At 38.6% G+C, this 67,048-nt stretch overlaps 1 protein-coding gene across 3 annotated transcripts; it reads right to left on the bottom strand.

Moving 5' to 3' along the window:
- Window positions 1-11,616: 11,616 nt before the first annotated feature.
- Window positions 11,617-33,380, bottom strand: LOC128643962 (E3 ubiquitin-protein ligase RNF170-like). Of its 3 annotated transcripts, none has more exons than XM_053696728.1 (7): window positions 33,331-33,380; window positions 29,718-29,877; window positions 25,708-25,783; window positions 23,397-23,505; window positions 19,970-20,043; window positions 15,788-15,895; window positions 11,617-12,128 (listed from the first exon to the last, which is right to left on the bottom strand). In XM_053696728.1, the coding sequence occupies exons 2-7, from the start codon at window positions 29,852-29,854 to the stop codon at window positions 11,859-11,861; spliced, it is 774 nt and encodes a 257-aa protein (XP_053552703.1). In that variant the 5' UTR covers window positions 29,855-29,877; window positions 33,331-33,380; the 3' UTR covers window positions 11,617-11,858. The 3 variants fall into 3 exon arrangements, with proteins under 3 accessions (XP_053552703.1, XP_053552702.1, XP_053552704.1); XM_053696727.1 differs by lacking the exon at window positions 33,331-33,380 and adding an exon at window positions 33,099-33,316; XM_053696729.1 differs by lacking the exon at window positions 33,331-33,380 and adding an exon at window positions 33,130-33,316.
- Between the last annotated feature and the right edge of the window lie 33,668 nt (window positions 33,381-67,048).

Raw genomic sequence — 67,048 nt, 5'->3', positions numbered from 1 at the left:
ACTGTGTCATCATTTACTGTTGGGAATATCACTCCTGGCCAGCAGGAGGAGGCAAAGAGCACCACAGCCAAGCTGTTAAGTATCACTCCTTACCACAACCCCCAGTCTCGACTGAAGGGAAATGGAGAAAAAAAAGAGTAACACAAGGTGTAGAGGTGCCTGAGGTTTAGTAAAAAAATAACTGTTTTAAAATAAAGGGCGGGCCGTGGACTCACCACTTCCGGAAAGAAAGAAATTTATCATCAGGTAAGCATAAATTTTGTTATTTTTCCTAAGATATAGTGGGGTCCACGGTGTCATCATTTACTGTTGGGAACCAACACCCAAGCTAAAGGATACAGATGAATAGGGAGGGACAAGACAGGTAGACCTAAATGGAAGGCTCTACTACTTGAAGAACCTTTCTCCCAAAAGAAGCCTCAGCCGAATCAAAAGTATCAAATTTGGAAAAAGAATGCAAAGAGGACCAAGTTGCAGCCTTGCAAATCTGTTCCACAGAAGCTTAGTTTTTGAAAGCCCAAGAAGAGGAGACAGCTCTCGTAGAATAAGCCGTAATTCTCTCAGGAGGCTGCTTTCCAGCAGTTTAATAAGCCAAAGGAATTATACTTCTCAACAAGATAGAAAGAGAAATAGCAGTAGCCTTCTGACCTTTGTTTTCCAGAGAAACAAACAGAAGACTGGCGAAAATCCTTAGTCACCTGTAAATAAAACTTCAAAGCACGCACAACATCCAAGTTGTGCAACAAACATTCCTTATGAGAAGAAGTATGAGGACATAGCGAAGGAACAACAATTTTCTGTTTAATATTTCTATCCGAAACCACTTTAGGAAGAAAACCTAACTTAGTACAAAGAACCGCCTTATCAGCAAGAAAGATAAGGCAAATCACACTGCAAAGCCGAGAGTTCTGAGACTCTCCGAGAAGAGATAGCAACAAGAAACAAACCCTTCCAAGATAACAACTTAATATCTATGGAATGCATGGGCTCAAATGGAGCCTGCTGCAAAACTTTAAGGACAAGGTTAAGGCTCCAAGGAGGAGCAACCAACTTAAAGACAGGCCTGATTCTGACTAAGGCCTGACAAAAAGATTGCATATCTGGCATGTTTGCCAGATGCTTGTGTAGCAAAATAGATAATGCAGAAATCTGACCCTTCAGAAAACTGACAAACCCTTCTCCAGACGTTCCTGGAGAAAAGACAAAATCCTCGGAATCCTGACCCTACTCCAAAAGTAGCCCTTGGTTTCAGACCAATAAAGATATTTACGCCATATCTTATGGTAAATCTTTAAAGTAACAGGCTTGAGAGCCTGAATCATGGTCTCAATGACCGACTCAGAAAAAACACGACAAGCAGTCAGCTTCAGAGAAACAAAATTTGGGTGAAGGAAGGGACCCTGAATTAGAATGTCCTTCCTCAGAGGTAATTTCCAAGGTGGTAAAGATGACATCTCCACTAGGTCCGCATACCAAATCCTGCGAGGCCACGCAGGAGCTATGAGAATCACCAATGCTCTCTCCTGTTTGATACGAGCAATGACTCGTGGAAGGAGAGCAAACGGAGAAAACAGGTATGCCAGCCCAAAATCCCAAGGGACTGCCAGAGCATCTATCAAAGCGGCCAGAGGGTCTCTTGACCTTGAACCTTGGAAGCTTGGCGATCTGCCGAGACGCCATCAGATCCAGTTATGGCACCCCCCATTTGAGGGTTAAGCTGGAGAACACCTCCAGATGGATTGCCCACTTCCCGGGATGAAAAGTCTGTCTGCTCAGTAAATCCACTCCCAGTTGTCCACTCCAGGAATGTGGATGGCAGATGGACAGCAATTGTGAGCTTCCACCCATTGAACAATCCGAGCCATCTCCTTCATGGCTAAGGAACTCAGAGTTCCTCCCTGGTGGTTGATGTAAGCCACTGAGGTGATATTGTCTGACTGGAACCTGATAAACAGGGCTAAGGACAACTGAGGCCAAGCCATCAAAGCATTGTAAATCACTCAACTCCAAGATGTTTATGGGGAGAGCAGACTCCTCCCAAGTCCATAGTCCTGGCGCCTTTAACGAATCCCAGACTGATCGCCAGCCCAGCAGGCTGGCATCCGTGGTCACAATCACCCAGGAAGGTCTCCGGAAGCATGTGCCCCGAGACAGATTACTGAGAAAGCCACCACAGGAGAGAGTCTCTTGTCGACTGATCTAGATCTATCCTGTGAGAGAGATCTGAATGGTCTCCGTTCCATTGCCTGAGCATGCATAACTGCAGAGCTCTCAAATGGAACCAAGCAAAGGGTATGATGTCCATGGAAGCGACCATCAGACCAATTACCTCCACACTTTGAACCACTGATGGCCGAACAGTAGACTGCAGAAAGAGGCAAGATGAAAGAATCTTTGTTTTCATAGCTAGGGAATCTATTATGGTCCCTAAGAAAACTACCCTTGTAGCTGGAACAAGGGAACTCTTTTCGGGATTCATTTTCCATCCGTGGGAACGTAGAAAAGACAACAAGATCTCTGCATGAGAGTTTGCTTGTTGAAAAGATGGTGCCTGAACCAATATGTCGTCCAGGTATTGCGCTACAGCAATTCCCCAAGACCTGATCACTGCCAAGAGAGCCTACAGAACCTTCGAGAAAACTCTGGGAGCTGTGACAAGGCCAAACGGAAGAGCCACAAACTGAAAGTGTTTGTCCAGAAAGGTAAATCTCAGAAATTTGTGATGATCCCTGTGAATGGGAACATGAAGGTACGCATCCTTCAGGTCTATGATCATTATGAACTGACCCTCCTGCACAAAAGGAAGAATAGAATGGATAGTTTCCATCTTGAAGAACGGTACTCTGAAAAACTTGTTTAGACACTTCAGGTCTAAAATAGGTTGGAAAGTTCCCTCTTTTTTTTGGGAACCACGAAGAGATTGGAATAGAAACCTAGACCCAGTTTATGTACTGGGACTGGAACTATCACTCCCAGGGAGGAAAGATCCTGTAAACATTTCAAGAACGCCTCTCTTTTTATCTGGTCTGCAGATAATCTTGAGAGGTGGAATCTGCCCCTGGGAGGAAAGGTCTTGAATTCCAATTTGTAACCCTGAGATACTATGTCCACAGCCCAGGGATCTGGGACATCTCACATCCATGCTTGAGAAAACTGAGAAAGTCTGCCCCCCACTTGATCCGATCCCGGATCGGGGACAAACCCTTCATGCTGATTTAGAGTCAGCTGCAGGTTTCTTTAAATGCTTCCCCTTGTTCCAAGACTGACTGGGTTTCCAAAATGACTTGGACTGTTCCTGCTTGGAAGAAGGGGAAGACTTACCTCTGAAGTTACGAAAGGAAAGGAAATTACTCTGATGTCCTTTCGGTCTATTCTTCTTGTCTTGTGGAAGAAAAGACCCTTTTCCACCCATGATATCAGAAATAATTTCTGTCAGACTGGGTCCAAACAGGGTTTTTCCCTTGTAAAGAATCACCAGAAGCTTGGATTTGGATGAAACATCGGCTGACCAAGACTTCAGTCACAATGCTTTATGGGCTAGCACAGCAAAGCCAGATATTTTGGCTCCCAATTTAATAACCTGCGGGGAAGCGTCAGTAATGAAGGAATTAAATAGTTTAAGAGCCTTAATCCTGTCTTGGATCTCCTCTAAGGAAGTTTCTACCTGAAGAGATTCAGACAAGGCGTCGAACCAATAGGCTGCTGCACTTATCACAGTGGCAATACATACTGCAGGATCCCATTGAAAACCTTGATGAACATATATTTTCTTCAAATAAGCCTCCAGCTTTTTGTCCATTGGATCCTTAAAGAAGCAGCTATACTCAATAGGAATAGTAGTTCTCTTAGCCAGAGTAGAAATGGTCCCTTCTACTTTAGGAACTGTTTGCCATGACTCTCTAATGGAGTCAGCAACAGGAAACATCTTTTTAGAGACAGGAGACTGGGAGCAAGGTATCCCGGCCTCTCCCATTCCTGTGCTATAATCTCTGTGGCACAGTCTGGCACAGGAAAAACCTCCACAGAGGAAGGAACATCAAAGTATTTATTAAGTTTACTAGACTTCTTGGGGTTGACAACGACAGAGTTATCGGAGTCGTCCAAGGTAGCTAAAACCTCCTTTAAAAGTACACGGTGTTGTTCAAGCTTAAATCTGAAGGCTACTACTTCAGCATCAGATGGAGGAATTATACTGTCCGAATCTAAGATTTCACCCTCAGAAGCTACCAACGTATCTTCCTCATCAGAGTTATGAGAAAGGGCAACTAGGGTAGCAGAAGCCGGAGCAGAAACCTTAGTATCTGAATCTCTAAACTTTCTCTTGCGTTTTCCCTGAAGCATGGGAATGGCAGCTAATGCCGCAGATACCGCAAAGATACCTGGGCAGTGATTTCTGCTTGCAAATAAACTCCCCCGGGAGATTGAGAGGGACTACAGGGCACAGCATGTGACGAGATTAAGGCTTGGGACACTTGAGGAGAAGGCTGTGGCATCGCCAGAACAGCTTTGTCCTGAGAGACAGTTGACTCAGAAACAAAGTTTCTTTTTATGCAAAATAGGTCTCTCTGTGGATGAGGAACAAAATTGCAGGGGTGGTAAAATTTGGCTCTCTAAGCAAAGCCGTCATCTGTCCAAAGGAGCATAATGCAAAGGATCCATAATGCAGAAAAAATTATTTGCAATTATACTTGAGAAAGGTATACTGTCCCTTTAAATTTATTAAAAAAAAGGAAACAACAAGCGCCCACACCAGTGTAAAGTTCCCTCTTTGAGGACTTAATTGGGCCCCAAGTAGTGTTATAAAAATAAGTATAATAAGGATTTTTTTTTTATTTAAAGATATGGCAGCAAGAGAAAAAACAATCTATTCAGTCACCTCTACACCTCAGTCAGTGACTGAGGTGCCTACCTGTCCCAATAGGATAACGATGGTGCGATCTGATATACTGGGCAGCTGCAAGTGACAATTTCTACAAGTCTAAGACGCAACGGTTCTGGTCTCAGCCAGCAAAGGAAGCGTGCCACGTGATCAGTTAAAGAAGCTGCGCCACCTAAGTGAAAGCGCGTGCTTCAAGCCGAAAGTTACAGAGAAACAAAAGACGCTTCCTGATTGTGTAGTCTGTCAGAGCCAGCTAAGGATATCGCAATTGTGCGATCTAAAGTCTTGCCCCAAACACCTTGAGTTAAAAATAAAATACAGATTTTCCTCAGAGCCACATAAACTTAATCCCTGAGCCACCAAAATAGTTAACTCCTAATGTATAAAGGAGATTAACTCAGTCTCTATGGTCACATCTATTTGCAAAGTGCCTGCTCACTGCCTAAAGGGATCCTAATCCTAGGATTTTCTGTTGTCCCATGAAACTTTAAGTTTCTGGAGTAGCTTAACCCCTTCAGTGCCTGCCTCCTAGCCCCAGAAGACAAAAAGGCACTTACCAGCACATTCAGCTGTACGGCAGGAGGACAGCCCACCCGGTATGAGAGGATGCCACTCCACACAGAGACCTGTGGAATTAGGAAAGAACACAGAGTAAACCTACTCTGGCTTTCTACACAAGGGCAGCAACATGTTAGAAAGGCCCACCTCACAGGCTCCTAACTGCTTTAAAGCCACCACTGCCCTACTGAAGAGACTAACGTTGAGTACGGCTAGACCCAATCCTTGAAAAAGGGGAACGAACAGAGTAAACCTACTCTGACTTTCTGTAATGGTTAAAATCTTGCTTGAAGTGAATTTTCTTCAGACACCAAAACTTTACCTCCTCCATGCACCAAGGTAAAAAGAATGACTGGGGGTTGTGGGAAGGGGAGTGATACTTAACAGCTTGGCTGTGGTGCTCTTTGCCTCCTCCTACTGGCCAGGAGTGATATTCCCAACAGTAAATGATGACACCATGGACTCACCATATCTTAGGAAAGAAATACTTTGGAGTTTGTGAAAACACATGTATACATATATTAGACCTGGGCAATCTCTTTATAAAATAAAGTGTCAAATGGTGATTTACCACAACCTCGGTTGTCTAGTTGGGTGTATTATAAATGCTTTAAGCTGCAAAAAGTATGAGGCAAAGGCAGCATTTCTCCGAGCACCTAAGGTACAAAAAAAATAAACATGCAGCTGAAGTAAGCAGAAATGTATACTAACTTGACATTATGAATAAGATCAGTAGAACACTGGACTAAATCCACACAAATCTTCAAGCAATCTTTGCTTATTCAATAAGGAGCTATTGAGGTTGTTCAAATTTTGCAACAAATTCCCAGTCAGGTCCTGACTAACAGACACTAATTTACTTCTTGTTGTGAACTTTAGTAGTTATACAAAGTTTATAAATAGGATTTATCTCAAACCATATGCCTTCCCTGGATAGTAAATAAAAATAAAATGTAAAACTGTATGGAACAGTAAGACTACATTGATATGTTTCTGGTCAATAGCTGCTGAAAAGAAAGCCAAATCCAGAAAGTATTCCTGGTCAATGTCTTGGCCATAATACAACTTTATTTGCAGAGGAGTTTAGTATTGAGATCAGTCAGCATAGTCTACAAGTTTAGAAACACTACATATGCTTCCAAAAACGATACCTGCAGAGGTAAGTACAGATTAAGATAGTACATGTATCTTTAGCGTGAAATGCAAAGTTCTACTGAAATTCTTCCTTCACTGTCAAAGAAGCTTTGCTGTTCTCAGTTTAAATAAAATAAATAGACCTGTTCTGTTGAAAAATGGTAGGATAAAAAAAAAGCATGATAAAAAAGCATAAATATCTAAAAAAAAAAAAACATTTACAAGCAACAAAAAAATTCTTGCTGCTTTGCTTGTTTGGAAAAAGGCAGAAAAGTGACTCTGTAATGGAAATGTATTTATATTGATTTTTTTATAAGCAAATTACATCAGTTGTAAAATGTCCCGATAATGCATTGGATCTGCATTTTGCTTGTCATTTTCATTACAGTTTTGTTAAAGGGACAGTCTAGTCAAAATGAATCTTTCTTTATTCAGATAAGACATGTAATTTTAAACAACTTTCCAATTTACTTTTATCATCAAATTCAATTTACTTTTATCATCAAATGTGCTTTGTTCTCTTTGTATACTTAGTTGAAAGCTAAACCTAGGTAGGCTCATATGCTAATTTCTAAGCTCTTGAATGCTGCCTCTTATCTGAATGCTTTTGTATTTGCTTTCCACAACAGGGGAGTACTAATTCATGTGAGCCATATAGATAGCATTGTTCTCACGCTCACGGAGTTAGCACAACACAGCACTGATTGACTAAAATGCAAGTCAATAGATAATAAATAAAAAAGTCATGCGATCAGGGGGCTGTCAGAAGAGGCTTAGATACAAGGTAATCACAGAGATAAAAAGTGTATTAAGATAACTGTGTTGGTTGTGCAAAACTGAGGAATGGGTAATAAAGGGATTATCTATCTTTTTAAACATTACAAATTCTGGTGTAGACTGTCCCTTTAAGAATGTTTATAAGCCTGCACCGTCACATAGCACCGTCACATTTAAAGGGACATTAAACCCAAAAAATTTATTTCATGACTCAGAGAATACAATTTTTAACAACATTCCAATTTTCTCCTATTATCTAATTTGCTTCATTCTTTAGATATCCTTTGTTGAAGAAATAGCAATGCACATGAGTGAGCCAATCACATGAGGCATCTATGTGCATCCACCAATCAGCAGCTACTGAGCCTATCTAGATTTGCTTTCCAGCAAAGGATATCAAGAGAATGAAGCAAATTTGATAATAGAAGTAAATTAGAAAGTTGTTTAAAATCACATGCGCTATCTAAATCATGAAAGAAAAAAATTGGGTTTCAAGTCCCTTTAAGAGTGCCATGTTACTAAATATGTTGGGAACTACTGGAGTGAGTCAAATAGAAAATATAGTCTTAACGCTCACCTTGTAAAGCAGATAAAAATATAGCTTGAGAATAGCCACTTCTAGAAGATAATTAAATTAAATATTAATATATATATATATAAATTATATATATTTAAAACCTCTCCAGCTGATGAGGAATGTACACATATAGCAAACGTGCACATGTAAAAAAAAAAAAAAAAATAGAGCATAGCATAGCTAGATCTCATCCAGTGCATAAGAATTAGAAGCACCTAAACTATTTTAACCTAAACATAAAAAAAGATATACAAACATTATCAGTTCTTAACATTGCTGAGAACTACTTTATGTTTATGTGCTTCATAAAATTTCACATTCTTTGTAAATCGGTTTACGTTGCCTTTGAAGGATGTGTGTATTATTTAAAAAATCACATTAACCAATCAGACAAAGTAGAGAAGTTGGTGGGACAAACACATGAGGCAATTAATCTAAGGGTTGATGTCAGTGCTTTACAATACACCTTGCTCCAGCAAGACAATTAAAAGGACATTGTGAAGTAAAATTTTCTCCTCTTTAATGTATTCCCAGTGATCCAATTTACCAGCTAGAGTGTATTCAATTGTACGCAAATAGCTCATTTACCTTTATTTTGCCATCTGAAATAGTTTGTTGCCTGCTAAAACCACCACCTATAGTGAAAATATCAATACTATACTGTACTATATAAAGAAAAGCTATGTAAACAAGATTAATTTGCAGCCCAGTAGAGCGTAAAAAACAGGAGCTAAATGTTAAAGTGAAGATACATTTTCATAAATGAGTGCCCGGTTTTTACAAATACTATTAAAAACAGGGGCACTTTCATTCATGAAAGTTTACATTGCAGTGGTTTTGTTAAAATACTTACCTTTTTTTTCTTCCAAGCCGAATCAGCGATCCCCGCCCGCTTCTTCCTGCTGTACTTACACAGCAATGATGAAACCGGCTTTCTCCAATCACAGCATGGCCTCAGGAAATGTTTGATCTGGGGGGGGAAGCCATGATTGGAGGAAGCCGGATTTGTCATTGCTGGTGTAAGTACAGCGCAGTTGCGTGCAGGGGATCGCTGATCCGGCTTGGAAGAAGAAAAGGTAAGTATTTTAACAAAACCGCTGCAATGTAAACTTTCATGAATGAAAGTGCCCCTGTTTTTAATAGTATTTTTATAAACCGGGCACTCATTCATGAAAATTTACCTTCACTTTAATTTCTTTGTCTTTGTGCAAGTTCAGCCTAATTAACTGGGTTGTGTTTTCAATTACCAAAAACAGCTATTTCATGTACAAAATATGCATAAAATTAGCTATTGCCCATACATTTTATACTGTGCAGTTGATATAACAAATAACTGGAAGCACATTAAGAGGAAACCAATTTTACAGTACGGTGTCCCTTTAAAGGAATAAGAAACCCACATTTTTCTATCATGATTCAGATAGAGCATGCAATTTTAAACAACTTTCTCATTTACTTCTATTATCACATTTTCTTCATTCTCTTGGTATCTTTTGTTGAAAAGCAGGAACTTATGCTTACAAGCTAGCCCATTTCTGGAGCAGTATATGGCAGCAGTAGTTACTGCCTTTTAGTGCTCCAGATGCCTACCTAGCTATCTCTTCAACACAGAATATCATGGGAACAAAACAAATTTGATAACAGACGTAAATAGAAAACATATTAAAAATGATATGCTCTGTCTGAATGTCCCGAGAAAATTTTGGGTTTCATATCCTTTAACTTGGTCTATAAATAACTGGAGCACTTAGGAAGCGCATAAGAGTATATAAGCTTTAATACCAAAACGTAATTTGTACACTTGACTTACAGTATCATCAGCCTCCCTAATGATACAATCACATGGAATCTAAAATAATGTGTACACTTAAATGAAAGCAGATTACATATACAGTTCTATGGTTTATTTTAAGATGAATATTGCCTGTACCTGCACTTATTCACCTTTAGGAGTTTGATTCAACCTAAGTGCAGTTTATTAAAATACTTAAAAAGTTTCTGTTAGATATGTGTCACAGTTCAATTAGGAACATAAATAAAAACAGTCAAATTATGTTGCAGATCTTTGCACAAATAAAGTGCATGATTGAGAAAACCAAGGCATCGTTTTATTATTTGCCAACGATGGAAAGCACTGGTAACTTTCAGTATTATTAGTGTTTATTTGTATAGCAACAATTTCTGTAGTGCTGGCCTAGAGGGAATTGTTTATTACCAGCTTTGGATCTATTGGCCAATGCTAACATTTCAAATGCTTTTATAAGACAAACAAATGGGCAACTGCCAATTTTACCAATGACCAACATCTCTTTACTCCTTATGTTTTTATTTTTTACTTCCCAAAAAGACTTTTATGCAAAAATAAATTTTCATGAAGCTCGTCCATCATCCTGTAGTGCCAATGAAATGCAAACCCAAATCACAAAAGACCCTGCTATAAAGTTACAAATGCAGAGATTTCAATTGCTCTCTGATGAGCATAGAATATAAGATTTTAAAGATCACGTTTTCTTTGGGGCTGAAAAAAGGAACAGTTACTGTTTGTCTTGGATTCATAGGAAAGCACAAATATCATATTCAGTTTACCTAAAAAGATATCTAGGGCGTTTTAGAAAGCCCAGAAAGCTGTTCCTCAGTACATATGGGTCCAGTTTCTTTAGGCGTAACTTGTAAAGACAACATGCATTTTCCTTAAATACCAAAATTAACGATCTGGTTATAAATGCCTATCAATCATGTTCATAGTGAAGTGTGCAGGAAGCACATTCAATGCTTGTCATACACAATATCCCAGAAATCATGGCTGCTCTGTAAATAAGCAGAATACATGGAGCATCTTGCCCCCAGTAGATAATGAAACTTGCCTATACACTGAGTACTGATTTTTGCTATAAATATTTAATACTGCAGCGCTCTGGACTTTTATTAATACAAATAAATCAAATTAAAGAATACATAGACACATTTCAGCTTTTAGCCTTCTAGCCATGACCCCAAATCATGTTGTAGGATGAGAGATGCATGATTAAGCTACTAACAACCTTATGCTGTCATTGGATTGATAAAGCATGAGGGGTGAATATAAACAGAAGCACCATTGTATAACCATTTCAAATTTCAGTCAGCTCTTACTGAACAGTGATACATTTTTACAGTGGGACCAAAAGTGGCGGTGGCAAACTGTGCCTAGTAGTTTAGCTAATCAATCATAAAAGTCCAGCTCACACTGTTATTAGATGGGTGCACGCTATAGCTAGGCACTGCACAGCCCAGCAAACAAATTCCAGAGCAAAAAATGAATAGCAGCACTCCAATAGAGTTATCTTCAAACTTTTATTGCATATCCAGGAGTACAAAAAGATAGCAACGTTTCGGACTACATGATGGCATGATGAAGGACATGTAGTCCGAAACGTTGCTATCTTTTTGTACTCCTGGATATGCAATAAAAGTATGAAGATAACTCTATTGGAGTGCTGCTATTCATTTTTTGCTCTAGTAGTTTAGCTAAACCTATATTCTTATGCTGAGGTTTGTACTGACCGCCTTCCACACATGAAACTAAAATATAGCACTGACCTACATTTGATAGCCACCCAGATCCCCTATTTTACATAATTCTATACCGCTTGCTGGTACAATGTTGAAAATAAATACAATCGCTAATGAATACTGAAGATGTACAAAGCTCAATGCCGAAAGAGTCTATATTTTTTTTTTTTTAAGTATTCTACTTTTAAATATTATTTAATATAAAGCTAAATCCTACAATGTTAGTTGGGGATGTAGTGGTTTTGGTTAATCAGTGTTTAAACAGAAAGCAACAATGCTTGCTCCCAATTCCAGTTATGCCTCTTCGCATTTCATCTGTTGAAGTCTGCATAGATGTTTGTTTAGTGTCTAATAAGAGAATGCAATATAGCAGCACATATTTCACCTGTATAACCTCTGAGTCACTACTTCGCGGTACATAATAGAAATGTAAATAAGCAATAAAAATAGCACAAAGAAATCATCCAAGAAACCTAGAATACCAAACAGAGCCTCTGGGATAATGTCCAAGGGTGAAACAAGGTAGAAAAGTGCTCCAAGTAGACAGAGAACTATTCTTATGCGGAACATCCAGAAAAGGCCGCCCACTGAAAACATCTCCCGGAAGGCATGGCGCAGCAGTGTGGGCAGGTCCATAAGTCGTTCCATAAGCTAAAAGGATCAAAGGAAAAGGTTACTCTATGGTTCAATGTGTTCTTCTTGTATGTGAACATCAATTAAAGGACATTTTACTCAAAATTCTCCTTTGAGTCATCTAAAAGAGAATATATCAATATCTGTTATACTGCTTCTTTATGTTCCTGTGCTGAATAAAATGACTGACTATCTGTGGGAGGTGTCCCTATCTGCCAGCAAGCATCAGATACCCAGATATCCACCGTACACAGATATGCACTTCCTGTTAGTTTCACTTGGAATTTGAAGCAATGCTACTTTTTATTTTTCATGTACTATGTCTCTTTAACCATTTTATTATATTAAAAAAAAAAAACTTTCAGTCTTGATGGTACCGAAAATATATAATAATCATAAAAAAAACAATAACTGCAGCAGCATTTTTTTGTTTTGTTTTTATGTCCCCAATAGACAAGAATTTATAATCCATCATGTGAACAATTACATTATTGGCAGCATTGGGGTGAGTCTGGCAACTCAATAAATGGTTTTCAGGTGTAGAAAGAGACCAGGGCAAATGCATTTCTTTCAGTTAGAATGGTGGTGCACTTTAAATATTTTGTGTTATTTTCATTCATTGTTACTCAAAAAGTAGTACCGATTAAAATGGCATGTTTCAAACAAAATTGTTGGCTGTATGTTTTTTGTGTTTGTGTTATAACCTCTTTACTACCAGGAATTTTAGAGAAAAATTGCCCTAAGTATAATTTTTGATGACGTCACTGCGCAACTTTATTTAAAAAAACAAACACAGTATAGGGAAATGGGGCATGCTGCTTAGAAGCCTGTATCTCAATGCTTTAAGCAGCTAAAGACCCCCAAGACAAGGTAATTGCCTAACCTTTCTAACAGTATAGGTATTGGGGATCTGAAAAAAGTTAAAAAAAATATATATTTTAAAAAATTAAAAACCCTCAAATCCAGCTTAGCACCCAGGTGGGAAAGTGCTTAGCACTCAAAGGGTTAAACTAGCTGTTTATTTAAAGAATTAATGCATGGTTACAAAATTAAAAAAAAAAACAAAGAAAAAAAAAAATCTCAAAATGTGTTCATTGGCATGCTCGGATTTAGCTAAAACCAAAATTTATATATATATTTTATTCTTTTTGAGGTCTTTAACTTTAGCTACATGTGAAAAAGAAAGTACACCCTCTTTGAATTCTATAGTTTTAGGTATCAGGACATAATAACAATCACCTGATCCTCAACAGGTCTTAATATAAAGTAAATACAACATCAGATGAACAACAACACATGACATATTACTCTGTGCTATGACTTATTTAACAAAAATAAAGCTAAAATTGAGAAGCCCTGTGTGAAAAACGAAGTACACCCTTACTGCCTCCATAGGAATTAAGAAGCTAAGTAGCAGCAAGGTGCTGCTAATCAAATGCCCTTGATTAATTGATCATCAGCAAGTGTGACCACCTCTATAAAAGCTGAAGTTCTAGCAGTTTGCTGGTCTGGAGAATTCAGGTGTGTGTTAGCACAATGCCAAAGAGACAATACATCAGCAATGATATTAGAGTAGCAATTGCTGCTGCCCATCAATATGGGAAGGGTTAGTAGGCCATTTTTCAGTGGGGGGTCTTTTCTGAATGTTCTGCATAAGAATAGTTCTCTGTCTACTTGGAGCACTGTTCTACCCTGTGTATTTAGTTTTTCACACGTCTTCTCCAGTTTGTCTTTATTTTTGTTAAATAAATCATGACATGTGTAATTTGTCATGTGTTGTTGTTCATCTGAGGTCGTATTTACCCAAGACCTGCTAAGGACCAGATTATTGTTGTTATGTCCTGATACATAAAACCACAGAATTCAAAGAGGATGTACTTTCTTTTTCACATGACTGTATGTCTAAAATGATGCAATTGGGGTAACTCTTACTTGGTATTGTAGAACTACCCAAATTCCCAAATTGACCCCCCAAACTATATATATATATATATATATATATATATATATATATATATATATATATATATATATATTATATATATATATATATAATACCTGATATCTATCAAATAGCTCTCTTCCCTCCTCCACACACAGGTCAATACCATTTTAAGTATTGTCAGCCAGTCTGCAGTTTAGGGCTTTTTTTATCTTTAATAATGTATTTTTAATTTGCTGTAGTGTAGGGATCCCTCCCCACCCCTCCCTGATTCCTCCAAACAGCTCTCTAACTCTCCCCCCTTCCACTATTCTCCTCCATGTTTGTTACTCGCAGCTAGTCTGCCAGTAACACATTATTGAAATCTTTTTTTATATTATTTATTATACTTTCTTTCTGTAGTGTAGGGATAACCCTCACCACCACTCGCCTCCAAGAATTTACTTTTTTCTGTAGTGTAAGGACCCATCCAAAGGAATTTTCCTTCCCTACTCCTGCCTCCCACCAACACCAACGCTAAATTGTTAGAGACAGTAACAATCAGCGATCTGGCTTAATATGGTAAGGGAGCATGATCAGAAACAGTAAGTCTCATCTGTAAAAAGTGACAACCAGAACTGCAAGGACTAAAGACAGGATCACTGCAGTTCTACGTTATGTGGTACTGCATGAAGTAGAACTGCAGCTATTCAGTTTAAGGGGTTAATGGAAGATTTGTACTTACCTAATTCAAGAATCAAAGTAAACCTGTGGTCATGTCCTATTAATTATGTTTCCATTTCTTATGATGATTAGCAGTTAGCATATTTTTTTTTTTTACAAATTATGGTGTAAGAAAAGAAAAACATTTCACTTGAAGTGACAGTCAACACCAAAATTAGTATTTTTTAAAAAGATAGATAACGCCTTTACTAATTTTACTAACCATTCCCCAGCTTTGCACAACCAACATTGTTATATTAATATACGTTATAACATTTAAACCTCTAAATTTCTGCCGGTTTCTAAGCCACTACAGACAGCCTCCTATCACATGCTTTTTTATTTGCTTTTCACAACAGGAGACTGCTAGTTCAAGTGGGTCATATAGATAACATTGTGCTCACGCCAGTGTAGTTATTTAAGAGTCAACACAACACAGCACTAATTGACTAAAATAAAAGTCAATAGATAATAAATAAAAAGTCATGTGATCAGGGAGCTGTCAGAAGATGCTTAGATACAAGGTCATCACAGAGGTAAAACGTATATTAATATAATGGGTAATAAGGGGATTATCTATTTTGTTTTGTATCTGATTATTCTGGGGTTGACTGTCCCTTTAAATATTTATTACACAAAGTTCTCCCCAGGCCCTATTGAATGGGTACACCACCCAACTGCCACTGACCACCTGGCTAAAATGTAAACCAATATTAAGTAAAATTAGCGTATATTACTTTTTTCCCCATGTCTGTTGCACAAAATATCATTAAATAAATTTATTTTAAACTATGCAATTATTTTGTGCTTTGGGTACCTTCTGTTAAATTTATAAATAACAGAAAATGTTATAATAATGCAAAGTATTACACTGCCCCCACCCAGCTACTTCATAATGTCATCCAGCTAGTAACCAATGCCACCCAGGCTGGAAAAAATTCTGTGGAGAACACTTGCATGTTGTGATTATTATTACTAAAACACAAATATTAATACATTGACAAGGAAAGAGGATTACTGTCAAATGACTTACAGAGCGAGGCTGTCCAGAAAATCTTCTATTATAGTTATTGATTTCCTGATGAATCTCTATTGCTTCTTGTTGTTGATTTTGTTCAAACATTGGAAACAGTAATGTTACCTACATGTGTCAAACCAAACTTTATTAAATACATCATTTAACAAAGCATTGTTTTATATGTACCTTTAATGTCACTGTACAATGAAAAAAAATCTAAAAATAATTAAATAATGCATTTATCTTACCCAGATAAACATTTCTAAACAGAAACATTTTTCAAAAATTACAATTGTCTCTTCAATTTATGATATATGCACTATCAACATTATCAATATCTCCAACCCAGTATTTCTAAACCCTGGGCAATCCCTTTTAGAACTACTTTATTTATTTTTGGCAATAAAAAAAAATACACTGACAAGTTGTGTTACATTTTCTGTTTCCGTCATTAAAAGACTATGAAAGTCAAAAAACTTTCATGATCCAGATAGAGCATATCATTTTAAACAGCTTTCCAATTTACTTTGTTCTCTGTGAATCCTTTTTAAAGACTATTTCCAGGTAGGCTCAGGAATGTGCATATCTCCTGAGCATTATACGGCAGTAGTATTTGCTTCTAGTGCTCTGCAAGGCATTTGTTACAAACAGTACTGCCATATAGGTCTGCTCTTCATCAAAGGAAACAAAATAAATGTGATAATAGATGTAAATGGGAAGGTTGTTTAAAGGGACATTAAACACTAAATAAACGCTAGATAGTATGTAGCATTTTAAGAAAAGATTAGTCTGAGAACAAAATGTAGATGTATTTTTTAAAGTTTCATTGGCGGTTTAATATTGAGAAAATAAGTGTAACATTTTAGTGTCTATAAAACAATGGGAGCTGCCATGTTGTAACTTCGGTTACCTTCTCTGCTGTAGACACAGTTATAAATAGGTCACTAGAGTGTGCAGCCAATGGCTGTGAGGAATATATCAGTGTTCTGCACTTCCATTTCTAACAGGAACTGAAATGCTCATATTTTCATAATGGAATTACAGGAAAAGGGGACAAAATATATATACAGTTTATTATTTTATATTACCATCTCAAATTGTTTAATGTCAATTGAAGACTGCATGATCTATCTGAGTCATGAAACTTTAAAAGGGACATGAAAACCAGAATTTTTATTTCATGATTCGGATAGAAAATACAATTATAAACAACATTCCTATTTACTTCAATTATCTATTTTGCTTCATTCTTTTTGTATCCTTTGTTGGAGAAATAGCAATACACATGGGTGAGCCAATAACAAGAGGCACCTATTTGCAGCCACCAATCAGCAGCTATTGAGCCTATTTAGATATGCTTTTCAACAAAGGATATCAAGAGAATGAAGTAAACGAGATAATAGACGTAACTGGAAAGTTGTTTAAAATGGTATTCTCTATCTGAATCATGAAAGAAAAACGTTGGGTTTCATGTCCCTTAAATTTTGACATTTATTTTACTTTCAAAGAATAACATTGCATCAATGCTTGAAAAATGAAAGAAAAGAACAAATATTTTTTGTGCAATATATAATACGACACATATCATAAATAATCATTTGTAATCTAGTGTAGAATGTTGAACCTAAACACTTGATTAAAGGGACATAATACTCATATGCTAAATCACTTGAAACTGATGCAGTATAACTGTAAAAAGCTAACGGGAAAATATCACCTGAGCATCTCTATGTAAAAAAGGAAGATATTTTACCTCACAATCTCCTCAGCTCAGCAGAGTAAGTTCTATGTAAAAAGTTATACTCAACTGCTGCTTAGCTGCAGGTCATGAACTCTTTTACTGTGATCTCACGAGATTTCACTTAACTCTCATGAGATTTCATTGTTACTTCCTTAAAGGGACATGAAACCCAATTTTTTATGATTTTGAAAGAGCATGCAATTTTAAACAACTGTCTAATTTACATCTATTATCTAATTTGCTTCATTCACTTGATATCCTTTGCTGAAAAGCCTATCTAGATAGGCTCAGTAGCTGCTGATTGGTGCCTGCACATAGATGCCTCGTGCGATTGGCTCACACATGTGCATTACTATTTCTTTAACAAAAGATATCTAAAGAATGAAACATATTAGATAAAATAAGTAAATTGGAATGTTGTTTAAAATTGTATCCTTTACCTGAATCATGAAAGAGAAAAATTTGGTTTAGTGTCCCTTTAAACTTAAAGGGCCATGATACCCAAATGTTGAAACACTTGAAATTGATGCAGCATAGCTGTAAAAAGCTGACTAGAAAATATCACCTGAACATCTCTCTGTAAAAAAAGAAAGATATTTTACCTCAAAAGTTCCTCAGTAGCCACATCCCATTGTAAAGGACTTCATACAGCAAATCAGTATGTCTGTCCCGGGACAGCTAAGGGAGTGAGCTTAGGTGCACACTCATCTTATTTCCCTATTCAGTTTAAGGAAGTTTACTATGAAATCTCATGAGAGTTAAGTGAAATCTCATGAGATCACAGTAAAAGAGAGATAAGGACCTCAGCACTGCTGATGCTGATTGGCTGCTGTTCATTTCTTCATTTTAATTTTTTTTTGTCTGCAGCTGAGGAATAGCTGAAGTATATTCTTTTACACAGAACCTACTCTGCTGAGGAAATTGTGAGGTAAAATATCTTCCTTTTTTACATAGAGATGTTCAGGTGACATTTCCTGTCAGCTTTTTACAGTTATACTACATCAGTTTCGAGTGATTTAGCACGAGTATTATGTTCCTTTAATAGAAAAATAAGATGAGAGTGCACGTAAGCTTGCTCCTTCTGCTGTTCCGGGACAGACATACTGATTTGTTGCTTAAAAGTCCTTTACAATGGGATGTGGCTACTGAGAAACTTTTGAGGTAAAATATCTTTCTTTTTTACACAGAGATGTTCAGGTGATATTTTCTAGTCAGCTTTTTACAGCTATACTGCATCACTTTCAAGTGTTTAAACATTTGGGTATTATGGCCCTTTAAAACATAAAACAGGACATCTAAGGCAATATCTGAGTTAGAGAGGCATTACCAACCAAAGTTAAACCCACCACAGCTACAACTACAGTAACATTGTTACTATCATTATGCTATTGTTTTTCCTCATCTGCCTGCAGCTGTCTTCAAAGTTGTTCTCTTATTTGAACCACTTACAAGTATTAGTTAATGAAGCTCTGCATCTTCACACTGGGCGTCGCCATCTTGTCATCTTATATTTGTCATATCTTTAAACTGGGCAAAAACACTGCAAAAATGTAACACTTCTGCTCTCTATTATGTGAGCTAAACTAAAAGGGACACTCAAGTCAAAATAAACTTTTATGATTCAGATAGAGCAGCAGTTTCAAGACACTTTCCAATTTATTTCCATCATAAAATTTGGTACATTCTTTTTATATTCACACTTTCTGAGGGACAAAATCATACTGAGCATGTACAAAAGCTCACAGGGTATACGTATATTAGCCTGTGATTGGCTGATGTCTGTCACATGATACAGGGGGCGGAAAATGAGAGAAATAATAAATTTGTCAGAAAAAAAATGCTTACTTGACATTCAGAGTAGGTGTTACATTATTGTCTTTTTATAATGCACTTGTTAATTATGCCATTCTATTGCATTGAGTAGTCGAAGTGTAAGATATAGCAAACAAAAAGCCGGTAACACCACAGATCTGTGAAAGTGCTCTGCTTCTGTCACATGATGCTACAATATGTGAGTTACAAGATGGCGGTGCCCGGTTGCAAGATGGCAGCGCTTTAGCAGCTGGATTCTGTAATGAGTTAAAATAAGAGAACGCTTTAAAGAAATCTGCAGGTACAGGAGGAAATGCAATAGCATGGTGAGTAGTAACCATTCTACTGCAGTTGTACCCAGCAGTTTAATGTCCCTTTAACGTATCCAGTCCTCACAGATGTCATGGCTTTAAAACTATAACACTATCAGGAAGGATACAATTGTGATAACCAATCCTGGAGTACTCCGTAGGCTAAACAGGAATCTATAGGAATGTGTGGTATATCAGGATACAAGAAAGGAATTATCAAATCTTATACATATTTGACCAAAAAACTACAGAGACAGTGTTTTTGTATAGTAAAAAATATCCATTAGCTATCACAGAGGACTTTATTAGATAAAATATAACAAAATTCCTTACAGTTTGACGGCAAATAGGACAACTTATCGCACCGAGCCATGTACCATATCTCCAGTATGCAATAATACAGGGGCCTGTAGAAACACAAACAGCATTGTTTAACAGAATACAGTGTAAACAGATGTTTATTAACAACCACATATCCCTGACAAAGTCATATATTTCAGAATCTATTCAATAGAAAAAAAACATTTTGACTTATAAAATACATTATTATTTTAATATTTTAGTATAAGTGCATTATTGTTACTGTTGTGTGTTTTGTTATCTCAATAATAATTAAAGGAACAGTAAACAACTTGAGATTACATTATAAAATGTTTAGTTATGCATAGTAAACAACTTTGCAATATACTTTCATTATTTATGTTCCCCATATTATATAATGTAGCTCTGAAAATTGTGGCTTTTCTAATTTTTAGAAGTAAAAAGCATACTGCAGACTTATTAGTGCTAACCCTGCTACATATCACAGTATATAGTCTCTTGTAATCACAAGGTGTTTACTTTCCCTTTAAAAATGTGTTCCTAAGGCTTGCAACTATTTTTCTTTAATGATTTAGATAGAGCATGCAATTTTAACCCCTTAAGGACCAAGGCCATTTTTCAATTTCTTTCCCTTAAGGACCAGGGCTATTTTTACATTTCTGCAGTGTTTGTGTTTAGCTGTAATTTTCCTCTTACTCATTTACTGTACCCACACATATTATATACCGTTTTTCTCACCACTAAATGGACTTTCTAAAGATACCATTATTTTCATCATATCTTATAATTTATTATTAAAAATATTATAAAATATGAGGAAAAATTGGAAAAAAACACACTTTTTATAACTTTGACCCCCAAAATCTGTTACACTTCTACAACCACCAAAAAACAACCATGCTAAATAGTTTCTAAATTTTGTCCTGAGTTTAGAAATACCCAATGTTAACATGTTCTTTGCAAGTTATAGGGCAATAAATACAAGAAGCACTTTGCTATTTCAAAACCACTTTTTTTTTTTCAAAATGAGCGCTAGTTACATTGGAACCCCGATATCTGTCAGGAATACCTGAATATCCCTTGACATGTATATATTTTTTTTTAGAAGACATCCCAAAGTATTGATCTAGGCCCATTTTGGTATATTTCATGCCACAATTTCCCTGCCAAATGCGATCAAATAAAAAATATTGTTCACTTTTTCACAAACTTTAGGTTTCTCACAGAAATTATTTACAAACAACTTATGCAATTATGGCATAAATGGTTGTAAATGCTTCTCTGGGATCCCCTTTGTTCAGAAATAGCAGACTTATATGGCTTTGGCGTTGCTTTTTGGTAATTAGAGTCTGCTAAATGCCACTGCGCACCACACGTGTTTTATGCCCAGCAGTGAAGGGGTTAATTAGGGAGCATGTAGGGAGCTTGTAGAGTTAATTTTAGCTTTAGTGTAGTGTAGTAGACAACCCAAAGTATTGATCTAGGCCCATTTTGGTATATTTAATGCCACCATTTCACCGCCAAATGCGATCAAATTAAAAAAAAACTTAATTTTTCTCGCAATTTTAGGTTTCTCACTGAAATTATTTACAAACAGCTTGTGCAATTATGGCACAAATGGTTGTAAATGCTTCTCTGGGATCCCCTTTGTTCAGAAATAGCAGACATATATGGCTTTGGCGATGCTTCTTGGTAATTAGAAGGCTACTAAATGCCGCTGCACATCACACATGTATTATGTCTAGCAGTGAAGGGGTTAATTTGGGATCTTGTAGGGAGCTTGCAGGGTTAATTTTAGCTTTAGTGTTGAGATCAGCCTCCCACCTGACACATCAGACCCCCTGATCTCTCCCAAACAGCTCTCTTCCCTCCCCCACCCCACAATTGTCCTCGCCATCTTAAAGGGCCACTAAAGCCCAAATTTTTCTTTCATGATTCAGATAGAGAATACAATTTTAAACAACATTCCAATTCACTTCCATTATCTAATTTGCTGCAATCTTTAGATATCCTTTGTTAAAGAAATAGCAATGCACATTGGTGAGCCAATCACACGAGACATCTATGTGCAGCCACCAATCAGAAGCTACTGAGCCTATCTAGATATGCTTTTTATGAAAGAATATCAAGAGAATGAAGCAAATTAGATAATAGAAGTAAATTAGAAAGTTGTTTAAAATGGTATTCTCTATCTGAATCATGAAAGAAAAAAAATGGGTTTAATGTCCCTTTAAGTACTGGCAGAAAGTCTGCCAGTACTAAAATAAAAGGTATCTTTTTTTCTATTTTTTTTTTTTCTCCCTCCCCCTCTACATTATTGGGAGCCATCTTTACAAAAAAAAAATTGTTTATTTTTCTCCCCACTTTTCTGTAATGTAGCTTCCCCCCCAAGGACTAAACCCCCACCCCCTTCCAGATCACTTTGATTATTTATAATACAATTTTTATTTCCCCTCTCTCCCTCTAAAATTACACAAACCGTTCCATAGTGTAATGGTTCCCGCCCGCCCGCCTTCCTCGTGCACATGAGCGCGTCCATGCGCGGCCCCCAGCTACCCCGCCCACGATCCCGTCCACCTCTGTACTCAGCAAGCCATCGATGGCCGCCCACCCACCTCCCACGTCGGCTCCCACCCACCAGCGATTGCGGACATCGATGTCCGGTGCAGAGAGGGCCACAGAGTGGCTCTCTCTGCATCGGATGGGGGAAAATGTTATTGCAGTGATGCCTCGACATGGAGGCATCACTGCAATAACCGGAAAGCGGCTGGAAGCGATCAGGATCGCTTCCAGCCGCTTTCAACCCCAACGTCGTACAGGGTACGTCGCTGGTCTTTAAAGACCAGTTTGTGCAAGACGTACCCTGTACGACGTATGTCCTTAAGGGGTTAAGCAACTTTCTAATTTACTCCTACTATCAAATTTTCTTCGTTCTCTTGCTATTTTTATTTAAAAAGAAGGAATTTAAAGCTTAGGAGCCAGCCCATTTTAGGTCCAGCACCCTGGATAGGGCTTGCTTATTGGTGGCTACATTTAGCAAACCAATAAGCAAGCATAACCCAGGTTCTCAACCAAAAATGGGACGGCTCTTAAGCTTTACATTCCTGATTTTTAAATAAAGATAGCATGGGAACAAAGAAACATTGATAATATGAGTAAATTAGAAAGTTGCTTAAAATTGCATGCTCTATCTAAATCATTAAATAATTGTGTTTAAGGTCTCTTTAATTTCATGAAATGTCATAAAACAAAAGTTTTGTAACCAAAAAAAGAGCTTTTCTTAGTATGGTTACTTGTGACTCTTGGGAACATAATATAAGTAGTATTACAATTCTAGTCAAATAAGGGATGCCTTGTTTTTAAACCATTTTAAATACATGGGTATTTTAAAAAAGGACATATTTCAACATATAAATGATAAAGTTAGAAATAGGTTTACCACAAAAAAGGTGGCCACAGTTTGTTTCAACTGGAAATGTGGCTTGTTGTAAACAGACTGGACAAGACATATCTGAGTAGAACTGGTGCCTCGGTGGCACTGGTGTTTCCTGCAGACACAAAAGACAAAAAAGAGTGAGTAATTTAAAGGTTTAAAGCTAAAGTTCCCAATCAAAAATTAGAAGGAATTCCAAAATGATTCTCCCCAATAAAGAATATATTATATCATACAATTATATTCAGAATTTACACGAGGTGCTATATCTGCAGTGAGAGTGTAGTTATAATGAAGGTGCTGTATGTGTAGTGACAATGAAGGTGCTCTGTTTCCAGTGACATCAAGGGTGCTGTGAGTGCACCAAGTTGCAGTGACAGACAGTAGTGGCACAGCATTTAAGGGACATTAAACACTTTGAGATGGTAATATAAACTGTATATATAAAAAAAACAACTTTGCAATAGACTTCCATTATTTATTTTGTCCCCTTTTTCCATAATTTCATTCTGTCAATCATGTGCTGTTCAGTTCCTGTTAGAAGTGGATGTGCAGAACATTGTTATATCCCACACAGCCATTGGCTGCACACTCTAGTGACCTATTTATAACTGTCTCTAATTGGCCTCAGCAGAGAAGGAAACCTAAGTTACAACATGGCAGCTCCCTTTGCTTTATAGACACTAAAGCTTTACACTTATTTTGTCAATATTTAAACTTTAAAAAAATAATCTATATGTTATTATCAGACTAATCTTTTTTTTTTAATGCTTCATTCTATCTAGCATTTATTCAGTGTTTAATGTCCCTTTAAAATAATTTCTAATACAAAAAGCCATCAGAAGGGCACACTTTATATATCTGCATTTTTGTTGTCTAGACGCTTATTTTAGAAAAGGAAAAATATGAAGTTCAAGATATAGGTATTTTTTTCTTTGTTTATTTTACAATGCATGTTTTTAAATGGATGTTTCTGGGTAGGACAAAAAAAAAATTCCAGTTTTATAATCGATTTAAACAGTGTTAACAAAATCTTTTTTCATTGAAAAATAATATATTTCTTCCTTAAAGGTATAGTAAAGACCTTGAGATTTAAATATAAAGCGTTTAGTTATGCATAATAAAACACCTTTGGGATATGTTTTTATTGTTCACTCTTTTCATGCAATTAAGCTCTGAAAATTGTGGATTTTCTATTTCTCAGAGCTGGAAAAACTGACTTCTCATGGCTAACCATGCTACATACCTGTCCCTTTGCTTTAACAGAAAGCAAAATGAAAAACAATATTAACACAATAGCATGGCTAGACTTGTTGCCTGCAGACTAAAGCCCAGATTGCATCCTCCAAATGAGGCAAGGGGTGGGTGGAGTTTGGCTATTGAACAAAATTGCAGTAAACAATATGTTCATTTAATGAAATAACATTTAGACTTGGCTGATATTCTGTAACAAAACACCAAAAACGTCTTGTCCTTAAAAGGTGATTACTGTCCCTTTAAGATGGTGAGAGTCCACGACCCATCACTTGCGGGATACAAAGACAAGCCCAGCAGGAGGAGGCAAAAACAATTCCAGTGTTTCGCTCCTCCTCACCCAGCCTCAGTTAAAGGAGAAGGTGGAACTTTGAAGTGTTGCAGTGTTTTATGAAGCAAGAAGATTGAGAGGGTTCTCTAACCTAGTGTTTTCTTAACTCAAGTCCTCAATTAACCCTAACAGGCCAGATTCTGATGATGTATGAACTAGAGCACTGATTAAATTATCAGCAGAGGGGTGAGAGCAGGTTAGTAACCATGGTTATGGATCAGCTGATTATTTCATGAAAATCTGGCCTGTTAGGCGTACTTGAGGACTGGAACTGGGAAACACTAACCTAACCGATCTGAGATACATAATCCCCGCTACTCTCTGGCTAAGATAGAATGGTGACAGGAGTTCAGCTCTGCAGTGAGTTTTTTTCTCCAAGTGCGGAGATGTCCCAGGCCACACCAGACATAATGTGAATTATTTCACCAATTTCCTGGTCTACAGTGTGCTGCCCTTGTACGCCCTTGTAATGTGCTTAGAGTTCCTTGGATAGACAGTTTTACTCTCACGTAGTTGGCAGAGAGCTACTGTGATACGTAAAGGAAGGGGGTGGGGTTTCATTCTTAGTTCCTAACTTTTTGTAATGTTCTACTTTTGTCCACATATAAAGTTTCTTCCTTATTGCTTAAATAGTTTCTGGAGGGCTAGTAATTGTGACTACCCCAATATACAGACTAATCCTGATTTACATAGGTGAAAAAGAAAGCTCTATAGTCAAAATAAATTGCTTACTTGTTCATTTTGTAGCTGCTCGCGAACTGCTCTCACCCGTTCTTGATTCTCCGGGTGAATGTTCTGCTGTTCAGTCCTATTTAAATTTAGCACAATGCTTATAAATAATAACAAATAAAGCATTACAATACATTATAGTATACCATGAAGGAACATATACAGATGATGGGAACTAAAATGTGTTTAATCTAGCAAGATACATCATTTTAAAAGGATCAAGAACTGGCAGTCATGTTACAATTAAAGGGGCATTAAAGGAATAGTCTAGTCAAAATCAAACTTTCATAATTCAGATAGAGCATGCGATTTTAAGCAACTTTCTAATTTACTCCTTTTATCAATTTTTGTATTTGTTCTCTTTGTTCTTGTTTTCTGTGTGAATTTTACTCTTAAAGGGACATGAAACCCAAAACAAATATTTCATGATTTAGATAGAGAATACAATTTTAAACAACTTTTCAATTTACTTCTATTATTTAATTTGCATCCTTATCTTGTTATCCTTTGCTGAAAGGTTTAGCTAGGGAAGCTTAGGAGCAGCAGAGAATCTAGGTTCTAGCTGTTGATTGGTGGCTGAATATATATATCGATTGTGATTGGCTCACCCATGAATTTAGTTAGAAACCATTAGTGCATTGCTGCTTCTTCAACAAATGATACCAAGAGAATTAAACAAATTAGATAATAGAAGTAAATTAGAAAGTTGTTTAAAATTGTATTTTCTATCTGAATCATGAGAGAGAAAAATTGTGTTTCATGTCCCTTTAAGTCTCTCTTTTGGTACGTGTCTATAGTATGTGAAATGTTATGCATTTACTCTGCTTATATCTTGTCTTTATCTATGTGATGTTCAAACCTTGTCAATACTTGTGATACTTCCTAAATTTATAATTTCACTAATTGTATAACCCCAGCCTCCTCCAAATTATATTGTCTGTTTTCTCAACTTATCTCACCCTGAATCAAATTTTCCCAATTGGCCTTTTGACTGTCTTTGATCATGTCATTATCTAATTTATTGCAATCAGCTGAATGCTAAGGCCTATAAATGTAACACTACTATATGGAAAGCATTGCAGTATTGTAACATCATCTGTTCACATCTCTTAAGTGAACATTTATAAGTGAGACACTAAGTATTAGTAAAAGAATTATACAAGAATTGAACACCGGACAAGGCAAGTTCTGTTGTAATTCTGTGTTTTATCCACAGCTTGACTATTTTGTAAAAATGCTCAATATCTTTATATTCCTTTTTGCCACCTTTTATCTCTACAACAAACTACTTTACTCAATTACTCCTTCCCCCTTACCACCTGCACTGCTCATTAGCCCATCTCTCTTAACCTCACCTTACTTTTGTATTCATGAACTTCACACATTCCTAAAGACTCTCTCTCTCCTTTGCACCTCATCCCAAAAACAGTCTCATTACTGCAAATCTGCATCTCATGTCACTCTCCCTCTTGCTCATACTAGCTGCTGGTGACATCTCTCCTAATCCTGGTCCCCCACAACTTCCTAGCCTTGCACACCCATGTGTGCCTTTCAATAGACTTCAAAAGCAAAACTCTTGTAACCTTATTCTCATTCCTCTTGCATCTAAAGACACCTCCCCCTTGACTTGTGCACTCTGGAACTCTCGCTCTGTTTGCAACAAGCTCACTTCTATCCATGACCTCTTTATCTCCCACTCTCTTAATCTTCTGGCTCTCACAGAAACCTGGCTCTCTCCTTTAGACACAGCTTCTGCCGCTGCACTGTCACATGTGGGTCTTCACTTCAGCCACACTCCATGGTCTGATAACAGACAAGGAGGTGGTGTTGGTATTTTACTTTCCTTTTGTTGCACCTTTCAACAAATACAGCCCTTCTCTTCCCTCACATTTTCTTCATTTGAAACACACCCGATTTGCCCATTCCCTCACAGCTACTCCCCGCTCTCTCCTACTACCCTACCCTTACCCCTATACTCACACACATCTTCAGCCTCTCCCTCAGCACTGGTATATTTCCCTCATCTCTTAAACACGCACTGGTAACACCTATCCTCAAAAAACCTTCTCTCAACCCAACCTCCCCATCCAGCTAGCGCCCTATTTCCCTACTCCCTCTTGCCTCGAAGCTTCTCGAAAAGCTAGTATATGCATGTCTATCCCATTTCCTTAAACTAAACTCTCTTCTTCCCCACTGCAATTTGGATTTCATCCCCATCACTCCACTAAGACAGCATTTTTAAGGTTACCAACGAAACTCATCAAAATCCAAAGGCCACGTCTCTCTGCTTATCCTCCTTGATCTGTCTGTAGCCTTTGATACTGTCGACCACCCTCTTTTGCTCCAACCCCTCCAATCCTTTTGCATTTATGACACAGCTCTCTCATTGTTCTCTTCCTATCTGTCTAACCGTACCTTTAATGTAGTCTTCTCTGGGGCATCCTCTGCCCCGTTACTAATTTCTGTTGGGGTACCACAAGGCTCTGTCCTTGGTCGCCATCTCTTCTCAATCTACACATCTTTAGGTTCCTTAATAAAATTCCATGGGTTTCAATACCATTTGTATGCAGATGACACCCAAATCTACCTCTCTGCACCAGACCTATCTTCTTCCTTGCAAACCTGTGTCACTAACTGTCTGTCTCATATCTCATCTTGGATGTCCTCTCACTACCTTAAGCTAAATCTCTCCAAAACTGAGCTCCTTATTTCCCCCTTCTTCAAAAATCTCCACCCCCAACTTCTCTATAACTGTCGATAATGCCATCATAACCCCTACCCCACATGCTCGATGTCTTGGAGTCACACTTGACTCAGATCTTTCTTTCACTCCTCACATTCAGTCCTTGGCTAAATCCTGCCACTTCCATCTTAAAAACATCTCTAAAATTAGACATTTCCTTTCACAAGACACAACTAAGATTCTAATCCCCTATCTCATCCTTTCCCGCCTCGATTACTGCAACTCCATCCTCTCTGGTCTCCCTAGCTGCCGCCTAGCACCTTTACAATCCATAATGAATGCCTCTGCCCAGCTCATCTTCCTTACACGTCGCTCTTCATCTGCTGCACCTCTCTGTCAATCCCTTCAATGGCTTCCTCTTGCCACTAGGATTAAAGACAACATTTTCACTCTGACATACAAAGCCCTCAACTGCACTGCTCCCCCCTACATCTCAGACCTTGTATCCAGATACTCTTCCTCCTGACCCCTTCGCTCTGCCCACGATCTCCTCCTCTCTTGCTACCTTCTCCCATTCCCGTTTACAAGACTTCTCCTGACTGGCTCACATCTTGTGGATCTCTCTGCCTCGCTCCACAAGACTCTCCCCTAGTTTTGAAAGCTTCAAGCGCTCCCTAAAAACTATACTATTCAGGGATGCATACAATCTACACTAACCTTTCCTAACTCTGCTGCTATCCCCTTAAACCCCTTAGCATGTAAGCCTATGAGCCTAGCTGTTTGTAGATCACCGGCATAAGAGCCGATTACAACAGTGCAACTCTCGGCAGGGACCTCTACCCATTTGACCCCCCTATAAATGTTACCTTGTATACCGCCTATGTTTATAGCGCTGCGGAATCTGTTGGCGCTCTACAAATACCTAATGATGATAATAATAATAAAATAAAGTTTATTATAAAACAACTACTTAAATAAGGAAAAACACCTACCCTGCACAAGTGGTATGGACTGGAGTGTGGAAACAGGCGTAGTAAGATCCACCATATGCCCAAGCAGAGAATACCATTAATTTTAGGGGTGTATAGTGGACTACTGTAAAAGTTTTGTACTATAGTTTCCTATACCAGCTCAGAAAGATGTGATCACAAGTCTTTAAGAACTGAATTTGGCAGGATGTCACCTTACTGTTGTCTTTGCTAACCCATCACCAACAACTGCAGACTCCAGAGGGGTGGACAAAAGATTCCAACCAGGACGGATAAAAGGTCAAATTACAACAAGCGACTGTGACTGTTGTGTAAAGATAAATTGCATATTGCTGACCTACCTCAAGAGTAAAAATATTAGGGTACCAATGAAGGCTAAGCTGAGAACAACTGCTACAATCACTTGATTGCTGATTCCTTCAATAAACGTTGCATCATCTAACTGCGCTTGCACAAACTCTCCTCTGTTTTCAGCCATTCCAGGACATTTGGCATTAAACTCTAGAAAAAAACACATCAGAAAATAGATTTTATACAGTTGTTTTTGTTTTTACTGTAACTCCAAAAACTTGTTGTTTTAACCTGCACACACTGACTGCAACTGGTATTTAACCTGCTCACACTGACTGCAACTGGTATTTAACCTGCTCACGCTGACTGCAGCTGGTATTTAACCTGCTCACGCTGACTGCAACTGGTATTTAACCTGCTCACGCTGACTGCAACTGGTATTTAACCTGCTCACGCTGACTGCAACTGGTATTTAACCTGCTCACGCTGACTGCAACTGGTATTTAACCTGCTCACGCTGACTGCAACTGGTATTTAACCTGCACACGCTGACTGCAACTGGTATTTAACCTGCACACGCTGACTGCAACTGGTATTTAACCTGCACACGCTGACTGCAACTGGTATTTAACCTGCACACGCTGACTGCAACTGGTATTTAACCTGCACACGCTGACTGCAACTGGTATTTAACCTGCACACGCTGACTGCAACTGGTATTTAACCTGCACACGCTGACTGCAACTGGTATTTAAAGGGACAGTCAAGTCCAAAAAAAACTTTCATGATTTAAACAGGGCATGCAATTTTAAACAACTTCCCAATTTACTTTTATCACCAATTTTGATTTGTTCTCTTGGTATTCTTAGTTGAAAGCTAAACCTAGGAGGTTCATATGCTAATTTCTTAGACCTTGAAGACTGCCTCTAATCTGAATATATTTTGACCACTAGAGGTCATTAGTTCATATGTTTCATATAGATAACATTGAGCTCATGCACGTAAAGTGACCTAGGAGTGAGCACTGATTGGCTAAACTGCATGTCTGTCAAAAGAACTGAAATAAGGGGGCAGTCAGCAGAGGCTTAGATACAAGATAATAACAGAGGTAAAACGTGTATTATTATAACCGTGGATATGCAAAACTGGGGAATGGGTAATAAAGGGATTATCTTTCTTTTTAAACAACAAAAATTCTGGTGTTGACTGTCCCTTTAACCTGCACACACTGACTGCAACTGGTATTTAACCTGCACACACTGACTGCAACTGGTATTTAACCTGCACACACTGAGTGCAATTAGTATTTAACCTGCACAAACTGACTGCAACTGGTATTTAACCTGCACACACTGACTGCAACTGGTATTTAACCTGCACACACTGACTGCAACTGGTATTTAACCTGCACACACTGACTGCAACTGGTATTTAACCTGCACACACTGACTGCAACTGGTATTTAACCTGTAAACCAGAAAACACAAATATAAACAAACAATTCCAACAAAATTAGTTATAACTCACGCTGACTGCAACTGGTATTTAACCTGCACACGCTGACTGCAACTGGTATTTAACCTGCAACTGGTATTTAACCTGCACACACTGACTGCAACTGGTATTTAACCTGCACACACTGACTGCAATTGGTATTTAACCTGCACACACTGACTGCAATTGGTATTTAACCTGCACACACTGACTGGTATTTAACCTGCACACGCTGACTGCAATTGGTATTTAACCTGCACACACTGACTGGTATTTAACCTGCACACGCTGACTGCAACTGGTATTTAACCTGCACACGCTGACTGCAACTGGTATTTAACCTGCACACACTGACTGGTATTTAACCTGCACACGCTGACTGCAACTGGTATTTAACCTGCACACGCTGACTGCAACTGGTATTTAACCTGCACACGCTGACTGCAACTGGTATTTAACCTGAAAACACTGACTGCAACTGGTATTTAACCTGAAAACACTGACTGCAATTGATAATAGGTAGTAAATTAGAAAATTGCTTAAAATTGCATGCTCTACCTGAATCGTGAAAGAAAAAAAAATTGGGTTCAGTTTGCCTTTAAGTTTAAAATAGAAATCTTATTGAAATTCACTTCTCTCAGCTCAGAGAGCTTATTATCATCACTGGTGTGATACTTATCTCTGACTCTGAGAGCAGAGTGTTTTAACAGTACACATGCACTGCAAAAATGCTTATATTCAAAACAGAAAAGCACTCATGCACTTAAAAAAAATGTGATGAGCTCTCAGTATTCTTCAGTTACTTTGCTGTGTCTATTAGTGTATATCTAATTTAACGTGTGTATACATCATTTGCTGGCAGTCCAACATGGCCCAAAAAAAGTAAATGGTAAAAACATAAAACGTAGGAAACTCTCAGAAAAACATGGGTGCACATAACAAGACATGGTCAACAAAATCCACTTGGGATGAACAGTAAACACAAATATAAACAAACAATTCCAACAAAATTAGTTGGCACTCACTCTTGGAAAAACGGCAGTGAATGCTAAACACACACAAAATGGGGGATTTTTAATATTTTTTTTACAGCTATTGGTTTATACTATATATAAGACCAAATGCCTCTCCAAAGCAAGTGTCTGGGCATCATTCAGCCTTCAATTGTGGCTTTTAACACTTCTTGTTTTCAGCAAGAATAAACATAATCACTTACATGACCTTTAAATTAATAACAAACAGCAACAATAATTATAATATTCAAAACATAGAGGCAATATTCACCATGTATCACTGTAAAAATGTAAAGATTAAAAATTCATACATATAGAAAAAAAATCATAACACATTTTTGGATAAAATATACTGTGTGCTCAGACTTAATTATATTTTCTATATTGTTTAGTGGAATTTAATAATTTACTGGTGCTTGAGACAAATTTAGGAAATTATTAGTTTGCATCTGTTGTTTAGTGAAGTCTAATATTCTTGTGTATAAATTATTATTATTATAATGTATTTGTCATACAAGACACTTGTGTTGTGTAATTTCTTATGTAGAATATATTTATGGAAAGTACATTTACTTATTTATTTACTGACAGATAAAGAGCATGACACGCCAGTCTTGTGAGTTGTCAGTATTTTGAAACCTACAAATACACTTCCACTAGGGCGCACACCTGATCTCTATAGAGATCAATATATGTATATGCGAGTAATGTTATTCCTTATCATGCGAACACAATTTTACAGACCACCAACTTGAGAATCACTGGTTTACAACTTTGTAATTGATTCTACCACAGAAAAGCTTAGCAAGAATTCACGTTCTACAAAATAACCACTGAAATGTAAGAGGGAACATTTATGTGCGATGCTTTTTGTTTGGAAAGGAAAGTGCTCTTTTGTGTCAAACAGCCTTATCTAGCGCTTACATTTTGCAAAGGTGTCTGGACTACAGCTAACCTTGTGCCTCGCTAAGAAGCTTTTCCTGAAAGTCTCTGAAGCACACAACACAATCAGCTTATTTCACTGCACAACAAAGGGATTCAGCAGCAGCACCACGTCTCTGTGTGTAACAGGAAAGAGAACTTTCTGACAGATATGAATACAAGCGGGCTGTTGTGTCCTGCAGGAGTAACACATACGTTCTACAGATACACATACGTTCTACAGCACAGCTTCCCTGTCTTCCCTCAGCATTCAGACAGCTTGTGAGTCACATCTCTTCCTGGAGGTGGTCCCTGTGCAGGAAACTGCCCCAACATTGTCATTTCCTGCTACGTACAAACTGTATGTGTGACTGTGTAAGTAGCTGCTGCTCCATGATCCGATTTATACGTACGTTGAATGTTTTATTTTTTAAATTAAATTCTAAATATAAAACGAGCGATATGGTGTGATCTATTCTGAAGCAGCATCACTGTTCACTATTTACTGGATACTAATTACTCTCTCTGTTTGCACTGTTTGTTATCACAGGTATTTAGGTTTTGTGTTCCCCTAAGCACTGAGAAATCTGCTGCCCCTCAAACTCCCCAACTCCATTAGCGCATATTTGCCTTATACAGTATATGTTTCTCACAAAAGGTACAGGGCAGCCATTCAGGCAATCAACTGATGAGTTCGTTGTAATTAAAGCAGGTATAGAAACATTTCAAACGTGCTGGGATCTCTCTTCACTCTACTGAGAGGTTGATTTCTGCTGCAGCTTCTTGTTACATAACTTTTCTATAGTCAATACTTTAGCATTTAATTTTTCGGTATAAGTAACAGTTTCAACAGAAACACAGTATCTATTTTAAATGGGGGGGGGGATACACGTACACAGCCATTTGTAAAAATGTGATATACTCTGGGCTCTATCACTATCCTTTGTGCAGGGAGGAACATGAATAGTGCTTTCCAGGGGTGCAATTCATGTTCCCCTCTACACGCCCTGCAGCATGATGTCTAACTCATAAATGTCCAGGAAAACATGGCAGAGGTCTCAACCCTAGATTCAAATGTATTTAGTGTCACTTTAAAGTCTATGGACATTTTTGTATATAAATCATTTGATAATATTTTCTATTGTAATCAACCCCACTATCAGGTAAAATGTATAAATGGAAACAAATTAAAGGAGCATTAAATACCTCTTGCTTTTGTGCAGAAATTGTGCTTTGTCCCACACTCTCCAGAGAGTCCAGAAATAAAAATCTATAACCTTAAAATTGGCTAAACTAGCTATTTAATTTGCAGCACTTACAGGTTAAAGAATTCACTGTTTGGCCTTTCTTGGGTGCTTGGGAGAAGCACAATTTTACACAAAAGCAAGAGGGTTTAATGTAATTTTAAAGAGAATATTTTCAGTATAACGTGTCTTCACTTATTCACTCATTTTGACTTTACTGTCCGTTTTACTTGAAGTAATAGTAAATCCTAGCATTTGTGAAACGCTAGGATTTACCAGTGGAACAAATAAAGGGGGTATTCAGTCATGAAGTATAAAATACTTCATGCTGAAAGTTCCTTTATTTGTCTAAAGCGTTCGCCGGCTGAGCGCCTCAGGCAGCCCACGGCAGAATGATATTTTGCTGTGAGGTGATCTTAACCAATAGCGTGCTAGCTATCCGGCATAATGCCAGCTGGCCCACAGGTCTAAGAGGAGGAAATGTCACCTCACAGCAAAATAGCATTCTGCCGTGGGCTTCCTGAGGAGCTCATTGCAGCGAACACTTTAAACAAATAAGGATTTTTCCGCATTAAGTTTCCAATATTAATAAAGGAGATTGCAGACATAACAAATATGTATTGAAGTGTTACTACACAGAAACTATTTATTGTTTTAGCGAATGCAAAGTCTATGTTGTGAACCGAGATCGGAGATAAGTGGCGATGTTTGCAGATTTTTTGCTGAAACTGCAATCCCTAATATTTCCTATGGGAGACATATTACAGCTTGTCAGAACAAAGAGGGTCATCCCACTTTCTTTGAATATACAACTGGACCCACAGATTGCAAGACTGGTGAGGCCAAAAAAGCACTTTCTTGTGGGTCTGACAATGCTATGTTCATCAGGGCCTTAAAGAGAACAATTGAACATTAACATTTTATCTCTCCTAGCCCCCACTAGGAGTGTTTTTTCTTCTGATCATTGGGAACAAATAAAGGGGGGTTAAAGGGACAGTACACTGTAAAATTGTTTTTCCATAAATGTATTTTAAATGACTTGTTATACCAACTGCAGAGTATAAAATATTTGAGAAATTGCATTTTCGGGTTTATTTGTGTATCTGAAGTAGCTGGTTTTGTGCTTTGAAACCACAGCCTATTACAATGGGTTGAGCTTCAGGTAATATCAGATCTCATTATGTTATCACTTTCATGTACACAGACTTGCTCCCTTATCTTATATTTGTCTGGAACACCAAAGCTCAATACATAGAGAGAACAATGGAAAATTATCATTTTATTACTTAACTATCATGCCCCCCACTGAGGGTGTAATCTCTTCTGCTGGCTGTGTTTACTAAGGCCTGTCAATAGCATATACGCCAGTATCAAAACTTTCAGTATAGGTTGGGAAACCACAAGCTAAATCAGCTATTTCAAATGCTGAAATATGAGTAAAGGAGCTACTTGCAACCAATTTAATACACTCTAGCAGGTAAAAAGGATCATTGGGAATAATTTAAAGGGGAGAAAGTTTTTGGGTGAACTGTCCCTTTAAGGATAGGGTACACTGTCTTTTTAAGATCTATTGCCTCTTTCATTCAACTATTGGGGCTGTTAGTTTGTTCAAATAGTCATTTGTACTTACTGTTACTGAGACTGGAAACTTTAAAATAAGAATTTTTAATTACCCTGCAACCAAAAAATGTAAATCCATGATCTAGTTTTATTTTTCAACACAGTCCCTAATTCAACTCAACACATTTCTACAAGTAAATGTTTCAATTTTCCAATGAAGTTGACATTTTAGTCACTTGTTATAATTTCTCCATGCTGCAGGAAGTCATAAATTTAATTTCTCTCTGTATCTCAAAACACGACTGGAAGAACCCAATTGTCTAAAATCTCTTTGTATCTTGTTGCATTAAGATGAGTATTTACCATCCGCGGCATTTAGAAAATGGTCAGCAGATAATCTGAACTATCTGATTCAAATGGTAGATCCGGTCTCCAATCATATAAGAACATTTGAATCCTTAAGTAACGAGTTTAATTTAGATAGGAGATCTTTCTTTGCATATCTACAGATTAGACACTTTTATTACAATCAGAAAAATCCGGGAGGAGACTGCTGGAAATTAGGTTCATTGGATACTATTATTAGAAGATTCTCCAGAGGGGATCACTCCATTGCACCTATCTATAGACTACTAATACTTAAGGAGGCAGAGGCAAGGGTAGACAGTCTCGTATGTATTTGGAAATTAGACATTCCTGAAATAGATTCAGACCTCTTCCAATTAAGCTTAAATAGGATTAACAACTCCTCTAATTAGGGATGCACCGAAATTTCGGCCGCAGAAAGTTTTGGCCGAAAATGGCATTTCTGGCTATTTCGTTTTTCGTTTTTTTTGCCTGTTAGTTTCGGTAAAATTATTGTGTAGCATATTTCAAATTTGATACTAGCCTAGAGCTGCTGTTTAAGTTTATTACTTCACTTACTGTTCTGCATTTAATGAGTTTTCTAGGATTATACTTTATTTGGATAATTGGTAAAAAAAAACTGTTAAATATGATTATGTTACATAGAACTAAATGAAGAATAATGCAGTATATTGATATTTATAATTGTTTTAAGTAGGGATGCACCAAAATTTTGGTGATTTTGGTCAAAATGGCATTATTTTTTGCCTGTTTTTTTTTTTTTCTTGGTAAAATTATTGTTTAGCATATTATTGTTTTAAGATATTTTTGTCCAATTTTAGTGTGTTACTTTCAATAAAAGTGTGGGCTTTTTTTATTGGCTCTAATTATGCAAAAAAAAACTAAAAAAAATAATTTTAAAATAATTTGAAAAAATACATTTTCGGTATCAGTTTCGGTTTTCAGCCAAGTGCATCCCGGATTTTCGGATTCAGTTTCGGTCCAGAATTTCCATTTCGGTGCATCACTACCCCTAATAATATGGCAATAAGAGAATCACACCTGAAACTCTTGAATAGAGCCTACCTAACCCCCAGCAGAATGGGTAAATGGAAAGGAGAGATGGCATGTTATAGATGCAAATTTCCTCTGGCTGACCTATTCCATGTTTTTTATACATGTCCAAAAATCATTAAATTATGGAAACAAGTGGAATACTGGTTAAATAGATTTTTGACCGATAAGGTTTTGCTCAGCCCGCTATCTATCTTTTTTCTGGTCCAGGACCAGACTCAGAATAAATCCCTGATTAATACTGTAATCTTATTAGTCAGACAATTGATTTTAAAAGTATGGAAGAACAAAAATGCCCCTACTATAGCGTCTGTGGTAGGTAATATTCAACACCAAAAAGCGGAAATCTCTAACTATGTGGCAAAGGTAAAGAAAGAGAACATGAGGAAAGATTTAGACCTCTCAGATAAAGTGAGGGAGGCATATATCTTGGTTAGGGAAAGACCCTGTAAATTGAATACAGATAAATACTTCCAGGCAAAGAAAGAAAGAGAGACGTTCCTTCTGGGAGAGGCACAGGTACTCTCATATAAGAGTAGTGCTAGATTTGCTAAATATGGAAAAAAAGTTGGCAAATACATGGCCTCTCTGTTTAAAAGACAGTCTAGGAGGAAATCAATAGCAGCAATTAGAGAGAAGGATCAAGTATATACAGATCAAGGCCGAATACTGCAATTATTTCAGAGGTTTTACACTAACTTATATACTTCACAATGTCCGGACTCAGAGGACATTATAAATTTTTTGGAAGATATCAATTTCCCAAAAATTACAGGAGAGGATAGTGAGGGTCTGAATAGACCAATAACAGAGAGGGAAATACAAAGAACCATCAATTCAATGGCTAGAGGAAAAGCTCCTGGCCCAGACTGTTTACCGGTCGAATTTTATCAAATCCTGCGAACAGAGATAGGCCCGGTACTGACCGATCTTTATAATACATATTATGGAACAGATAAACAAATTTCAGAGAACTTTCAGAGGGCTAATATAATCTTAATTCCAAAGATCAATAAAGATCCATCGGATATGACTTCATATAGGCCCATTTCACTTCTCGGCTTTGATTACAAGATACTGATGAAACTTCTGGCGGAAAGACTGAAATCTTTGCTACCAGCGATAGTGCATCAGGACCAGGCAGGCTTCGTTATGGGGAGAGCGTCTGAATTTAATGTAAGGAAAATTCTTCAGGTCATCAAGCGGTTTGGGGGAGACTGCACTGTCCTGCCGGAGGCCTTCCTGCTATCCTTGGATGCAGAGAAGGCCTTCGACAGGGTGGAGTGGCCCTTCTTGATCCAGGTCCTGGAGAGATTTGGATTTAGGGGCCTCTTTAGGGATTTTATCGTTAAGGTATATTCAGATATTAAGGCCTCTTTGTTGATTAATAACTCTATGTCTAACTCATTTATGCTAACTAGAGGCACCCGTCAGGGATGCCCGATGTCTCCGTTATTGTTTGATCTTATAATAGAACCTCTGGCTATCAAATTAAGAAATATGTTGATCGGAATAAATATAGACCAGGTAAAATTTAAAACTGCTCTATTCGCAGATGACCTTCTGCTATTTGTTGCTGAGCCAAGAAAACAGATTAGTGCTATTATTAATCTGCTCGAACAATACGGTAGAGCCTCAGGGTATAAAACAAACCTCTTGAAGTCCAAAATCTTGTGGCTGAAGCACGATTTAGGGGAAGCACAACCCTTTCAGTTTATAGAAACGAACTCGCTGGAATATCTGGGGTTGAAGATCTCTGCTAATACAGCAGATTGGTATAAAGATAATTTTGTATCAATACTGAGGGATAGCAGAGAAAAATTAAAATCATGGGTCTCACTCCCGGTTTCACTGACAGGTAAGATAGCTCTCTATAAGATGTTTATTGTCCCTAAGATTCTGTACACTTTGAGGATGTTTCCTCTCTTAATAAATAAGACTGATCTACGTCTCTTTAATCAAGCTCTGAGAGCGTTTCTTTGGAGCGGGAGAAAGCCAAGACTGAAACTAGCCAAGTTATATCAACCTTATTTTAAAGGCGGGCTCGCTTTACCCGATCTAGAGAGATATAATCAGGCTGCCATCTTAAGATTCCCTATAGATTGGCTAACAAGATCCTTTGTATACTCGGATGAGATTCTTGAGAATCAAGTCTGTACCCCGCTCTCCTTAAATTATATTCTATTTGCTTCAAATAAAGAATTAGGAAAGAGATTAATGGAACACCCTCTGTATAGAGATATAATAATAGTCTGGAGAAGGTTAACAAAATCGGTTGGAATGAGGCAGAATATCTCAAAGTGGCTGCCGATAACTGGCAATACACACTTCCCTTTAGGCAATATGGTGGACACTTTTAAAAAATGGTCACCAGGAAGACCACTTATAGTGAAAGACTTCTATGACTCTGAGTCAAATAAAGTTTACACATTTGATAGATTTCAAGAGATTTTTCCGGAAGCTCAGAAAAAACATATATTCTATTTTATTCAAGTAAAAGGCTATATCCTTAAACTAGTGAATTTGGATCCCCAGATGTGGGAACAACACCCGCTGGTTGATCTGGTAAAGGTTAGGAAGGGATTATTATCCTTTATCTATAAATTTCTGGTATCCCTGGAAGAAACATCGGTTCTAGCAGATTTGACTTCCCAGTGGCTAACACTGGTTGATTCTCCTGATCTTGAAACAATACTCTTAAAGAGTGTGAAGACTGCACAGAGGTTGTTTTCCTCGTCTTATTATAGGGAAATTCAATTTAGGGTGATACACAGAGATTATTTAATTCCTCGGAGAGTGGCCAAGTGGAACAAAAATGTGTTTAATATCTGCTCTAAATGCCACTTTCATGACCCTGACTTGATTCATCTAGTCTGGGGATGCCCTAAGGTAAATCAATTTTGGATGAAGGTAGAATATTTTCTCTCTAATATAGTAAAAAAAAAGATCCAGCTAACACGAGACTCTATTCTTTTTTTAAGATCCCACGCCGCTTGGGATAAAGATGTTGATTTTATACTAATAGCATTAACAATTATTAGAACACTTCTCTTCAAATATTGGATTTCTTGTAAGACACCCACTATCCCAGAAGTGAGGAAAGCATTATTAGACTCATCAATCAAAGCAGCATATGAATCAAAATTGGAGGGGCCCTCAGGAGAGAAATTCTGTAGAAGGTGGAGAGTTTTCGTGGGCTTTCAGGGAAACGACTTCGTACAATATATAGAACAAATCATCAACATTAAATTAGATTAGGGGGGGTGGGGGGTTGCGGGGGGATGAGAGGAGAGAGGGAATATTCTTCCTTACTACTACTTTTTTTATTTTTTTATTATTATTATTGAGTTGTCCGGGAAAGGGTCATGGCTACTTGGCTTTTGTCCCTTCTTATATATTGTTTTTTTATGCTGTAATCTCCATGCATGGAGAAATGTGTGTTATGTGTGTGTTGCTTGTATTTGTCTTCTTTCTTTTTTGTACAATAAAAATAAAAAAAAAATAAAAAAATATTCAACACCAAATGGTGATAGAACAATATGATCCACTAATATTTGAGGAAAAAAATTTAAAAAACTATCTACAAAAATGGGACAAAGTAATCATGGGCCAGCCTAGAGAGGTTCAATTACAGCTTCTAGGATATTTTCGCAAGTCACCGGACTTTCTACAACTAATACTCTCAGATAGATATCCCGAATTTTGGAGACAACATTTTTTTTGAGGACGGGGGTAGAGAGTTAGGGAGTTATTCCCTTTTTTCTTTTTTTTTTTTTTTTTTTTTTTAGCAAAGTATGGTTAATTTAGGTTTAGGTTCCTTACAGAGTAAGAAACAAAAGAGTCTGTATATTGTTAATATGGTTTTTGTGAGATTACCCTGATTTCTGTATTACTCTGTTTCATGAACATTGTTCTTTTTGTGTTTTTTTTTTTTTTTGTCTTTTCCTTTTCTGTAATTGTATACTGCAATAAAAATTATATTTAAAAAAAACAAACAAACAAACAAAAAAAAAAAAAAAGATGAGTATTTACTGGAACTTAAGGGCGTTGCCCATACCGTGAATAACAGCCCCAAACCATTCTTCCTCCTCCACTAAACGTTATAGTAGGCCCTATACATTCCAGTAGGTAGCATTCTCCTGGTATCCACCACACCCAGATTCCCTCATCAGACTGCCAGATAGTGAACTGTGATTCATCACTCCAGAGAACACATTCCCAGAGTCCAGTGTTTTACAGCACTCCAGCCAACGCTTGCCATTGCACATGTTGAGGTGAGGCTTGATTACAGCTGCTCAGCCATGAAAACCACTTTCAAGAAGCTTCTGACTCACAGTTCTTGTGCTGATGTTGCTTCCAGAGGCAGTTTTAACCTTTGTAGTGAGTGATGCAATACATGCGCTATTCCCACTATGTGAATTTGTGTGATCTACAGCCTGGGATGTTGTTGCTCCTAATAAAGTCAAAATGCCCAGTAGTACCAGTGTATCAGAATGTAGGGTACAAAACTGCAACAGAGCTCCAGTGTCAGTATAGTCCCCAGATGGAATTGTAAAGCAGCAGCACACCAACTGATTAACTTATAGCATATTTATTGTGCAAAAAACAAAAACGGCTCCTAGACACTCCCACATCACAATAATAGCACTTTTGTCTGGGGCAGATCTAATAGGGCAGACATTTCACAAACTCACAAGCAAAGGTGACTTCCTATGACAGCATCCTATGACAGTATCATGTTTACAGTCACTGAGCTCTTCAAGTACAAGTATTCCATGGATATGTGCTGGATTTATTTACCAATAAGCAATGGGTGTAACTGAAACACCTTAACTCAATAATTAGTAGGTGTGTCCACATACTTTTGAACACATAGTGTATGTTGGTACTTTCATAACAATAAATCTAGCAATGTAGTTGAGCTGAGCTTTATATGTCACAAGGTGGCGCCCTTACCTAATCTCTTTATTGCACTGTACACTAACAGATGAAAGACTAATAAAACACTAAAATATTTATATTTTTTAGTGACATATTTCTCTGGAAATAAGAATTTAAATCATATTCAGCAGGGCGAAGGGTTGGTAGGATCCTAGAATATCTCACTTTTATTTAGAAAGTGACAACCTAAAGGGACATTTCACCCCCCAAAAATCTCCCCTTTAAATTTATCCCAATTATCCATTTTACTTCCTGGAGTATATTAAATTGTTTACAAGTAGCTCCTTTACCATTATTTCATCATTTGAAATAGCTGATTTAGCCTGTGGTATCCCACCTATACTGAAAGCTTCTATACCAGAGTCTATTGATAAGCCTAAGTAAACACAGCTAACAGAAAAAATTACACTCTCAGTGTAATTTTCCATTGTTCTCTCTGTATATTGAGCTTTGGTTTTCCAGACAAATATAAGATAAGGAAGCAAGTATGTGTACACAAAGTGATAACATAATGAGATCTGATATTACCTGAAGCACAACCCTTTATACACAAATAAACCTGAAAATGCAATTTCTTATATATTTTATAATCTGCAGCTGGTATAACAAGTCATTGAAAATACATTAATATAAAAACAATTTTACAGTGTACTGTCCCTTGAAATTAAGATTGACTGGTTATGTGCTCAGGCTGTGTTAACCTGGCCTTACTAAACTACAGCTTTCTATAACTATGTGTGAGATAAACTACTTATCGCCATCGTTTCAGATCGGAATTCAGTTATAAATGCACTGTAAAGACCTTGTAATCACGGCACTGGTGTTGTCTTGTTATAGAGTAACATAAACATAAACGTCTTTACTACAATTGTTTTTCAATAGCCAAATTCCACCCACCACTTGCCTCATTTGGAGGATCCAATCTGGGCTTGAATCCACAGCTGACAAGACTAGCCATGGCCTATTGCTTGTATAGAAACATTGCTTTGCATTGGTTATCTGTAAAAGCCAATTAGAAAAATGTATGTAATAGGGTTAGCCTTGATAAGTCTGTAGTATGCCTTTTCAGCTCAGACACTTTTAAAATTTAAATTACATTAAAAGGAGCAAAATAAATAATGAAAGTATGTTGTGAAAATGCTATGTATAACTAAAAAATGTTATATTAAAATCTCAAGGTATTAAAGGGACAGTCTACACCTTAGTCATCTTAAAGTCTTACCTTAGATTAAACTGCAGATATGTTCCTGCACCCTTTCTATATCATGCAGCAGGAACAGTAAAAAAAAGTTATTTTAAAATGAATAGTGTTTCTGGCCAGTTTGAAATGGCTGCCAAGCTCTGCCCACTGATGACATCATGGTCTGGGCTGCATCTAGACACTGCTGAATAGCTTTAACAGTCTGTTGAATACAACTAGTGAGCCTTTTGTGATTGGATGCCATATGCAGCCCAGATCATGATGTCATCAGTGGGCTGAGCTTGGCAGCCATTTCAAAGTAGCCAAAAACAATTTTCATTTTAAAATAACTTTTTTACCATTCCTTCTGCATGGTATAGAAAAGTGCAGGAGGCTATTTGCAGCTTAATCTAAAGTAAGACTTTAAGATGACCAAGGTGTAGACTGTCCCTTTAACTGTTGCTTTAACTATAATCCAGGCCAGCCTGATCTTGGCTGAATTATGTGTGGACCTGAATCACCAGGGATGGTAACATCAAAATTAAACTTAAATGGATTAGATAAAGCATGACATTTTAGACAATTTTCCATTTTACTTCTATTATCAATTTTGCTTAGTTCTCTTAGTATCCTTTATTAAAGAATAATCCCAGATGAGCTCATGAGTGTGCATTTGTCTTTAGACATCTGAGGCAGTGTGTGCAATGTTTGTAGCTATTTTATACATAGCAAACTACTGCCATAGAATGCTAAAGACAAGTGCCTTCTCCTATCAGCCAACATACTCTTCAACATACAAAAAAACAAAGCAAATTTTATAATAGAAGTAAACTGGATTTTTTTTAAATTGTATTCTTTAGCTGAATCATGAATATTTAACTTCTTTAGAAACGGGAGTTGTTGAGAAAAACTTACCCAAAGTACTGAATAATTTAGAGCATTTTTGCTATCACTCCATTTAAATAGAAATAGAACTTAATATTTTTTAGTAGACAAACCAAGGTATTGATCTAGGCCCATTTTGATATATTTCATGCCACTGTTTCACTGCCAAATGCGATCATATTAAAAAAATAGTTAACTTTTTCACAAACTTTTAGGTTTCTCACTGAAATTATTTACTTACTGAGTGTGCAATCAACAAATGGTTGTAAAAGCTTCTCTTCAGAAATAGCTTTGCCATTCTTTTTTGGCAATTAGAAGGCCACTATTGCAGTTACACACCACACACTAACATTTTCGGCTGTGAAGGAGTTAATCGGGTTGCTTGTATTGATAATTTTAGCGTAGAGAATACCCTCCCATCTGACACCTCCCACCCCCCTGATCCATATCTTCTTCAAACAGCTCTCTTCCCACCCTCACACCCCACTGGTCACCAACATCTTAGGTATTTTCAGCCAATCTGCCAGTATGCAGTTTTAGGGCATTTATTTTATTAATATTTTTTTACTGATCCTTCCCAAACAGCTCTCTAACCCACACCCTCTCACTAGAAGCTGCCATTTTAGTTCTAGTTAAAAAAAAATTAATTCTTTATTACATTGTATTTATTAATAAAAAAAATGTTTATTGTAGTTTAGTGATTCTCCCTCCAGCATTCCTCCTTCAAGCGATCATCATTTGGGAACCCCTTCCCTCCCAGTCCCTTTCCACAGCATAGTGAACCAATCCTTCCTACTTCCTCACCAAACATTTTTCCTCTTGCGATGTGCCACCTGCACCCTTCCTTCCTTCCCACACCATCCACGGTATTACTGCAAGCCAATTAAGAGACTGTCTGTATCAGCAATCTGCCTTCATATGTTAAAGAAAAAAACAATCACTTCTTCCTTACCATATGAAGGCAGATGCCTTCTGCCACTGACTGCAGTCTTGACATTGAGGACCGCAGCATTATCCAGAAGGTTGGACATATCTACTATGTCAACAGGGTACACTGAGCAAAGTACTCTGTGACATTGTACCTACGTCCACATGTTTTAAGGGGTTAATTTTGACATTATCATCTCTTTAATAAGCATTGAACTGGGTGCTTTCATAATCCTAATATATATATATATATATATATATATATATATATATATATATATATATATATATATATATATTTATAAAAAGTATATAGACATAAGAAAAAAGCACAAAAGCACAACATTATGAACTAGAGTGATTTAATAATGACTTAGGGTAAATATACTTTATCATGTGATCTTTTTAAAGAGTCTAGCAAACACCTCTGCTTAATAAGATTAGATAAAGAATTAACATAAACACTTCACACACTTTTAGATTTGAGCCAACACAAAGATTTATTTTGTTAGATGCTCGTTGGAAATGCAATCATATTTTTTTTTTTTTTACTGCTAGACAAAAAATATGTAATAAAGTGATCGACAATCCCAGGTAGGCACAGTTACTAGAATTTAACTTTTGGCTCCTAACTTTTTGGATTATTCTACACACACACACATATAGGGGCATATGTATCAAGCTCCGTCATCAGGCTCGCCAGAAACAGCAGTTATGAAGCAGCGGTCACAAAGACCGCTGCTCCATAACTTGTCCACCTGCTCTGAGCAGGCGGACAGACATCGCCGGAAATCAACCTGATCGAGTACGATCGGGTTGATTGACACCCCCCTACTGGCGGCCTACCAGCTCCAGAGCAAAACATATGGAGAGTAAATTTATAATACACAGACAATAAAAAAAAATAGGTTTTCCTAATTCATAAATATAGGCTACAGAATTTTAAATAATAACAATTAAAAGTGTAAATAATTGATGTTATATGAAATATATTATCAACTGTAGTGGTCCATCTGCAAAATGTTATTAGAAATGTAATAATGTATTATAATTTTAAATAATGAATTTAAAAATGTTGATGAAAAACAATATTTTCATTTATTTTGAGACACAAACCCACTAAAAAATTATGGCCTAGATTTGGAGTTTGGCGGTAGCGAACCAGCGTTAGAGGCTCCTAACGCTGGTTTTAGGCTACCTCCGGTATTTGAAGTCAGTTAAAAAAGGGTCTAACGCTCACTTTTCAGCCGCGACTTTTCCATACCGCAGATCCCCTTACGTCAATTGCGTATCCTATCTTTTCAATGGGATTTTTCTAACTCCGGTATTTAGAGTCGTGTCTGAAGTGAGCGTTAGAATTCTAACGACAAAACTCCAGCCGCAGAAAAAAGTCAGTAGTTAAGAGCTTTCTGGGCTAACGCCGGTTCAGAAAGCTCTTAACTACTGTACTCTAAAGTACACTAACACCCATAAACTACCTATGTACCCCTAAACCGAGGTCCCCCCACATCGCCGCAACTCGATTACATTTGTTTAACCCCTAATCTGCCGACCGCCACCTACGTTATCCTTATGTACCCCTAATCTGCTGCCCCTAACACCGCTGACCCCTATATTATATCGATTAACCCCTAATCTGCCCCCCAAAACGTCGCCGCCAGCTACCTACACTTATTAACCCCTAATCTGCCCTCCGCACGCCGCCGCCAGCTACATTATAGCTATGTACCCCTAATCTGCTGCCCTAACATCGCCGACCCCTATATTATATTTATTAACCCCTAACCTGCCCCCCACAACGTCGCCGCCACCTACCTACAATAATTAACCCCTAATCTGCCGACCGCAAAGAGCCGCCACCTACATTATAGCTATGTACCCCTAATCTGCTGCCCCTAACACCGCCGACCCCTATATTATATTTATTAACCCCTAACCTGCCCTCCCTAACATCGCCGACACCTAACTTCAATTATTAACCCCTAATCTGCCGACCGAATCTCGCCGCTATTCTAATAAATGTATTAACCCCTAAAGCTAAGTCTAACCCTAACACTAACACCCCCCTAAATTAAATATAATTTTAATCTAACAAAATTAATTAACTCTTATTAAATAAATTATTCCTATTTAAAGCTAAATACTTACCTGTAAAATAAATCCTAATATAGCTACAACATAAATTATAATTATTTTATAGCTATTTTAGGATTAATATTTATTTTACAGGTAACTTTGTATTTATTTTAACCAGGTACAATAGCTATTAAATAGTTAAGAACTATTTAATAGCTAAAATAGTTAAAATAATTACAAATTTACCTGTAAAATAAATCCTAACCTAAGTTACAATTAAACCTAACACTACACTATCAATAAATTAATTAAATAAAATACCTACAATTACCTACAATTAAACCTAACACTACACTATCAATAAATAAATTAAATACAATACCTACAAATAACTACAATGAAATAAACTAACTAAAGTACAAAAAATAAAAAAGAACTAAGTTACAAAAAATAAAAAAAATATTTACAAACATAAGAAAAATATTACAACAATTTTAAACTAATTACACCTACTCTAAGCCCCCTAATAAAATAACAAAGCCCCCCAAAATAAAAAAAATGCCCTACCCTATTCTAAATTACTAAAGTTCAAAGCTCTTTTACCTTACCAGCCCTGAACAGGGCCCTTTGCGGGGCATGCCCCAAGAAGTTCAGCTCTTTTGCCTGTAAAAAAAAACATACAATACCCCCCCAACATTACAACCCACCACCCACATACCCCTAATCTAACCCAAACCCCCCTTAAATAAACCTAACACTAAGCCCCTGAAGATCATCCTACCTTGTCTTCACCATACCAGGTTCACCGATCCGTCCTGGCTCCAAAATCTTCATCCAACCCAAGCGGGGGCTGGCGATCCATCATCCGGCGGCTGAAGAGGTCCAGAAGAGGCTCCAAAGTCTTCATCCTATCCGGGAAGAAGAGTAGATCCGGACCGGCAACCATCATCTTCCAAGCGGCATCTTCTATCTTGATCGGAACAGCCAATAGAATGCGAGCTCAATCTGATTGGCTGATTGGATCAGCCAATCGGATTGAACTTGATTCTGATTGGCTGATTCCATCAGCCAATCAGAATATTCCTACCTTAATTCCGATTGGCTGATAGAATCCTATCAGCCAATCGGAATTCGAGGGACGCCATCTTGGATGACGTCCCTTAAAGGAACCGTCATTCTTCAGTTGGACGTCGCCGGATGAAGATGGGTCCGCGGTGGAGGTCTTCAGGATGGAGCCGGTCCTCATCGGATGAAGATAGAAGATGCCGCTTGGAAGATGATGGTTGCCGGTCCGGATCTACTCTTCTTCCCGGATAGGATGAAGACTTTGGAGCCTCTTCTGGACCTCTTCAGCCGCCGAATGATGGATCGCCTGTTCAGGGCTGGTAAGGTAAAAGAGCTTTGAACTTTAGTAATTTAGAATAGGGTAGGGCATTTTTTATTTTGGGGGCTTTGTTATTTTATTAGGGGGCTTAGAGTAGGTGTAATTAGTTTAAAATTGTTGTAAGATTTTCCTTATGTTTGTAAATATTTTTTTATTTTTTGTAATTTAGTTCTTTTTTATTTTTTGTACTTTAGTTAGTTTATTTCATTGTAGTTATTTGTAGATATTGTATTTAATTAATGTATTGATAGTGTAGTGTTAGGTTTAATTGTAGGTAATTGTAGATATTTTATTTAATTAATTTAATGATAGTGTAGTGTTAGGCTTAATTGTAACTTAGGTTAGGATTTATTTTACAGTTAATTTTGTTATTATTTTAACTAGGTAACTATTAAATAGTTATTAACTATTTAATAGCTATTGTACCTGGTTAAAATAATTACAAAGTTACCTGTAAAATAAATATTAATCCTAAAATAGCTATAATATAATTATAATTTATAGTGTAGCTATATTAGGATTTATTTTACAGGTAAGTATTTAGCTTTAAATAGGAATAATTTATTTAATAAGAGAGGGGGGTGTTAGTGTTAGGGTTAGACTTAGCTTTAGGGGTTAATACATTTATTAGAATAGCGGTGAGCTCCAGTCGGCAGATTAGGGGTTAATAATTGAAGTTAGGTGTCGGCGATGTTAGGGAGGGCAGATTAGGGGTTAATACTATTTATTATAGGGTTAGTGAGGCGGATTAGGGGTTAATAACTTTATTATAGTAGCGCTCAGGTCCGCTCGGCAGATTAGGGGTTAATAAGTGTAGGCAGGTGGAGGCGACGTTGTGGGGGGCAGATTAGGGGTTAATTAATATAATATAGGTGTCGGCGGTGTTAGGGGCAGCAGATTAGGGGTACATAGGGATAATGTAAGTAGCGGTGGTTTACGGAGCGGCAGATTAGGGGTTAATAATAATATGCAGGGGTCAGCGATAGCGGGGGCGGCAGATTAGGGGTTAATAAGTGTAAGGTTAGGGGTGTTTAGACTCGGGGTACATGTTAGAGTGTTAGGTGCAAACGTAGGAAGTGTTTCCCCATAGCAAACAATGGGGCTGCGTTAGTAGCTGAACGCGGCTTTTTTGCAGGTGTTCGCAGGTTTTTTTTCAGCTCAAACAGCCCCATTGTTTCCTATGGGGGAATCGTGCACGAGCACGTTTTTGAGGCTGGCCGCGTCCGTAAGCAACTCTGGTATCGAGAGTTGCAGTGGCGTTAAATATGCTCTACGCTCCTTTTTTGGAGCCTAACGCAGCCATTCTGTGGACTCTCAATAACAGAGTTATTTTAAAGGTGCGGCCAGAAAAAAGCCAGAGTTAGCTACGCGGGTCCTTACCAACAAAACTCTAAATCTAGCCGTATGTGTGTAGATACAAGGAACTGTGCAATGCAGGATACTAAGGTTTGAATAGTCACAAGCAAACAAGCTTAGTCATGATTTCGTTGTACAAACAATTGAAGCCAAAGGAAATTAATTACATCAGTTTTTAATAGACAACAATTGGTAGACTAATTGAAATAGATAGGATTACATCTTTTAAACAACGCTTACTCAATGAAATTGATTTTCCTATCGTGATGTAAATAATAAGACCTTAAAATTAAATTATTTTTTAATAATATTTGTCTGATATGCATGAAATAAAAGTACATTTTTAATTGATCGATTTTAAATTTTCTAAATCTATTTCGTTATATTTTTAAATCTAATGTATATTTTAAATTAATGAACCATATAAATGATTGAAAATGCATATTCTAAAAGCTTAGTTACAAAATTTATAATCACAAACGTTGGTTAGAAATAGATATGTGATTATTATTATATAAGTTTTTACATGACAGAAGCATAAAACCCTTTTATATACAGGTGGCCCTCGTTTTGCAACGGTTCAATTTACACCGTTTCAGAATAACAACCTTTTTTCCAGTCATGTGACTGCTATTGAAAAGCATTGACAAGCAGTGCATTTATTAAAATAGCCAGTAAGTGGAGCTGTCCGTTTGTGTTGCAGCAAAGCCAAGCAAGCTGAAATTAATCAGTTTAACCAGACCTGAGCTATCGAGCATATTTCAAAGGAACAAGATCTTCCTGTCTATAAATCAGTTCAGATTGGAATGCATAGAAAGAACTGTTTGCAGAAAAATGCAAGTGAAGTCTGTGTTGTGTGATTATTTTATTAGGTTTATAATGCTGTTTAGCAAATGTTTTTGCTAATTTAACTTAGTTTAATTATATATTCTGTGTTGTGTGATTATTTTATTAGGTTTATAATGCTGTTTAGCATTTAAAGTCTTCATTTCAAAGCTTTAAAAATAATGTATTAGGTGTTACTTATGACAATTTTGAGAGGGGCCTGGAACCTATCTCCCTCACTTCCCACTGACTTACATTATAAACTGGGTTTCAATTTACAACGGTTTCGATTTACAACCATTCCTTCTGGAACCTAACCCCGGCGTAAACTGAGGGCTACCTGTACTTTAAACTATAACGTTGGCAAAAGAAGATAAAAATAAAAACTTCATCATTATTACTGGATTTGCAATTAAACAGTTGTAAGCAGTCTGTCACTTCAAAACCGCTATTTCAATGCTCTAAATATATCGTTACAATCACACAAAGTTTGCGGAGCATAGATACTTACTTGCAGTTCCTGGTAAATACCGGAAGGTTGTGGATGCAGGCTTTATATGCGCATGCTTAGAGCGTGTACGCGCAGCGCTTCGAAAGCTAGCTGAAGTTGTTTTACGCATGCGCATATAAAAGACGCATGCGCATAAATTAACAATGACGTTAAGAAAAAGGGGCTGAACGCCACGGGGTACGGCAAATTATTAGTTTAGGCAAATGTCAATCACTGTAAGAAAAGCGGAACAAAATGGCGGGCGGAGGGAGAAAGCAAGACGTTTTTAGTTATAGAGGTATATACATCGATATAATATTATGTTTTTACAAAATTGATGACTTAAACTTATGCTATTTTTGGATGATAAAGCAGTTGTGATTGTCGACTATCAGTGAGTTTACATCCACTTACCGAATGGTGTTTTTCTTAAAAAAAAAAGGGGAATAAACCTCCTCTCCACCTCTCCCTCCCTACCGAATACATTTTTTTATTATTAATCAGAGTATTCACCATTTGCTATGGCTGTTTCCATATAAATAGTACCCCTAAATGGTGAAATTATTTATTTTTGTATTTCTTTAGGGAAACTGGTAATTATACTTTTCCATTTATGAAAAAATTGCTTAAAGTGAATGTAAATCATATGCTTTCTAATGAACATTATTAATTCCTAATATACTTGCAATGTAAACCGCAATATTTATTTTGGAAAATAAGCATCTTGTGATATTATAATTTAATTTATAACTTATCTACGTCTTGAACGCCAACTCCTCCCATCCTTGACTTCCTGTATTGCTTATAGAGCAGTCCCTCCTGCTCTCTTACGTAGGCTTGAAGCACGCTCCCGAGGAGACAACAATTTGCGCATGCGTTTTGAAACAGCTGTTAATATGCGCAAAAAATGTATTAACCCCTAAACCGCCGCTCCCGGACCCCGCCACCACCTAATAAAGTTATTAACCCCTAAACCGCCGCTCCTGGACCCCGCCGCCACCTAATAAAGTTATTAACCCCTAAACCGCCGCTCCCGGACCCCGCCGCCACCTAATAAAGTTATTAACCCCTAAACCGCCGCTCCCGGACCCCGCCGCCATCTACCTTATCTACCCCGCCGCCATCTACCCCGCCGCCATCTACCTTATCTACCCCGCCGCCATCTACCTTATCTACCCCGCCGCCATCTACCCCATCTACCCCGCCGCCATCTACCCCATCTACCCCGCCGCCATCAACCTTATCTACCCCGCCGCCATCTACCCCATCTACCCCGCTGCCATCTACCTTAGCTACCACACCGCCATCTACCTTACCTACCCCGCCGCCATCTACCCCATCTACCCCGCCGCCATCTACATTAGCTACCCTGCCGCCATCTACCCCGCCGCCATCTACCCCATCTACCCCGCCGCCATCTACCTTACCTACCCCACCGCCATCGACCTTACCTACCCCGCCGCTATCTACCCCATCTACCCCGCCGCCATCTACCCCGCCGCCATCTACCTTACCTACCCCGCCGCCATCTACCTTACCTACCCCGCCGCCATCTACCTTACCTACCCCGCCGCCATCTACCCATCTACCCCGCCGCCATCTACCCCGCCGCCATCTACCCCATCTACCCCGCCGCCATCTACCTTAGCTACCCCGATGCCATCTACCCCATCTACCCCGTTGCCATCTACCTTAGCTACCCCGCCGCCATCAACCCCATCTAACCCACCGCCATCTACCCCGCCGTCATCAACCCCATCTACCCCGCCGCCATCTACCCCGCCGCCATCAACCCCATCTACTCCGCCGTCATCAACCCCATCTACCCACCGCCGCCATCTACCCCGCCGCCATCAACCCCATCTACTCCGCCGCCATCAACCCCATCTACCCCGCCGCCATCTACCTTAGCTACCCCGCCGCCATCTACCTTAGCTACCCCGCCACCATCTACCCCGCCGCCATCTACCTTAGCTACCCTGCCGCCATCAACCCCATCTACCCCGCCGCCATCAACCCCATCTACCCCGCTGCCATCTACCTAATCTACCCGCCGCCATCAACCCCATCTACCCCACCGCCATCTACCTTACCTACCCCGCCGCCATCTACCCCATCTACCCCGCCGCCATCTACCTTAGCTACCCCGCCGCCATCTACCCCATCTACCCCGCCGCCATCTACCTTAGCTACCCCGCCGCCATCTACCTTAGCTACCCCGCCGCCATTTACATTAGCTACCCCGCCTCCATCTACCTTAGCAACCCCGCCGCCATTTACATTAGCTACCCTGCCTCCATCTACCTTAGCTACCCCGCCTCCATCTACCCCATCTACCCCGCCGCCATCTACCCCATCTACCCCGCCGCCATCTACCTTACCTACCCCTCCGCCATCTACCCCATCTACCCCGCCGCCATCTACCTTAGCTACCCCGCCAACATCTACCTTAGCTACCCCGCCGCCATCTACCTTAGCTACCCCCTAAAGTGAGCTCCTACCCCGCCGCCATCTATTTTAAAAATATTAACCCCTAATTTAATCCCAATTCACCACCGCCACCTATATTAACACATTAACCCCTAATCTAATCCCCCTACACCGCCGCCAGCTATATTAACTATATTAACCCTAATTATATTAGGGTTAATATAGTTAATATCGTTATTATATTATATATATATTAAGTATATTAACCCTATCTAACTCTAACATCCCTAACTAAATTCTTATTAAAATAAATCATATTAATATTATTAATTACAATATTCCTATTTAAATCTAAATACTTACCTATAAAATAAACCCTAAGATAGCTACAATGTAATTAATAATTATATTGTAGCTATTTTAGGGTTTATATTTATTTTACAGGCAACTTTGTATTTATTTTAACTAGGTACAATAGCTATTAAATAGTTATTTACTATTTAATAGCTACCTAGTTAAAATAATTACAAATTTACCTGTAAAATAAATCCTAACCTAAGTTACAAATACACCTAGACTATCAATAAATTAAATAAACTACAAATTTCTAAACTAAAATACAATAAAATAAACTAAACTAAATTACAAAAAAAACAAAACACTAAATTACAAAAAATAAAAAAAATATTACAAGATTTTTAAGCTAATTACACCTATTCTAAGCCCCCTAATAAAATAATAAAGCCCCCCAAAATAAAAAATGTACCTGCCCTATTCTAAATTAAAATGTTCAAAGCTCTTTTACCTTACCAGCCCTTAAAAGGGCCTTTTGCGGGCATGCCCCAAAGAAAACTGCTCTTTTGCCTGTAAAGATAAACACAATACCACCCCCCAACATTACAACCCACCACCCACATACCCCTATTCTAAACCCACCAAAACCGACCTTAAAAAAAACCTAACACTACCCCCCTGAAGATCTCCCTACCTTGTATTCACCCAGCCAGGCCGAACTCTTCATCCGATCCGGCCGATGTCCAATCAAGCGGCAGAGAAGTCTTCTTCCATCCGGCGATGTCTTCAATGAAGCGGAAAAGAAGTCTTCTTCCATCCGGGCGAACTCTTCTTCCATCCGGCGATGTCTTCAAGCAAAGCGGCATCTTCAATCTTCTTTCTTCGCTCCTCCGCCGCGGAGCATCCACCCGGCACGAAGACTAAACGAGGAATGAGGTACCTTTAAATGACGTCATCCAAGATGGAATTGAGGTAGAAACATCTGATTGGCTGATTGAATCAGCCAATCAGATTCAAGTTAATCTGATTGGCTGATTCAATCAGCCAATCAGATTTCTCTACCTTAATTCCGATTGGCTGATAGAATCCTATCAGCCAATCGGAATTTGACGGACGCCATCTTGGATGACGTCATTTAAAGGTACCTCATTCCTCGTTTAGTCTTCGTGCCGGATGGTTGCTCCGTGGCGGAGGAGCGAAGAAAGATGATTGAAGATGCCGCTTTGCTTGAAGACATTGCCTGGATCGGATGAAGAGTTCTGCCCGGATGGGTGAATACAAGGTAGGGAGATCTTCAGGGGGGTAGTGTTAGGTTTATTTAAGGGTGGTTTGGGTGGGTTTAGAATAGGGGTATGTAGGTGGTGGGTTGTAATGTTGGGGGGTGGTATTGTGTTTACAGGCAAAAGAGCAGAATTCTTTAGGGCATGCCCCGCAAAAGGCCCTTTTAAGGGCTGGTAAGGTAAAAGAGCTTTGAACTTTTTTAATTTAGAATAGGGCAGGGAAATTTTTTTATTTTGGGGGGCTTTATTATTTTATTAGGGGGCTTAGAATAGGTGTAATTAGCTTAAAAATCTTGTAATTTTTTTTATTTTTTGTAATTTAGTGTTTGTTTCTTTTTGTAATTTAGTTTAGTTTATTTTATTGTATTTTAGTTTAGAAATTTGTAGTTTATTTAATTTATTGATAGTGTAGGTGTATTTGTAATTTAGGTTAGGATTTATTTTACAGGTAAATTTGTAATTATTTTAACTAGGTAGCTATTAAATAGTAAATAACTATTTAATAGCTATTGTACCTAGTTAAAATAAATACAAAGTTGCCTGTAAAATAAATATAAACCCTAAAATAGCTACAATATAATTATGAATTACATTGTAGCTATCTTAGGGTTTATTTTATAGGTAAGTATTTAGATTTAAATAGGAATATTGTAATTAATAATATTAATATTAATTAGATTTATTTTAATAAGAATTTAGTTAGGGATGTTAGAGTTAGATAGGGTTATTATACTTAATATATATATATAATAACGATATTAACTATATTAACCCTAATATAATTAGGGTTAATATAGTTAATATAGCTGGCGGTGGTGTAGGGGATTAGATTAGGGGTTAATATTTTTAAAATAGATGGCGGCGGGGTAGGTAAGGTAGATGGCGGGGTAGCTAAGGTAGATGGCGGCGTAGGTAAGGTAGATGGCGGCGGGGTAGATGGTGGCGGGGTAGCTAAGGTAGATGGCGGCGGGGTAGGTAAGGTAGATGGCGGCGGGGTAGATGGGGTAGATGGCAGCGGGGTAGATGGGGTAGCTGGCGGCGGGGTAGCTAAGGTAGATGGCGGCAGGGTAGCTAAGGTAGATGGCGGCGGGGTAGATGGGGTAGATGGCGGCGGGGTTGCTAAGGTAGATGGCGGCGGGGTAGATGGGGTAGATGGCGGCGGGGTAGGTAAGGTAGATGGCGCTGGGGTAGGTAAGGTAGATGGCGGCGGGGTAGGTAAGGTAGATGGCGGCGGGGTAGGTGGGGTAGATGGCGGCAGGGTAGATGGGGTAGATGGCGGCGGGGTAGATGGGGTATATGGCGGCGGGGTAGCTAAGGTAGATGGCGGCGGGGTAGCTAAGGTAGATGGCGGCGGGGTCCGGGAGCGGCGGTTTAGGGGTTAATAACTTTATTAGGTGGCGGCGGGGTCCGGGAGCGGCGGTTTAGGGGTTAAACACTTTACTAGGGATTGCAGCGGGGGATCGCGGACCGCGGTTGACAGGTAGATAGACATTGCGCATGCGTTAGGTGTTAGGAATTGTTTGCGCATGCGCTACATGTGAACGAGCATGGATTGTCAATGACGATTTGTTAGGGAACGCATGCGCAATTTGATCGCGTTACGTGTGCAAAAAGGGGCTGGACGCCACGGGGTATGAGCTATAATTCGTTAAAGGCAATGTCAATCAAATTAGATACGAGGGACAAGATGGCGGGCGGAGGAAGAAGTAAGCGAAGTAGGGTTATAAATCCTTCGATTATGGTTTTAGTCTTAAATTATAAAAAATGATGACTTAAACTAACGTTTATTTTAGGTAATTAACAAGAGGAGAAAGAGTGTTGAACGTGACTTGACATTCACTTTAATTTTATGTTCTGAGTCTATTGATGTATCTATTTGTTCTAATATTAGTTGGTTTATAAGTGTTTGCATAAATTCCTTCAAGCTTGGAGCTCTCTGGGGTTTCCAATGTTTCAGAATCAATAATCTTCCCGTAATGATTAGCATGTTTAATTGGCGAGTGTTTTTATATGATGATTCCTCCTGACTTATTAAGAAAAAAACATGCTTATCATTAAATTGTATATTACTTTGATTAATTTTGCACGCCCATCTTGTTACTTTGTGCCAAAAAAAATTAATTTTTGGCAACTCCAGAAACAGTGCTCTAAATCAGCGTTTATAGTTTTGCATTTCTGACATCGTGCTAGGGTTTTATCCCATCTGGCCTTTACCTGTGGTGTGATATATGTTCTATTTATAATTTTTGAGTGTGATTCCCTCCAGGAAGAGGCAAATGTTGATCAATCTACCAAATTAAAACTTGCCTGAATTTTTTTCTACTGTGACCTGCCATATGTCTGCTAGTCTTTGTACATTACTCTGCCCATAAGTGTTATTAATTATTTTATAAATAGTTGAAATATTATACCTCCCTGCCCTAAAAAGAATTATAGCAGGATCTAATTTATCCCATGTCTCTGCCTCTGTAGTATTCTGCAGTATTCCCTGTAGGTAATGTCTTATCTGCAAATATGCATAAAACTCTTTATTTGTTATCTCAAATTCCTGCTTTATCTGGGCAAAGGATTTACAGACCCCTGACTCGCCATCTATTAATTGAGCGACCTTATTTAGTCCTTTCAATGCCCAGTTTTTAAAAAATCTTTTAATCTATTCCTGGTGTAAAGTTGGGATTTCCTTGAATAGGAAGGTATTTAGAATATGTCACTGCCATATTTAACTGCCTAAGTATTTTTTGCCATGCCTTAATTACCATCTGTATAGCAGGAAAGCATCTAATCTTATATGGACATTTATCAACAGGAGTATGCAGGAGGGCACCAAGCGAGTATGCACCAAGCGAGTAATCAGTTCCCGTTAGCCAATCCAGTGCAATCTTCCCAATACAGATTAAATTATAAGTCTCTATGTCTGGTAATGCAAAGCCTCCTTCTCTTCTAAATATTGAGAGTTTTTTATATGATATTGCCCTTCTTTTCTTATTTCACAAAAATTGTATGCAATCTTGTTTAAATGCCTTGAGATCCTGCTTTTTTATCAAAATTGGTAAGTTTTGCATTAGATATAACAATTTGGGGAACAACAACATTTTTATTAGATTAATTTTGCCAGTCAAGGTAAGCTTGAATTTTGCCCATTTCTCCATGGAAAATTGGAGGGTAATTAAAGTCATACCAATCTCTAAAGTTGATCGACAATTTAATACCTAAATAGACAAAAAATTATTTTGCTTCCTTAAAGGGGAAAGATTGCACTGAATTCTTATTTTTATGTAGCCAGTAAATTTCTGATTTTAGAGAGTTGACTTTGTAACCTGAAAAGGCTCCAAAGTCTTGCAATATTTGAGTTAAAACTGGAATATTCTTTTTTGTATTAGAGGTTAATACTAGTAAATCGTCAGCATATAATAATGTTGTTACACTCCTTTTGCCTATCCTGATCCCATCCAGATCTTTTCTAAGTTGTATAGCGAGGGGTTCTAATGCCAAATTGAACAAATAAGGGGACAATGGGCATCCCTGTCTAGCCCCTTTATGTATGGTAAAATATTTCGAAAGAGTGTCATTAACAATAACGGCGGCTATAGCCGATTTATATATTGAGCAAGTAAATTGTAGAAAGGGGCCCTCGACTCCATACTTTCTTAATGCTGTGAAAAGATGATCCCATATGATGGAGTTGAAGGCCTTCTCAGCATCGATTGATACTATTGCTGCATCTGTCCCTAATGTAGCGCTTCTCTTATCTGATTGATTTTGAAAAAAATTAAGTATTAACTGCAATTTGCGTAGGTTACGTGAACAACTTCTGCCTGGCATAAAGCCTACTTGATCTTTATATATTAGTAAGCCAATGAGTTGTTTAAATCTATAGGCTATTATAGACATCAGTATTTTATAATCGCTATTTAATAGCAAGATCGGCCTGTACGACCCTACCTCTTCTGGATTTTTATTTTTTTTGAGATTCAAAACTATTAGGGATGCAGCAAAGTATTTTGAACATGTAGCATTTTCAATAAAATATTGATTAAACAGAGATGTTAATAAAGGCGCAATATCTTCAGAAAGAATTTTGTATAACTCTGTTGGAAGCTGGTCTGGCCCTGCAGCTTTATTTACTGCCAGTTTTTTAATAGCATTCATTACTTCTAAGACTGTAATAGGGGAATTTAATTAATCTAGTCTGGCCCGCTGTAACCTTGGGAGCTGTAATTTTCCCCAAAATTTATTTTTAACTTGCATATTTACTGGTGTCTCCGCATAGACTTCCTGAAAATACAAAGATATAACATTTTGAATTTCTTTAATGTTTGTAACTCGCCCTGATGGGGTCTTAATAGATCCAATTATGTCCCTCTTTTTTTTTTATTTAGTTATATTAGCTAGAAATTTTCCAGCTTTCCCTCCATGCCTATAAAAGAAAAGCCTCTTTTTAAGATCATCTTGCGCAACTTTTTGCGTTAGAAATAATTCTCTTTCTTTTTTAATTCTTTGATAAATTTCCCATAGCTCCCTAGAAGGGTCACTAATGTATGAATTATATACATTGTGCAGTTGGGAGGTCAACTCAATATCTCTAGCCGTATATTTGCGTTTTTGTACTACCAAATACGCTTTAATTTCACCCCTTATAACAGCCTTGAAGGTCTCCCATAAAGTTTCCATTTTTATTTCTGGCGTTGCATTAATCTGCATAAAGTCTAGCCATTTTATTCTTAACCATGTCTTAAATTGTGTATTTGCCATTAGATACCTGGGGAAGAAAAACCTACTTAGATTACTTTCTTGTACGTTTTTTAATTTAAGATTAAGTGTAATAATGGCGTGATCTGATAAGATTATTTCTTGTATTTCAGCCTTCATTTCTAGCCTTAACATTTTCTCACTTACTAAGAAATAATCTATCCTAGACATTGTACGGTGTGAGTATGATTCACATGTATATTTCCTCAGGTCTGGGTTTTGCACCCGCCAAATATCTTTAAGGCGTAATGGATTATAAAAATTCTTATAGATATTGACTTCCTGCTTACTATTCCTGTTTAATGAGGGTTTCAGTCTATCCAAGCTAGGATACTTAACTAGATTGAGATCACCTGCAATAATCAGATTATCTGTGGAGCTAGAAATTAACTTAGTCTGCAGGTTTGCCCAGAAAGCTCTATCTACTTTATTAGGGCCGTAAATATTGCACAATATAAGCTTTGTTCCTGCTATTTCGAGCTGAATAATCAGATATCTTTCTTCTGGATCTAACTCCTTTCCTGTAATTTTATATTGAAGCTTTTTATGAAACAAAAATGCTACACCCTTTTTCCTATTTGTACATGGTGTACACTGTGTTTGGGACTGCTCTTCTGAGTAATAACTTGTGTATTGTTGCTCACTAATCCTCTGTTTATGGTGTCAGTTGTGCATTTGTGACGCTTTTATATATGTTTTTAATAAATACAATATTTTACTATATTTATGTGAGAGAAACTGTTTACCTACCAGTATAAAGTAGGTGTGCGCATTACCCTGAGCTTGGATTGGCTCCACCAAATGTGAGTAATCACTCGTGAACAAGTGTATCAAATTTTCCCAAAGGTGGTTACAGAATTACGCTATGTTGTGTATTTTGTTTCTTTTCTTTTGAGAACGAACTGAAGGCTACCAAAGGCTGGAAACTCCAAAGAGAGTGAACATATCCTTATAAACCTATTTATGAACTTTTAATCAATTTATTTATTTTATTTTTCATTTCACTGTTTTGTTATCACATTTATTTCACATTTGTATTATTCCCAGCAGTGATGGTGTTAATTAGGTATCTTGTAGGGTTAATGTTAGCTTTAGTGTAGAGATCAGCCTCCCACCTGATACATCCCACCCCCTGATCCCTCCCTGACCTCTCTCAAACAGCTATCTACCCACACCCAAAGGTCGCCTCCATCTTAAGTACTGGCAGAATGAAAATAAATGTTTTGTTTTTACATGTTTTCTACAATTAAGGATCCCTCTTACCACCCAACCTTCCTGATTGTCCACTACACAGCTCTCTAACCCTCCCCCCTCTACCTATTTACCGCCATTATAGCTGCCAGTACCCAGTTTCAAGTAAAATTGGGCTACATTTTTTATTTTTTTATTTTTGAACTCCTTTTTTCGGTAGTGTAGCTGTCCCCCTCAATAACATACCCCCCCCCACCCCTCTCAGATCCCTTTTCCAACATATTTTCCCCCTCTCCGCCCCCTCCTGCCCCTCTCACACCTTACTCCTGCCCCTCTCACATAACCTCCTGCCCTCCTCCCACTCCTTCCAGCGATTGGCCGCCCACCCACCTCCCTCGTATCCCTCCAACTCCACCAACGATCAGCACCATCGCTGGCCGATGCAGAGAGGGCCACAGAGTGTCCCTCTCTGCATTTTTTGCTTACCAGAGGGTATTGCACGATGCCTCAATATTGAGGCATCGCTGCAATACCCTGAGGACGTACGTACCAGGCGCGTCCTTGGTCGCTAACGACCGTTTTTTTGTAGGACATGCCTGGTATGTCCTAAGGGGTAAAAAAAAAAAAACTACCATTACAAAAACAAACAAACCTAACATTACAAAAAAACAAAACAAAACATTAAAATCACAAAAAATTAAAAATATTTTTGCCTATTCTAATACCCCAAAAATAAAAAATAAACTATTCTAAAAATAAACTACAAATAGCCATTAAAAGGGCCTTTTTTAGGGCATTGCCCTAAAGTGATTAAGCTCTTTTACAGAAAAAAAACACTCCAACCCTCTAACATTAACCCCCCAAAATAAAAACTATCTACAAACTCTTTTGCTGCCCATATATATATATATATATATATATATATATGTATGTGTATATATATATATATATATATATATATATATATGTGTATATATATATATATATATATATGTATATATATATATATGTTTATATATATATATATATATATATAACACATTAATCTTAAACCCCCCCCCCCCAAAAAAAAATAGCATATGAGTTTACCTAGGTTTAGCTTTTAATAAAGAATACCAAGAGAACAAACCAAATTTGATGATAAAAGAACATAGAAAAGATATTTAAAATGTCATGCCCTAACTGAATAATGAATGTTTAATTTTGACTACTGTAGACTGTCCCTTTAACGACCGAGGACGTACCAGGTAAGTCCTACAAAAAACAATTGTGAATGACCAAGGATGTGCCTGGTACGTCCTCAGGGGTTTGAAGCTCTGGAAGCGATTGTGATCACTTCCAGAGGCTTTCAGGGTATTGCAGCGATGCCTTGATATTGAGGCATCGTGCAATACCCTCTCTGCATCGGCCAGTGATAGTGCCGATCATTGGTGGCGTGGAAGGGATAGGAGGGAGGCGGGTGGGCAGCCCATCGTTGGAGGAGGCGGGAGGAGGTCAGGTGAGCGCTCATGAGAGGTCCGGGAGTGGGCGTGAGCGAGCGTGAGGGGGCGAGAGGGACCGCTACACTACGGCAAATGTTTAGTGAATGGGAAGGCGGGAGAGGGGGGATACGTGTTGGGAAAGGGATCTGAGAGGGGGGAGGGTATTGAGACGGGCAGCTACACAACAGAAAAAATGTGTTTAATTTTTTTTTTATATAAAAAAAGCCTTATTTTTAGCAAACTGGGTACTGGCAGACAGCTGCCAGTATCCAAGATGGTGGTAAATAGGTAGAGGGGGGAGGGTTAGAAAGCTGTTTGGGGGGGATCAGAGAGGTTGGGGACTTAAGGGGGGACCCTACACTGCAGAATATATATATATAAAAAAAAAAATATATATATATATATATATATATATAAAAGTTTTATTTTAGTACTGGCAGACTTTCTGCAAGTACTTAAGATGGGGGTGACAATTGTGGGGTGGGGGAGGGAAGAGAGCTGTTTGAGAGGGGTCAGGGAGGGATCAGGGGGTGGGATGGCTTATCTCTACAATAAAGCTAAAATTAACCCTACAAGCTACCTAATTAACCCTTTCACTGCTGGGCATAATACAAGTGTGGTGCACAGCGTCATTTAGCGGCCTTCTAATTACCAAAAAACAATGCCAAAGCGATATATGTCTGCTATTTCTAAACAAGGGGGATCCCAGAGAAGCATTTACAACCATTTATGCCATAATTAACAATTTTTTTATTTGATCGCATTTGGCGGTGAAATGGTGGCATGAAATATACCAAAATGGGCCGAGATTAATACTTTGGGTTGTCTACTAAAAATATATATATACATGTGAAGGGTTATTCAGGGATTACTGACAGATATCAGTGTTACAGTGTAACTATCGCTAATTTTGAAAAAAAATGGTTTGGAAATAGCAAAGTGCTACTTGTACTTATTGCCCTATAACTTGCAAAAAAGCAAAGAACATGTAAACAATGGGTATTTCTAAACTCAGGACAAAATTTAGAAACTATTTAGCATGGGTGCTTTTTGGTGGTTGTAGATGTGTAACAGATTTTGGGAGTCAAAGTTAATTTTTTCATCATATTTTATATATTTTTTATAGTAAATTATATGATATGAGGAAAATAATGGTATCTTTAGAAAGTCCATTTAATGGTGAGAAAATGGTATATAATATGTGTGGGTACAGTAAATGAGTAAGAGGAAAATTACAGCTTAACACAACCATGGCCCAGTAAGAAAATAAAAAAATGGTCTGGTCACTAAGGTGTTAATAGACATATACATCATATATCATACTAACAACATCTGCAGGAAATGTGAGAAAACAGAAATCACTACATCTTGAAATGGTGTTTAGCAATGATGTAAACAAATGAAGAGAAGCTCACCGAAAATCAAAATTTAACTTTTATTTCCCAAAAAAGTCAAAATAAAAAGAAATAATGAGCAATATAGAGATACACATATCTGTCACGGATACTGGGCTGCAGGGGCTGAACCCTTGCCCCCACTATAGACTTCACCCCAGCTGTTTCTCAGTGGTTTTGGGCTCCTCAGAGCAACCACAATCTCTGGAAGCTTTTGTTTGGTGTATGACCAGGAAAACCCTCCTAGGCTGGCCGGGCTTCTGGAACTCCCGGTCGGCCGCCACACCACGGACACCCGCCTAACTCCTCTCAGGCTGGCCGGGCTCCTGGAACTCCCGGTCGGCCACAGGACACCACCAGGACACCCGCTAACTTTAACCCTGGTCGCTCCAGCAGCCCTTTGCCCCAGAGCTCTGCTCTTTTGGGGATTGGTAGCCCCTAGGGAGGACAAGAGCTGTGGCAATTATCAGAGGGGAGCTCCTTTGGGAAAACCCCATAACTTTTGGACACCCCTAACCCCATAACTTCAACGAACTGTAACTCCAGTCCCCAATAACGAATCATGCTGATTTTTGGACTGTGGCATCTGGGGACCGAGAGCTTTAAAATGACACCATTGAAGTGCCACTACTCCACCGGGATCACCCGAAACCGCCACCCCTAAGTATTGGGATTATGTGAGACTGTGGCTCCTATGGAGGTGCCGGGCTGTCTGGAGGGGCGGGAATTGCGGGAAAATTGTGGGATTGTCCTTTGTGTTATCAAGATGAGATGTGTGTATAAAAGGAGTGTGTGTTCTCAATAAAATCAGTTCTTGTTCTCCTGAAGGCTAATCTGTCTAGTTATTTGGGTGAGCTCCAGCTAAAATCACTTTCCTGGGCTACATAGAAATCACTTTCCTGGACTACATAGCCACTTGTTCCAGGCTGAGGAAGGACCTGGTCGCTGGCGCTACCCAGTCGGGGTAGCGGGGAAGTCCGTCACTTTGGTTGGCAGCGGTGGGATGCTTCCGTCTACCTGGAACGTCCAAACCACCAACTGAAGATCTTGCTGGATGGAGCAGTACCAGAGGCTACGGAAGGAAGAATTGAGAACATTGCTGCAGACTAGAGGGAAAGTCGCCAGTAACAAGACAAAGGCAGTGCTTGTAGCCGAACTGATGGAGGACGATCGGGCTAGTGAACAGGCTGGTGGGTCGGACAGCGACCAAAGCGGAGGACAGCCCAGTACAGCCTCCACTCCAGGGACTACAACATCCGACAAACAGCGGCAGGTACAGTGGCAACTGGCTCTCTATGGACCTAACCCCCCTGAAGAGATCATTACTCAGATAGTGACTGACGCCAACAAGATACACATGTTGGAACTTCAGAAGTCTATAGGGGGGGGTCATGCCAGATCCCCTGAACCCCCCTTCCAAGCCCAAGAAACTACCTCACAGGCTTTCCAAACCTTCCAGGATGATGGGAGTGAGGATATCGACCGCTACCTACAGCTGTTCGAGACCCAGTGCCAGATGCATGGGGTCACTAATGCCGATCGGGTTACTATCTTAATTGGGAAACTATCCGGTAGGGCCTTGGAGGCTTTCCACACTGTCACCTCTGAAGATCAAGTCAACTATGACCGGGTGAAGGGGCGCATCCTTGCTCGGTATGGACTTACCCCGGAGGCTCACCGGCTAAACTTCAGGGGACTACAAAGACAACAGGAGCAGCCATATACCGAGTTTGCCCACCGCTTAGCTAGATCCTTGAACTCCTGGGTTACTGGGTGCCACATCAGCACCCTAGACGAAGCTGTTCAACTCATCCTCCTGGAGCAGTTCTACAACCGCACCCCAGCAGAGATAAGGGACTGGGTAAAAGACAAGGGACCCAGAACAGCTGACCAAGCACCGCCCTGGCTGATCGGTATGTGGATGCCCGGCACCAGGCGGCCACAGATCCCCAGCCAGCAACCCGCTCCGTTCCAGCCCCAGCTCGAACCCCAACGTTCTTTCAGCAGCCACAGACCCAGCCGCCCCTGTTTACCTGGCCGGGAGCAGCCAACCCCGGGGGTGGTATGGGTGTGGACACCCTGGACATGTTATATGGGACTGCCCCGGCAGACAACGAAACCCCCAGTCCAGCCGCCAAGGAACCCTGCCTCAACCTCGTGGGGGTCACCTCAAGCCCGCACCTATCAGGCCGCTGCCCATTGTGCCCATACAGCGAGCTCCGACCCCTATGCTGAGTGGACAGGAGAAGAAGTGGGTGTCTTGCACCATGTCGGCTCAATGGACCAAGACAACCGACAACAACACCGGCAAGTTGTCTGGGTCAACGGGCAGGCAGCTCAAAGAATGAGAGATACGGGGGCCACCATTTCTTTGATCCAACCTCACCTCGTTCCCCCCTCCGGCTGCACTGAGCGCACCCTTGCTGTGGGGGTAGCCGTAGGTGAGGTCCTCAGGATTCCTACAGCCTGGGTCCATTTGAACTGGAAAACCGACTCCCGCAATGTAGAAGTGGGGGTTATGCACCACATCCCTGCCGAGGTCCTGTTGGGAAATGACCTCGGGCACCTTGTGTCCGCCTATGTGGGGTATGCCTCTCCGGATACCTGCCCAGTGACTACCCGCCAGCAGGCCGGATGCCCCGCCACCTCACCAACTCCGGGGACCCAGGTAAGACTTACCACCCTGACAACTACCTTTCCACGACTACCCGTCACCACTAACCCCGAACTTACTGATACCCCCTCCTGGGTGACCCCCTCTGACTTCGCCAAAGAAAGCTTGAGCGACCCTAGCCCCTTACCGAGACCGAGTAGGTGCTGACCCCCAGGGCCCCGGAGACGAACGAT

This window comes from Bombina bombina, unplaced genomic scaffold, assembly GCF_027579735.1.
Source record: "Bombina bombina isolate aBomBom1 unplaced genomic scaffold, aBomBom1.pri scaffold_614, whole genome shotgun sequence".
Taxonomy (NCBI): domain Eukaryota; kingdom Metazoa; phylum Chordata; class Amphibia; order Anura; family Bombinatoridae; genus Bombina; species Bombina bombina.
Note: the sequence above shows the minus strand (reverse complement) of the source record. Positions and strands in the feature narration are given on the sequence as shown.

Excerpts from the sequence above, each read along its gene's own strand:
- LOC128643962 (XM_053696728.1), bottom strand. The coding sequence starts at position 29,854 with ATGGCTGAAAACAGAGGAGAGTTTGTGCAAGCGCAGTTAGATGATGCA. Across the intron at positions 23,506-25,707 it reads AGCAGCTACAAAATGAACAA|GAAACACCAGTGCCACCGAG; the intron begins GTAAGCAATTTA and ends TTGTGTCTGCAG. Across the intron at positions 15,896-19,969 it reads GTCCTATTTGCCGTCAAACT|GTAACATTACTGTTTCCAAT; the intron begins GTAAGGAATTTT and ends TGACACATGTAG.